We start from the raw sequence: 67,231 nt of genomic DNA on the forward strand, positions 1-67,231 counted from the left end.
GGGAGCCCTGGGGAGCTGCAAGCTGAGCTCTTAACAATGGCACCATTAGCGGCAGGGCTGATTGCTCATGGACAAGCAGCCTGGGCTTCTGGTCAGCTGGGTGAGGCTTCGTGCAGAGGAATTAATTGGGCTTGGAGAGGCATCTCCCCCAAGCCAGTAAGTAGCGCTGGGAATGTTTTCCCTTAATGGGAAAGTGACAAGTGTGGCTCTTTGGGTGGTGTCACAGGCTTTGTGCTGGCGGCAGGAGGTGGTGCTCAGCCTCTTCTGCTCCGGGTGCCGCTGCGGCTTAGCTCCGATAGCTGCTCTTGGTGGTGCTTTTTGATACAAACCTCATGCTTGAGCTGCTTCCCTCAGCAGAGCTGAATCCCCCGGCCAGGCAGCTCCCACTGCTGGAGCTGGCACCGCTGCCCCCCACGCTGAGCCTGTTGCCGAAGCCTGACCCCAGCCCCAGCGTGCTCCCACCTCCGCAGCCGCTCCTGGATGAGACCACAGCTGTGATGGGAAACCATGGGCAGAGGGTTAGTTTGCTTGGAATAACACAAAGGAATTTCAACCTTTAGTTTCACACATCGGTGTTTTTTCTTGGATGGTCTGTCATTGCCTGTATTTCATACATCTCATTCTCTGGCTTTCCTCCCTGTCCTGTAGCAGAGCTGGCCTTAGACCTCCGAGTCTCGGAGGGACAATCTCAACGTACAAAATCTTTCAAGTTCAGAGCTGGTTGGAGAAAAGCTGTATCGGAGTTTTGGCCTCCCCCAGTCCCACAGAGTGCTGCAAACCCCCTCAGCACACCCTGTTTTTGTGCTGGTAGCTACCAGCCACACAGCTCGTTTTCACGGTCTGATCCACAGTTCCAGGTACACTTAAGGAATAACTCGATGAAACTCAATCTATCGCTTACGAGCCGGCATACTTACAAATATTCACTGCACCAACGCCTTCTCCAGCCAGCCTGGAAGAAAGAGAGAAGAGAGGAGGGCTGGTTATGTAGGATAATTTCAAGCATCAGTTTGGCACTGGGGATGCTGGATGACGGAGTGGTCTGGGGTGTTAAGGTCTGGTGGAGTGTCTGACAGGACCTGAAATAACACCTGTAACTGCGCGGGATGGGGGTGGGTTTCACCAGAAGGTTGTGCGAACCCCCCCCCCCCCCCTTGTTGCAAGGCAGATGTGGAAGCGTCTCTGGGTTTGGACATTATTTGGTTTGCAGGGATTTTGCCCCCACCTGCTCTCCTCGCCCTCCAGCAGCTTCCTGTAGGTCGCGATCTCGATGTCCAGGGCCAGCTTGACGTTCATCAGCTCCTGGTACTCGTGCAGCTGCCGGGCCAGGTCAGCCTTGGCTTTCTGCAGAGCATCCTCCAGCTCGGCCAGTTTGTGCTTTGCATCTTTGAGGGCCAGCTCCCCACGCTGCTCGGCATCGGCGATGGCCATCTGCAAACTGGTGCACTGCAAGAAATGGAAATAGGTCTGGTGGCTGCGCAGCGAGCTTGGCCCCTGATTTCCAGGCATCCTTGCAAGGGTACAGCAAGGTAGTGAAGGAGCCCCCATGTCCGGAGGGGTCCCGTGAGCTGTACCTGTTTCTTTACACTATCGATTTCTGAGTGGAGCCGCTGGATCACGCGGTTCATCTCTGAGATCTCCATCTTGGTGTTGTGGAGGTCGTCCCCATGCCGGCCAGCCATGAGCTGCAGCTCCTCGTACTGGGACAGGCAGGGAGGTGAGATGCAAGGGCACAGTTAGATCTGGGCAGGAGCCTGAACTCATTGGTACAGATGGGACCCTGCTCTGATCCTGTTTTGGTCAGTTCTTCTGCCTCTTTCTGTACTCAATCCAAGCTCTTCCTTATGACTTTTAGCATATTTCCTTCACCCCACTCCTGTCTCATTGTCTAATGGTCAAGAAACTAAATGAAATCCTGCGCAAATCAACTTTACACCGTACTCCCCTGCTCTCTCTGCTTACACTCTCCAGTATAAAATAACCTTTGGAAAATGCTAAACAAATTTTTTTCTAGCTCACCTGGTTAAGTTCCAGATCCTCACCTTGCTCTGGTACCAGGACTCTGCCTCTGCCCGGCTCCGGTTGGCGATGTCCTCGTACTGTGCTTTGACCTCGGCGATGATGCTGTTGAGGTCCAGGTTTCGGTTGTTGTCCATGGACAGCACCACGGAGGTGTCGGAGATCTGGGACTGCATCTGAGACAGCTCCTGTAAGTCAAACAAATTCATTCCCAGTCCCAAATGTTTCCCTGTTGTGCTGGTCTCAGAGGTGATGTGGTGGAGGGGGAAGAATGGGGAGGATCTGCATCTCCGAACAGTGTGCTCAAGCTGGCTTCATCCTGTTGGTACCAGGGAAATGGGGAAACAGCAGAACTGGAGAAGTTATGAGATTCTTACTGCTTCGTAGAGGGCTCGCAGGAAGTTCACCTCATCTGCCAGCGCATCCACCTTGGTCCCTAGGTCCACCTTGTTCACGTAGGCAGCATCTGCATCCTGGAACCGTGACAACAGAGGTAGTGAACCAAACCTTGCCTATCTGCATCCTTGTACAAAATTTAATATGAACCATTGGAGACAAACCAGATCTGCAGCCTTTCTTGACCTCTATGCCTTTAAACAGAGCCAAAAGTTCCTCCTTCCACCTTTTTTTGGAGGAGTCCATCGATCTGAGCAATTTTTGAAATGTCAGAAGCCACTGAATTCCCCTTTTTTTTTGCCAGTGCACAGACAGGTATTTTGGACAACGCTTGAAATAGTGAAAGTTTCTTACTGTGTCTCCTGCAGGTGGGACCGGGGGGGCTGTGGAGGGTGGGGTGGGATACAGAAAGGCTGCAGGAGTGGCAGAGCATCTAGTGGAGTCACCACAGGGTATGGGTGACCCAGATCTGATCTGGTACCTGGGGGGACCAGGACTCACCTGAATTTTGGATGAGGGGCCTGAAACAAGAACAAGCTATGGCTAAGGCCTGACACACTGGCACAATTGGGTGTTTCTGCTTCAAGGAGGGATGACTACGCGTTTGCGAAGTGCTTTGCCAGCTTGGCACTGCCGGATAAAAAGGGTTATTTGCATTCAAATGCATTTTGCCTTTAAAAAGTGTGTCTCTTCTTTGTTGTTGGTGCCTCACCTTCTTGAGCAAAACAAAGTCATTCTCTGCAGTTGTGCGCTTGTTGATCTCCTCTTCATACCTGTTGGGAAGAGGAGCATCTCTTTACAGCTTCCATACTCAACCCACCCCGTCCACCATGGGTGTATGGAAACCCCTTCTCTGTGCATTCATTGTAGGACGTTGTGGCGAGGCTGCAGAGCCTGTTCCTGATCATTTACCACCGATCTTTGGAGGGAACAACAAAAATAGCCACCTAACCACGCTACGTCCTTGCTTTGTCAGTGCATGTTATTTGTAGCATCATTAGATAGAGATAGATATATCACAGATTATGATGGAAAGAGCACCCTTGGGCTAGGTGGTGGGAGGAGGCCATCTAGAAAAGCTGCAGGCCTTCATTAAAAGCACGTTTCATCCTCCCAGAGTTTTTCGCTGTGAACGGGAGCCTGGTGCTCTCTCTGTTTTCTCAAGCCGGGAGGGCTGGGTGGAGCCGTGGCTGAGCTCATCGCCGCCGCGCCTGCGTTAGTCAGCAGAGCCGGCATCTCTGACGCCAGCCCCCGTGGTGGCTTCGGGAGGGCTGGGGATGGCCGGGGAGGAGGGAGGGGGGTGGCCTGGCCAAGGAATGCCAAGGTCTGGACCAGCAGCAGCACGCGGTCCCGCTCTTGGGAAAGGATAAAAACCAGCAATAGCCATGGGCTGGTGCCCAGCTCCAACGAAATGATTAAACAGGGGAGATGAAAGACAGGAGTTCAAAGGAAGGAGTCCGTGCAGCGAATAAAACATTAGCCTTTCATGACCCTTTCATGGGGGAAGATGTCTTCACTTCAGGAGTATCCAACCCTTAAAAGCAAAGTCCTAGCTTGTATGTGGATTTGTGAGTCTCTAAGCTCTTAGCCATGCAGAAGAGGAAAACTAATTTGGCATATGTCTAATTTCTAATTGCTGTACAGATTAGTGTTTGACTCAGAAGAGCAAAGCATTGGGAAGAATACTTTGGGATCCACAAAGTTTAAAATAAATGAAGGTAAGAAGAACAAATTCCTAGGAAGTGGGGGCAGCAGCAGTGACATCCTCCTGGTGAGTGCAGGCGTTTTGGCCACGCTGCGAGGTGATGCTCCCTGCCCAGCGATGCGTGTGCTGTAACAGGTTTTGCCCAGAGATCCCCTGATCTGGAAGCAGAAGGGATATTTGCTGCTTTGTCAGATGCAGGCAGAGTATTAAAGTCTGAACCTCTTCTGTGATGTGACCTTTGGTTCTCAAAGCATTTCTTGTCTTGGGTGCACCCAAGGGTCTTTTCTCAGCTGAGCGATCCCTGGCGCCGCTTTGCTGCTCCAGGTTGGGCTAATGTTAGAAGTTGCTTTTCAAAATTTAAAAATCTTTTTGTCATGGATTGTGTGACAAGGACAGAAGCAGGACACTCTCTGACCTGATTAATAGCAGCATTATGCTTACACCTGGGGCTCATCTCATCTCACCCAGCTACCTGGAGCCTGGCTGCTTTGGCCAGGCTCCGTTCTTTGAGGTTTCTTCTGGAGCTGATGGAGAAAGAGATTTACCTCCAGAATATCATTTGTCCCAACCTAAAATGAATTGGGGAAATCTGGATGGCTGATTTGTAGCATATCCTGAGGTCTTTAATGGCCAAAATGGCAAAGGACAGGTTTTTGGGTTTGGGGTTTGGTTTTTTTTGTTGGTTTGTTTTTTGTTTTTTGTTTTTTTTTTCCTGTGTTAAACATTTCTGAAGGCACAGAGAACTATAAAAAAACATCTCACAGTAGACCGTGGGTGGTGATTTCTCTTCCCCAAGGCTGTCATTTCTGCTCTGATGCTACTTCTGGGCTAGAGGCACTGTTGGTGAGGGTGGCAGAAAGTGTCAGACACGCTCTCCTGGGAACAAGAGACGGAGGGATTTTTGGCAGAGTGCGCGTGCCCTGTTTGCAATCGCAGCCTGCACCTCGCTCTCATCTCCTGTTTTTCTGGTTCCAGATTGACAATTTAAGCTCCTTACTTATTCACATCCATTAAGCCGTGTATCCCTCGTGGGCATGGTAGCAGACACTAACGCTTGGTAGATGTTTTTCCAAAGTGCAAAGAGTGGATGGGAGAGGAAACGCCTCCTCCCGACAGCCCGAAGGGTTAATAAGCTGAGCTGAAACCCTCACCCAGGATTTCAGTGACTTTCTGTGGGGTGGAAGGTAACACCTGACTTTCAGAAGTGCTAAAACTATCCAATACATCGATATTAAGGGGTATTATATTAATTTTAAAAGGGCGGGGGGGAACACTTAAATACAAACTTAAAATTAATCTTTCTTCTTTCAATTTTTCTCTGCTGGAAAGGAACACCCATCAGTAAGAAATGAGCGTGTTCAGAGTGCTCAATAGTCTTGTTAAGATTCAGGTTTCATCCTGGTCTGTATTAAAATGACTACGCAGGAGCTGAAACCATCTGGAAAGCTTAAGCACTGGACAGATGAAGCTTTTGAGAAGCCCAAACTCCTGTAGATGACTGACCATCTGAGCCTTTTAAAAAGTTCACCTGTCCCTGCAAAAAAAATTGTGTATAGCTGGCCATGGGTAGAGTGCTGCTGTGGACAATTTACATAGCAGCTAAAGCGAGGGGAACCACGTCGCTGCGGTCCTTCCTGAGGTCCCACAGTTTTGGGGTTGCCTTGGGTTTTTTAACTCATCCAGCAAGGAGACAGAGTGAAGAAAGACCGGACAGGTTTCTTTGTGTGTGTTGCTTACCTGATCTTGAAGTCTTCAACAGTATCCTGCATCGCCTTCAGCTCTGAGCTGAGCCGCAGCCGATCCCCTCCTAGCGCCTCGAGCTGTCTCCTCATGTTGCTGATGTATGCGTCAAACATAGGTTCAAGGCTATTTTTCACGGTTTTTTGGTCTTTCAGGAGGCTCCATTTGGTCTCCAGTACTTTATTTTGTTGCTCCAGGAACCGCACCTGAAACCCATCAGAACAATTTAAGTCATTTGGGATTGTCAGCTCAAAGCCTGCCTCCCTTTTCTTGAGATGGAGAATTTAATGGGAGTTTTGTTGGTTGGTTGTTGGGGTTTTTTTCTTTCTTTCATTTAATTTAAAATGGGCTTGAGATGGGCATGTCATCTAAAGATCATTGGTAGGAAGATTTGGAAATCAGGAGCAATTTTCAACTGCAAAGAAACGTGGAAAAATAATTTGCACAGTGTCAGATGTCTGATAAAGCAAGCTGTACAGACGGTCTGGATACGGCAGTAACAAGCTCAACAAAATCCTTAACTCTGTGCATTAAGGATTTAGAAGTAAATTACAATGTTGAGAACAATCCTGATCCTACTCCACAGACAATGACAAACATGGCAGGCTTGATGAAGTGGAACGTGTCTTACCTTGTCGATGAAGGAGGCAAATTTGTTGTTGAGGGTTTTGATCTGGTCCTTCTCCTCCTGCCGCACTCTCTGCATGTTGGGGTCGATCTCCAAGTTAAGAGGTACCAAGAGGTGTTGGTTGACTGTGACCTCTTGAATACCTCCAGGGCCACATCCTCGTCCAAACCCAAACCCAGCTCCACCAACTCTGTATGCCAGCGCGCCGTGACCTGACCCATAGCTGTATCCTGGTCTAGCAGAACGATACCCTCCACCCATGGAAATCCTCTTGTTTGCCCCTAGGTTGTGAAGGCTCCTGCTGCCAAAACCACTGGTGATCCGTCCCATGCCCCCACTGCTGCTGCGGGACACGGACATGGAGCTGAAGCTGCTTCGGTTAACAGGCATGGTGGCAGCAGCAGTACTGAGACTCTTAGTGACTCCTCCTGACCCAATGCTGATGAAATTCTGGGCAAACATTTGGCGCTGGCGAGAGCCTAGGACGGCAAGGTGAGATGGCAGGTGAGCAGAAATCTTTGGGAGTTTGCATCTGGAGTCCCATCTGCCTTTTATTCTTTTGGAGAGCTGGGCTTGTCCGCAGAGGACCGCGCTCAGGTTGACTGAGCTAATGGGTTTGGTATGTTGGCACGTGGCCACCTTTCCCAACCCGTTAATCCCCAGGCTCACTAATGCAACGGGCTGGCAACCTTCGGGCTCATAAAAGTAAACCAAATTTTCTAACCTGTATTTTTCAGAGTGGGGATTACTGGTGGTGGGGTGGGGGGAGGAAAGTTTACATCCAGAAGTTCCCTTTAGGCTTGCTGTTAACTTGGTTAATGGTGTCAAGACCCGTTTAGTTTAGGGCTGATGGGACTGAAGTTGCCACAAGAGGGAATCTGGAGATGTTGAAGCTGCCAGTTTGACGCAGTTTGCTAAAGAAAAAACTGACTTTGCTCCCCAGTTGCCAGCTGTCTCAGGGTAGGAGACATGTACAGAACAGCATGAGCTGAAGGACTTGCTTTCTTGGGAAAACTAGATTTATATCCCTACATGACTCATCACATAAAACCTTGAAAGATTACAGGGGTTGGGTGCAATCAAGGTGGCATGAAAACGTTTGAGATGCTGTAATGTAGAAATTAAGATAGAAGGACATTTTCCATAGTGCCTACTAGGAAAAGTAGATATTTTCCCATCTTGTGGAAGATACTGATGCTAAAAAAAATTTGCTCACACAAATGGGAATGGAACACCCAATTGCTATATTCCTGTTGGGTATAAGAGGTGTTGCAGAGTGCAAAGGAAAGGTCTCAGCTCTGATGTGTATGACTTTTGTTTACCTTCAGCTCTGCTCTGCTCTGTCAACCACTTTTCCCCAAGGTCCTATAAGTAACTGGAATTTAAAGGAGAATGTGACAGAACTAATTCCATATGCCTTTATTAGTGAAACACTGGGAAACGAGGAATTCAGAGAGTCAAAGAACAAACAGGAGTATGGCACGTTTTATATAAATAAGGGCAAACAGCTTTGACTTCCAAATCTTTTGCAGGTAACAGGGTAAGGATTGCACACGATGTGAGAGGGAGCTCAGCACACTCTAGCTAACAGGGCTGATGTCTGACTTCAGTAGCATCTCTTGGTTGAAGAGGTGGTGGAGACGTACTTCGTGCTGGAAGTGCTTCCACCAACCATGCCTGACCCAGCTGTGCCTTGCCCGCTTCCAGAGCTGAAGCTCATTCCTCCAGCGCAGACCCCACCTCCGACACTGCTGCTGCCTCCAAAGCTGAGACAGTTTCCACCTCCATATCCCGTTCCTACAGCAGTTCTGGTCACAGCTGCAAGAGGAAAACACCCTCTTTAGAGGCATCCACAAGCAGTGGGCTCCAAGTGGTGGGGAGATAAACATCTTTAAAAGTTACTTACAGATATTGACTGCACCAGCACCTTCTCCAGAGAGCCTGTTAGGGAGAAAAATGAGCCAGTAAGAATTCAAGGGAAACCCATGAACTGGTTGAAGCTGGTTGAAAAGGCAGGAAAATCTCATTGGAATATTTTTGGTGGAAGCTGGGAAGTTTGCATGGAGGGCTACCATCTTCCCAAATAGCTCATCTTCACGGGCAAGTGCTTGCCTTTGGAAAGGTTTCAGGTCTTCTGGATGTGGTAATTCTAAACCTGACAAGGGTCCGCAACTCCATTGCACCTCTGGAAACTGGGATATAAAGTTGTTCCCACCTGCTCTCCTCGCCCTCCAGCAGCTTCCTGTAGGTCGCGATCTCAATGTCCAGGGCCAGCTTGACGTTCATCAGCTCCTGGTACTCGCGCAGCTGCCGGGCCAGGTCAGCCTTGGCCTGTTGCAGGGCTGTCTCCAGCTCGGCCAGTTTGGCCCTGGCATCCTTGAGGGCCAGCTCCCCACGCTGCTCGGCATCCGCAATGGCCGTCTGCAAACTGGCGCACTGTGGGGGAAAAATAGTCGTTGCATTCCTTGTCTAGAGCGTAGGCTGGTTCTTTGTACGCTGAGGTCGTGATGCCTGGTCTGGATGCAGAAGGCTTTGGGTTAACGTCTATAGGTGTGATCTTCCCCATCATTGAATTTTGATCCATGTTCTGAGCCAGGTCACAACCTGGGTTTAATCTCAGCCCACACCTCCTAACATCTCCTTGGGTTTACTACTATTACATTAAGTTACTCTTAGTGATGTTACTGCCCTGAGATAAACACTATCATATTCACTCCTGATGCAGCACAGCTCACTGAGATGCATTTATTTTTATTCCCTGCAGCTGGCTGGACAACCAAGAGGTCAGACTGCAGCAGGAGTGAAGTCTCAGGTGCTTACGCTGCCCTTTACCTGTTTCTTCACGCTGTCAATTTCAGACCGCAGCCGCTGGACGTGGCGGTTGAGCTCGGAGATCTCCTGCTTAGTGTTCCGGAGGTCGTCCCCGTGCCTGCCTGCTGTAGCCTGCAGCTCTTCGTACTGTCACAGAGAGGAACAACCACCCAAGGTAAAATATACTGGCTTTAGAGTCAGGCAGGAGGTGGGATGTGGGTGTTTGCACTCAGAAGTATGTGCACGTTTTCAATCCCAAATTAGCACTTCCGAACTTCATGGGATTGTTAAATCTGTTGACATCTTGTGTTGTGAAAACCACAGTGGAACCCACCTTCCCATGGGGATTTGGGGGACAGAGTGGGGTTTCCCCATTGCAGAAGCCTTCCCAGGTACTTACCCTGGACTGGTACCAGGACTCGGCCTCAGCCCGGCTCCGGTTGGCGATGTCCTCGTACTGCGCTTTGACCTCAGCGATGATGCTGTCCATGTCCAGGCTGCGGTTGTTGTCCATGGTCAGGATGACAGAGGTGTCGGAGATCTGGGTCTGCATCTGAGACAGCTCCTGCAAAAGCAGCGGGTGCTTCAGTGAGTCGCAGGTGAGACACAAGCATTGCTCGGGGGGAGGAACCCCCCCAAGGTGTTCCTGGGGGTGTACAAGGTGATTTTTCCAAGACTGTTTCAGACGGAGATAAGACAGTGGGTGAAATGGAAAAAGCATTGAATTATTTAGCGCAACAGAGCAGGAACAATCAGTCCTGAGCCTCTGAAGTGGGAAAGGAAGGTGAGGACATTGGAAACTGGGAGAAGGATTTAGAAGCTGGTGCTTACAGCTTCATAGAGGGCTCTGAGGAAATCTATCTCCTCCATAAGGGAGTCCAGCCTGGCTTGCAGCTCTGTCTTGTTCATGTAGGCAGCGTCCACCTCCTAGAAGAGGAAACACATCACAGAAACAAAGTGGTTTTCAGAGAAGCAGAGCAAGAGCTGGAGAAGGTGTTTCTTGCTATGCTCGCGCAGGGCTGGGAGGCACAGCACACGTGCACCCACCTTCTTCAGGATCACAAACTCGTTCTCAGCAGCTGTGTGCTTGTTGATCTCCTCTTCGTATCTGTGGGATAGAAATGGAGGATTGGTCTAAGCCTGTACACAAGTTAATTCCTATTTCCAGGACCAGCCTCTTATTTTTTTATATGTAGCGTTCTGTACCTCGGTCTCCTAGCCCTATGACTTTCTGCCTGTGACTTCCAGCCGTGGGGAAGTGAGACGGTATGTCTCATTAAACAGAGCGTGTCTCACATTAAACCTGGGTCTTACTCATGTTACCAGCCAAAATGCCGCCTTTCCTTGTTTGCTTGCAGAGATGCAACAAAGAGCCGGCGTCTGTCGCAGCCCACTTCGCTCCCCCGGCAGACCAGAAATGGACTTACTTGTTCTTGAAGTCCTCTGCAAGGCTTTGCACCTTGTCCAGCTCCCCTCCCAGGTTCTCCTTGTCTGTCAGCAAGCTGTTCAGCTGCCTCCTGAGGTTGTTGATGTAAGTCTCAAACAGGGGTTCAATGTTGTTTCCGACTGTTTTGTTGCCCTGTTCTTGCAGAAGGGCCCACTTGGTCTCCAGGACCTTGTTTTGCTGTTCAAGGAATCGGACCTGGGTAGAGAAAGGAGATGTTTCAGAAACAGGGGGTTTAGGATGTTTTTCCTTAGAGGGGCAAGGTACAGTCCTGCAAGGATTCACTTGCTGAAAGGCAGCAGCTCTCAGCCCTTGGGGAGCAGCTGACAATTTATACAAGCAAGCAAGAATTGCACATCTGGTGTTAACATCCCTGCTCTCTTTGCAAACTCTGCTTCCTCACACCCTATGTCACGGTTTTCCCCCTGTTGGCTGGTCTCATCTCAGCGTTAATGCGAGGAATGAATGGTCTCAAAGCTGGAACCCCTCAGGTTTTATTCCCAGGCTGCTGATGTTAGAAGTGATAGTACAGGAGCAGCCAAATTGCTGCTAAAGGTATAACGTGACCTTGTTTGTGCTTCCCCCACTGAAGAATCAACACAACCGAGAAGTCCGCTGTCTCACCTTGTCAATGAAGGAGGCAAATTTATTGTTGAGGGTTTGAATCTGATCCTTCTCATCCTTACGGATACTCTGCATGTTGGGGTCAATCTCCAAGTGGAGAGGTTTCAGGAGGCTTTGGTTGACTGAGACTTCATGGATGCCTCTAGCTGGGACAGCAGGGAATCCAGGGCCACCCATGCCACCACCAAACCCAAAGACACCACCCACTGCACCACCAAAGCCACAGGAGATCCCAGTGCCGGCACCAAAGCCTGCAGGTCCGTAGAAGCTACCACCTCTTCCAGCTACAGAGATCCTCTTGCATCCACCGAGACCGTAGAGGCTCCTGCTTCCAAAACCTCCAGCAAATCTTCCGTACCCAGCAGCAGTGCTGCAGCTCCCACCTTGGGAAGCAGAACGTAAGCAGAAGCTAGTACTGCTGGCATTTGGGATGAAGGCAGAAGCAGCGCTGAAGCCAGTTTTGCTCTGGTTCCTTGCAGCACACTGGCGAGACATAGCAGCTGGTGTGAGCAGGGGCAGAGCAGTAGGAGTAAAGCAGCAAGGAGGCAGATGAGGCAGGAAGGTGAAGCTGTGCTCCCCCAGGCTGGGACTGGCCCTTTTATACCCTTACTAGGTGGGGATGGGTCTGGCGAGGTGCTCATCCCACTGATTAACTGGGCTTGGCACACCCAGCAATGCAGGCAGTGAGTTCACCGTGAGCACCAGCATCTATGAAGCACTCACAAAGTGCAGGAGTTGCATTTTTTGGTGACAGTCATGATCTGGCTGTCGAAATATCTGAGAAAACACTAAATACTGCCTGCTCAACTCTTGTTTGCAGCCACCCCTTTCCCACTCCCTCCTTTCCCCTCTGCAGTAGATGGTTCCTTAAGTTGGGCAAGTGCTCGCTCATCTCCGTCTCATGGATGAATCAACCCTTCTGTTGCGTAAAGGCACGTTATTTCATGGTGTGGTGGTCCAAGGTCTGAGAAATCTGTTATTGCGGGTCTGTGGTTTGCAGTAAACCTGGGTGGGACATCAGCACCTCAGGCCCCGACTTGTCAAAACTTCTGGACTCTTATTCTCGTGCCTAAACAAGAGTGATTTAAACCAGAACTGATACAGATGGGGGAAAGGGGATGGAGGGGAAGCTGGGGTGGTGATGGGGTATTAGGGGACATCTTGGACCATCGGCTACCAGAAACCTGCTGGGGAAGGGGAAGGATGTAGAAGGTGGTTTCATGAATGGTGTTCCCAGACCTTTTCTTCCTGCAGAAAGTGTCTACGTTTCACCCTGATTCAGACTGACAACAAATGATGAAATGCCAGAATATGACCTGGGAGGCAGTTACTGTTGTCTGTGATGATACAAAACCTGAGTTGGCGATTTCTCAGGGCTTCACCTTCACAGATTTTTGGTCTGTTTCCTGACTCATCGGGTGACCTCGTCTCTGCACAGTGCGAAGCCTGTTCCCAGGCTGCCCTCCCCACACCTCTTGTCTTCCCCCTCAGATAACTCCTACTCACAAGGAAATTCACCACTTGGGATCCAGGCTTACGACACTGCTCACAGACAACTCCCTTTACTCTTCCTTCCCACAGCAGCCCAGAAAAGCCCAATAGTGCATTTTTCTGGTGAAAGACACATTGTGTCATGACTCGCCCCGTGCACGCTGCACGGCAGCACTGTATGCCCGGGCACTCACCCCAGAGCAAGCAAGAGGTTTGGAAGTCGTTCCCAGTGTCCTGCCTGGATGCCCAGGGATGGACATTTCTCTCGGACCCTGCAGCCCTTTGGGTTTTCTCTCGTGGGGGCCCGTGCCCAACCTGCTCATCGGAGGAGGGGGCAGCCCCCCGCAGAACATTGCTGGGGGGTCACGGCTTTCCCCAGCCCTTGAAAAAACGCACACAGGCAGCAGGGTACGGCGCAGGTCTTCAGAGGTGCATCTTTCAAGCCTGTGCTTGCTATTTCACACATGGATACTGGGCAGGCAAGTGAGTTTGATCAGAAGGTCCCAGGAGGGTGACTGGCAGGTGCCTGTCATCTCTTTTTGCCTTTCAGCCATGCTGGGGTATGGGGCTTTTTTCCTTCCTCCTTTCCTCTCTATTCTTCTAATGTTTCCGTTACACGCTCTGGAACAAAACTAAAATAACTGTTCTGGGAGTGTTTCAGCTATTGTGCGTTACAGCAAGCAGCATTTTTTTAAGAGAAAGGAGCTTCTGTGACTAAGCTACTGACTGTCCTAAAGAACTCTGTAAAAATGTTATGGGTAGCAATTAGCAATCAAGTCCCTCCATGCACTGCAAATTCAAGCCCCTGAGTGTAAGCACCATTCATTTTATATGACTAAGTTTTTAATCAGGGATGTGCTCAAATTAACGAGGGCTGTCCCCTCCCACTGAAATATAAGCCCCAGGTCATCGCTGTATCTATGTAACTTGTCCAGACGCAGAAGTTTACGTACACAGTGACCAGAGCCCTGCTCTGGAGCAAGAGCAGCTGTACGTTGGCCAAGCATCCAGACATGCAAACCTTTGCCCAGGTGTTTTTTTGTGTCTTGCTTGAAAAGAGGTGCCCTGGGAGAACAAACGTTCTGGCCCCAGCCTTTTCCGTGCGAGGTGAAGAGCTCTGTAATCTCTGTGCTATGACGCGGGCGTTGATGCAATGAGTGGCATCCCTCTGACGTGCCCGTTGGCTACACACATTCTGTCCTCTTGGGTTAGCGGGTGTGTTTGGGCAGCAGTGAGGAAGACCATCATTTAACGTTGTCCAGGCTGCTGCTCAGAGTGAGGGTGTCGCTCCTTCCCAGGAAGGTGCTGTGGGTACTCAGCAGGGAGAGGTGGCGGAGCAGGAGGAAAGAGCTGCAGCAGACCCATAACCAAGCCTGCAAGTTTTGGGGAAGATGTCCTGAGGGATACAGAGAGGGACACGCAGAGTTCAGGGCATCCTAGAAAATTATGGGAAACTGCTGGTCTCGAAGGAAAACCCGAATACAGCCTCTCATTCAGGCCAGTTCCCTCCTACTTGCCCACCTCTTCGAGTACTTTCCTAAGAGCACTTCTCTATCCATTACTCGAACTTGCTGAACTACGTGGGATGAGGGTTGGGACTTTTTTTTTTTCTGATCACATCTATTTGTTCAGCTGATCTTCCAGCAATGAGATCTGTCACTCTGTAGCTTTCAGCCAGGTGATGCTCTGCTTTTACTTGTCAATTAATTTCTCCTGATTAATCAGAGCCACATCTGAGATTGCTACACCTCTCAGGGTTTTCTCCACTCTTTCAAAACAAGATCTTGTCTCCAATGTATTCTAGGAATGCGAATAAACATTGACTCTTGAAAACTTTCACTTTCCAACAAGTTATCCCATTCTTGGATATTTTTTTTTATAGCTGTCAGATGAGTGACATCTAATTCAACGTAGCATGTCGAATGTGTATGGACCAGATCCCCCATGTGCTTATACCCAAAGGAGAGGGAACATCAGCATTGAGATCCAAGCTGAGCACCTGAATCGGGGTGGCCAGTGCTCTGGAGAGGAAGGGAGTGTTTTCAACCTGCTCGGGCAGATGTTTGCGCTGCTGGCACCTATGCTCAGGTGAGACGGCTCACAGTAAAAGGGGTTTTGAGATGGACTGATATACTTGAACAAGTTGGGTGGTTGCTCTGACTCCCCTAGAAATTAGTTCCCTATTGTTAGAAGTTTATGCAGGTACATCACACGCTTGGCAGTGCCCTCTGTGTACCCCCTGGGAGCCAGGCTGCTGGATGTTGTGTTGGCTGGAAGCTGCACAGTAAATATATCGCAGACCTTTTCCCCTGAGCCTGACTCTTGCCTTGGCGTGCCCTGTGTTTAGCTTCCAGGTGTTTTACCTGCACGATGGGCAGAGCATCGAAATTCAAGGGCAAACCTCCCCTGGGTGCTCCGCTGTGCCTGTGTGTTTTGGCTGCTGATGGAGCGATTCAGGAAATGTGGACAAGGAGCAAAAGTCTGAGCCTTCAACTGGGCAGGGCCCCAGGAAAAGTGCTTGTTATCTGCATTTGCATTTGCTGTTCCCTGCCTTTAATTAAAAGGACCACAAAATAGAATAAATTACATATGCATTTTTATTAGACAAACACCAGAAAGTGAAGAGAGACAAACAGTCATGGGACATATTTTATATACAAAATCCGGCCAAAAATTGCTGAGCTGTAACAAGCGAGTTGCAAATTTAAAACAGTTGGACCCACGTTCAACAGCAGAGCCCTGCACGACGCATGCTAGACAACACGGCGGAGAGAGGGTTCCTAAAGTGGGGCTCCTGTGCAACAAGACACGGGGTGCAGGTGGCCCTCACCCTCCTGACCCCGACTATGCTTTAGTAAAGAACCAGCGCAAAGGTGTTTTCTGGCGAGGGAAGGCATCTGAAAGGAAACTTTTAGCTTCTGTAACTTCTTCTGGTGGAGGAGGTTGAGACAAACTTCACGCTGGAGCTGCTGCCGCCTCCGAGGGTGGTGCTGCTAACCCCGGGACCGCTTCCACAGCTGAAGCTGTTCCCCATGCTGCAGATTCCCCCTCCCATGCTGAGGTTGCTTCCTCCTCCATATCCCGTTCCCACAGTTGTTCTGGTCACAGCTGCAAGGGGGAGAAGGAAAAAGCTCTCAGTTTCTCTGGGTATTGGCGGCTCGGTGCAGAGACACAGCAATGCTTAAATGGGGCAGTGGTGTATGTTTTAGAGACTTACAGATATTCACTGGGATGCCGTCTCCAGCCAGCCTGTTAAGGGACAGAACACAACGAGGTAAGATAAGTGTGTTGGTAGTGGGTGGGGAAAAATAGGGTATGTTTCCTAGAGACCTTCGGGGAGAAAAAGCTTAGCGTAATTCAGGGATGCTGAATAATCTTATTTCCATTAACTAGGATAATCTGCCCCACTCCTCAACCCCTAACATGCTGTTTGTCATTTCAGAAATGCTGAGCATCTCCAGCACTCGCATCGCTTTGCCCTTGCACCATCAGGACTCGTGTTGCATTTCCCACCCACCTGCACTCCTCGCCCTCCAGCAGCTTCCTGTAGGTCGCGATCTCAATGTCCAGGGCCAGCTTGACGTTCATCAGCTCCTGGTACTCGCGCAGCTGCCGGGCCAGGTCAGCCTTGGCCTGTTGCAGAGCATCCTCCAGCTCGGCCAGTTTGGCCTTGGCATCCTTGAGGGCCAGCTCCCCGCGCTCCTCAGCATCTGCGATGGCCGCTTTCAGGTTTGCACACTGCAGGAGAGAAACCCCTGGTCAAATTCCCCGTACAAGACCTAAACTTGTTCTTTATCTGCCCTGAAACCACAAGGTCGCCTTCCAGCACCATCAGCTTATTTTTAGCGAGAATTCTCTTTTTGAGAGAAAAAGGATCAAACTGAGAAAAACTTGTCTAAATTGGCTCTGACGTTTTCCTTCCTCTCCCTTGGAAATCGGGGGGTAAATTGGTTAAAACTGGGGTTTGCTGCCCTTTACCTGTTTCTTCACGCTGTCAATTTCAGACCGCAGCCGCTGGACGTGGCGGTTGAGCTCGGAGATCTCCTGCTTAGTGTTCCGGAGGTCGTCCCCGTGCCTGCCTGCTGTAGCCTGCAGCTCTTCGTACTGTCACAGAGAGGAACAACTGGTCAAGGTAAAATCCGTCACTTTGGGAGTCACCCAAGTGCCTGAAAGCACGGGTCCCTCCTCAAGCCCAGGCTAGCAGCTGGAGTGCTGCTGTGCAAGATACAATTTTGCAGCAGGTTTCCTTGGAAGAGTCAGTCTTTATCTGTTCAAGACAAGACATGAAGATAACAGCATGGAAACCCCCGGGTTCTTCACCTTGGTTTGGTACCAGGACTCTGCTTCTGCCCGGCTTCTGTTGGCAATGTCCTCGTACTGCGCTTTGACCTCTGAGATGATGCTGTCCAGGTCCAGGTTTCGGTTGTTGTCCATGGTCAGGACAACAGAGGTGTCGGAGATCTGGGTCTGCATCTGAGACAGCTCCTGCAAAGCGCACAGGGGGTTAGGTGAGCTAACTCACTTGAGAGATGCCTTTTCATCCTCTCAGGTGAGCATGCAGACCTGGGAGAGGCTGCAGATTGTTATCTGAACAGTTAAGACGGTTGGTACAACTCTAAAGAAGTAAAGGAGTTAGCATCTCCTGCGGGAAGAAATTACAGGCTTTCAGAGGCAAGGAGGGAGGGAAGCTCTTAAGTGAGGGCTGAAAAGTCTTGGGGGGTGGTTGCACTCACTGCTTCGTAGAGGGCTCTCAGGAAATTAATTTCTTCAGTCAGCGCATCTACCTTGGCTTGTAGTTCCACCTTGTTCATGTAGGCAGCATCTACATCCTGGAGGACAAGAGGTTTAGGTAATGTGCGTTAAACTCCTATTAGCAAGTCAGGAGCAATATATCTCTGCAGTAGCAGTCCAGGGAAGAAACTGCAAAAAAACCTCCAACCTTTTTGGAATGTGAATGGATGGATTTGTGAATGAACAGGTGATTAGGGCTCTACCAATAGTCATCAGATGCTCTTACCTTCTTGAGTGTCACGAATTCATTCTCTGCAACGGTACGCCTGTTGATTTCATCTTCATACCTAATGAAGGGAGGCAGAAGGAGCATTTGTTTAGGCAAGTAACAGACGGAGGTGATTTTAGTTTGCTGGAATGAACTTCCTTAAGAACATTTTGCATACAATGTTCTTTTCTTCCACAGAACACCTGAATAAGAGACCATGAGCATGTTCCTAGGCTAAACTAGTTAAAACAAGTACATCAAAAAAATTTTAAAGTATCTGTTCTTTTTTTCCTATTTCTGGCCATTAGTCATACTCCTTCTGCCTGACTTAAGCAAATTAAGCATGCTGTCCTGAAACTCTCAGACCTACTGTGTAATTTTTTTATTTTTTTTTCCCTCGGTAGGTAATTTAGGTAATAAGTCTTTGATCGTATGCTAAATTATTCCCTAAATGTTTGTGTATTTGGATCTGTTACTCCATTACCGTTTATCTTGAGAAAATGTCACAGCCTTTGCTGTCAGGAATTCCTGTGTCCTGGATTCTCCTGGATCCCCCAGCTGGCTTAAGGATGTTGAATGAAGAAAGGCTGCACCTACCTAGGTAAGTAGAGCACTGGCTCAACAGACTTACTTCTTCTTGAAATCCTCCACCAGGTACTGCGTGTTGACGAGCTCTCCCTCCAGCCTTCCCTTGTCGTTCAGCAAACTGTTCAGTTGCATCCTCAGGTTGTTGATGTAAGTCTCAAAAAGCGGCTCCAAGTTGTTCCTAACTGTTTTCATGCCCTGCTCCTGAAGCAGGCTCCACTTGGTTTCCAGCACTTTATTTTGCTGCTCAAGGAATCGGACCTGCAAGCAGAAACATCCTGAAGATGTTTTGAAAGAGCAGAGGTTATGGAGAGCTTCCCTTGCAAACGTGGGATCTCGGCACTAGCTGAGGTGGTGAAAGGACCCTTTCCAGCTGCTTTTCATAGCAGAATTCTCATCTGGTAGAAGCAGAAATTTGCCATTTGACTGCAGGGACCCTGCTCGGTATTGCGAAGCAGCTCTAGAACAACTACTCATTTTCTCACACCATGCTTCCCCTTGGGTGCTTTGCTAAATCGCGACAAGGTGCAGGCATTTTGCATGAGGAGCGCATGCAAAATCAGATAAAGAGCAAACCAGAGTTTGCACTCTTATTAAGCAAACAACAGTGAAGTGCCATTTCTCCTTCCTTCAGCATAGCTCCCCCACCCCACAAAAGCTCCAAAATAATGTAGCATTTTCCTTGAAACCAAAGGGGAGCTGCTCAACCACAGCAGAAACCAAGCAGATGCTTTTGTGCATCTAATATAGTTAACAAGGAAATGAAGTGGAGAGACTTCAGTGTCAGATCAGATTTTGCTATTTTGAACTAACAGTCCAAACACACCGGTACTGTTGCAATAATAGCTTTAAACGCCCTTGAAGAAAATCGAGCAATGAGAAGCTTATGTGTCCCTAGTGCCAATTCATGTGATTCCTTTGTTGGTCTTTTCAGACGGGTTGCTCATATCCCACTTTAACCATCTAAAAAACTGTTAGCCAGGCTGCTACAATGCTCAGTGGGGAGAGCCCAACATCTCCAGAAGGGTGGGATTGTCTTCTAGAGCTTTCTTTATCTGCTGCCTATGAGATGTCAAGCAGCAAATGAGGAGGACCTTGAATACTGGGTGATTAATTCATAGCAACCACAATGCAGCAGGTACCGTTCCCTGGAGTTTCCAGAGACTGAGCATCTCCCAGTTTCGCTCCTCACTTCTATTCCTTCTTGATCAGCTTATGTGCTCATAAAGCAGCTAAGGAAAGGGTCCCCATCAAAAAAATGAGGACAAGATATTTAGGGAAGCTCGTGTCTCACCTTGTCAATGAAGGAGGCAAATTTGTTGTTGAGGGTTTTGATTTGTTCCTTCTCCTCCTTTCGGATCCTTTGGATGCTGGGGTCAATCTCCAGGTTGAGAGGTTTCAGAAGGCTCTGGTTGACGGAGACTTCGTGGATGCCCCCAGCTGGGAATCCGGGGCCACCCATGCCACCACCAAATGCACCATATCCATAGCCAAGGTTAGCTGGCACGCCAAAGCCACCACCATACACGCTACCAGCGCCACCACCAAAACCTGCAGATCCATAGAAGCTACCACCCCTTCCAGCCACAGAGATCCTCTTGCATCCACCAACATTGTAGAGGCTTTTGCTTCCAAAGCCACCGCCAACCCTAGCAAACCCACTGCCGGCATTGGCGCTTCCAACCCGGGTGACAGAGCATGAGCTGAAGCTGGTGCGGCAGGTGTTTGGGACGATGGCCGAAGCAGCGCTGAAGCCACTTCTTCCCCTCTGAATCCTCACAGTGGACTGGCGAGACATTGCTGGCTTTTGGATTGGGATGGATGCTACAGCAAGAATAAAGGAGAAAAGGTGCTGGCCTGGAGCAAGGAGTAGGAGGGAAAGGAGAAAGGTGAACCTGTGCTCTCCACGGGCTCAGGAGAGCCTTTTATGCATGTATGAGACTGGGATGGGTTTGATGAGGTGGATCATCTTTCTGATTAATTAGGCTTGGCATGTCCAACAGCATTCTGGAGAGTGAACTCACTCCGCACACACGCCCTTCTGAAATAATATAGCCAGGTTCTGAGCAACAGTGGTATTGTTTGGGAATAACTGTCGCCTTCTGCCGTCTTTGTAGACAGCCAGACTCTTCGCCATATCAAAGCGTTTGAAAGTTGCTATGAGTCACGTTGGGCACAAGGAGGAAAACACCGTTCAAAATGCCTGTCACTCAACACCTCCCATTTGAAAACTTCATCCCTTGGGATTGCTTTTGCCCCTTTTCTGTTCACAAGCAGGGCTCTGAAAAGTCACCGTCCCCTGTGTTTGACAAAAGGGGTCTGCGTCGCACAGAGCAGCGTTTCACAGCAAGCTCGGCAGTAAATCACTCTGCTCGGGGTTTTTGTGATGTGTCCTGCACGGTCCCCTCTATGCCACCCCAATGTATCTGCAGAAACAGTTTTGCTTCCATCTCTATGAAGGCTCAGCTCCCTGAGCTGATCTTTTCTGAAAATCTGCTTCTGCGGACTTACTCTTCTGTTGCTGAAAAAAAAATGTGTGAATGAAAATTGAGTGTTTTGACAAGGTCTTTTGTTCAGCTGTGGATTTTGACAGTTGCTATTGAGCTCTATCACAAATAGTTGTGCTGGGACCTCGGCTTTAAAGATTTGGACTTTGGTATTTTAGCAGGATGGAAACAAACAAACAAACAAAAAAATCTATTATTTAAAAAAAAAAAAAAGGAGGAAAGATTGTGGGAATGGGAACTGCTTTGAATCCACTGGCTCGATGGAAATGGGGTGCTCTGGGGCTGTTCCCACCTCATGCTTTACAAACACGATGAGACTTCCCGAAGATTGAATCAAGCTCTTTCAGCACTGCACACCTGAAAGTGTGGTCCAGTCTGCTTGAATCCACTAGGAAAGTTCTCTGCAGGATTCCCTCCGCCCAGATCCACATCAATCTGGACACAGTAAGACATCCTGGATCTTTCCTTTCTCAGCCACAGGTACCAACGCAGCCCTTTGCGCTTTTTATGGCAGGCAGTTTGAGTAACAAGTTGAATAGAAAAATGTGGAAAATATTTCATTCTGAAGGACAGCAAGTGTTTCTGGCCCTCGCTGTGTTTCGGGTTGTTCAGGAAAAGGTGATTCATACGTAATTTATTTATACAAGAGGGTGAACCTGCCAGTGCATCCCCCCTGAACAGCTTCCTCTCGTGATGTCTGTGAGTCTGAGCGGCTGCTGGCTGCAGGACAGGGATAACGTAACCCTGAGGAATCACCATGGTGGAGGGTGTTGTGCTTCACTCTGCCCCTGTCTTGCAAGGTAGCTGGGTAAAGGAGACTTCCAGAAACACTTTGCGTCCCCGTTGTTCCCCCAGCTGCTTTCTTTCAGATGGATTGCATTTGCAATTGGATTTTTAAATGTAGGGGGGAAATAAATAGTATTTGTTAGTTTATTTTGGTATCTATTACAAGACTGTGCTTTTATGGTAAGGAAGGGCTTAATCCTGCAGTTTTTGCCCAGTGGGGCTGTCTCGCCAGGTCTGACTGTCTGCACGTTTGCATCCACGGGAACTGGAAGTAGATGGATTGTAACCAGCAGGTCTGCACCCAAAAGGCAGTGGATTATTTATCAGCCTTATGGTTTTGCCTACCAGTTGACAGATGTCATGACCTGAATGCATGAGATTGATCCCCCCCTGCATAGCGTGTTTGTTTCGTATAGATACAAGTCCTGGATAGGAAGATACTCAAAGGCAGAGGAAAGTTGCCAGCCTTCTTAAATGCCCATGCTGTCTTTGGGAATTGCTCTCTCAGGTGCTATCGGTCGCACTTGACCATCTGAAAACCTTTCTGTATTCTTGTGTAGACAGTGGAGAGCACCACCAAACAGCAGACTCTCCCATCCTCAGGCAGGGGGGCTGAGAGGACCCTGGAGATGGCTTCCCACCTTCAGCAACACACTGTGGGTAGACCAGATGGCTGACTCAGTGTGAGCGGAGCTCGCCAGGCTGAAACCCACCCTGGTTACTAACAGCGTGATGCGTCAGTACTTTCCTTTTTCCCCTCAGGCTCCTTTTACATATGAAACTTGTCTTTTTTTGGCTAAAGAATATGCTAACTGCGTTGGAGTCCATTGTTAATAATAGTAATAATACAGCTCCTCCAACCAAGTAAAAAGAAATTAATTTCTTTCCATTTCACATTTGCACTAGGGTGGAGGTGATGTGGTTGTCACTCATCTGGAAGGAATTTGAGAGGTAATTACAAAAGGCAGAACTCTGAGCACAAGGAGCTGTAGCTACAGGTTTGGGGTATGGGGTGATGGCAGGGGGGCCCCCACCCTGCTCTGTTGATGAAACACAGGGTTTCCAGGTAGCTCCTGGGGGAGTGTCTCCCATGCACCCTGCAGCTCTAGGCATGTAATGAATTCTCTGCTCTGATGCAGATAGCTTGCTCTGATACAGACTTTTTCTCCTTCACCAGAGGATAAAGCTTGTGCTCGCTCAAGCTGCTCTGTAGTTTCCCCCCCAGTTAAAGGGAGCCATGTTTGGGCAGGTCCCACCGGTGAGAGCCCCCCTGACATGGCAGAGGCCGTCTGCAAGGTTGAGTGGGTTCCAAAGCATTTTTGTCCCCTTCTCCTCCTCATTTCTTCCTACCAGGCTAGGCAAAGGGGGCAGGCAGGAGCAGGTGCAAGTCCCAGAACAAGAGGCAGGAGATCTCTGCACCATGTTGTAAAGTCTTGGCTGAGTTTGGTTCTAGCACCATGCTGGCATGAAGGTAATAACTATCCTTTGAGATTAGGAAACTGAGTTCTGACTCTATCGGGGCAATAAAGGCAACTCCAGCCTCTTTCATGAGAAATTGGAACCATTTTCTATGTACTTAGCCAGGGAACAGGGAGTACCTCCAACAGCTTTTCATCACTGCTGCTCCTCTCCAGCATCCCCCTTGGAAACCTTTATTGGGTGATGGATGCCCTTTCTCGGACAAGGCTGAAAATTTCAGAATTGCCTCTGCGTGTTTTGTTTGCGAAAATACATATATCCATAAAATTAGAGTGTGTCTTACTAACTTGGGTTGGTTCACCTGTGCTACCTAATCTCAGTTTAATTATCAGTAAAGTCAAGGCTGTAATTTAGGTTAATTGCTTAAATTAAAGCCTTTGGGTTAAACTTGGGCTGCTAACCTAAATTCAAACCCTACTCATTTTGACCGTAATTTACTATTTCGTCCCAAGTTAATGAAGTCCTGCTGGTCACCCTGAACTTTTTCCATGGGGCACCAGCAACTCACAGCATCCCTGTGCTGTGGGGACGGGCAGCTCTGAGGGACCTCCCGAGCAGGAGGCGAGTGTCCGTGAATCTCATTTCCCGAAGGGATGAATTAGGATGAGCTCCTCAGAAGCTTTCCCATAGGTGTTGCCCTGTGATGGGTGTTGCAGTCCTTTGAGCCTGTTCCCAGCAGTATCTGGAGGCCAGTCAGCTGTAACTACTAGATGACTTTGAAGTGTAGGTGTGACCTGCTTTCTCCAGATAATTGTTTTCTGGGCTAGCACAGAGACACCGATGCAGCCCAGAGTTTTGGAATAACTTTGCCTTCATTATTGTTGTTGTTGTCAGATGTTTTATACACGGTGGGGAGGTCTGACTTCCCCCTGTGGCTTGTTGCATCTTGAAGAGCCTCTGACCTTAGGCGGGAATTAGCTGATACCTCCTTCATCCTGCTCTGTGTGTAACACTGGTGCTTAGATAGTGGTACCTGAAGAAATCTGAATATCCCAAATTGTGTTGTAATGCTTTCTGAGCCTCTCTTTAATCCCTGAACAAGGCTGCCGTGACCTCTACCAGGCTCCACGTAGAAAGCAAGATCTTTCAATACCGAAGGTCATTGCAGCAGTGTTGTGGCATCTTGTCCTTTCTCACGGCCCCAGGGTACATCTTTTCTCCCGATAAAGAAAACTGAGCCCTGGCAGCAGCGTTGCTGGAAAGTCCCATTATTTTGGATCAGCTCTTTGCCTGCACGTGGCATGTCCCTCAGCTCCATCCTGCACCAAGTGCAGCTGCCGGTTCAAGTTTCCTTGTGGAGAGCCGCAGCACTTGTGTGGAGTTTAATTTCTCCCTACTAAAACAAACTGGATCCGCACAATGCTGTTCTTAGAGCTGGTAAGAGAAATAAGGATTATTCACGTGTCCTGGGAAGTGTACCCAGTCACAGTGCACCAGTTCGATGGGGCCTCATGTTTATTTACCACGCGGTGGTATATTGTGCTGCCTGTGAGCCCGGAGGTCCGCACTGCTGTCCCGCGGCGCTTGGCACGGCGTGCAGCCAGCCTCCAATCTCCAAGCGCTCTGGGCAGCGGGATATTGCTGCCCTGTTTAAATAGCAACACTCAGACCGAACATGCCTTCCAGATGGTAGCTGGGAATATTCTTCCGCCACTGGTTTTGCTGTGTCCTGTGTTACCTTCCCTGCAGCCATTTCATGCCTTGTTTCATTTGCAGGCTGTGTAAGCCATTTGCAAATTAAAACAAAATAATTTTCTTTGATGAAAATTCTGCTTTTGAGTCAAAAAGCTGCAAAGTTTTGGTTGGGAAATGCTAAGGGGAGATGTTTAGGCAATCCAGAGACAGGATTGTTCCCATAGAAAAAGTTGAAATTAAATGTTGGGTTTAAAAAAAGTACTTTGCCTAATGTTTAAGTTGCCAGCTACAATTACTTTGTCAAGTTTGATTTAAATATGTGAGTTTTCCAGGTCTCTGCAAATCAGAAGGTAACTAGAAAATGATTTTTGCACCTGCTGTCTGCTCTCTCAGAGAAGAGGTGCCAGGTGGGATCTTAAAAGAAAGAAACCCAGAGCTGCTCGGTGCTTTTTCGGGCTCAGTAACATCCTCAGGCTGTGGGAGAAGGACCCAGCAGCAGCCTGACGGAGGCTGCAGAGACGCCCGCGTGCTGCATAAGTACGTAGCTGGTAAGGTAAGGGCGAGGGTGAGGTCTTGGCAGCACGGCTCACCAGTGAGTTTCATGGAGGGTTCAGTGGTGGTGGTGGTCCATGTGCTGAAGGCAAAGCAACATATTGTACATGCTTCTGTTAAAAAAAACAAAGCAAACTTATACTCGACATTTTCAATAATTAAAAAACCCACAACAAAACAAAAAAACCCCCACAAAACAACAACAAAAAAAACCCCACAAAAAATAGTTTTGTGACAACAGCCCAGTTGGGATGCCCTGCCTGCTACAAATGCCTCTGCTTTGCAAGCTTTGCTCTCATTTCCTTAAAACAGCCTAAGAAACATGGTTAGCTGCTTGAAAACTGATGCAAATTGTTAAATGAATGAAGCTCAACCCATTCAACCTTCACAAACCTTCCTCCAATGCAAGCAGGCTGTCCCGGCTTCCCAAAACCATCGTTTCCTTGCCCCTTGCCCTGCGCTGGAGGGGAGGCTCGTGGGCACGAGCCCCACAGTAGCCCCGCTGGAGGACCATGGGGACTGGGAACCCAGGCAGGGTGGCACATGCCTTTCTCCTGCTCTGGGTCCCCACCTGCTGGAGACACCAGGCTGGGTGTCCAGTGCTTGCACACCCCTGCACAGCACCACGGGTGCGCGGGGTCCCATCGGCTCGGCAGGGGTTTCCCTGCGGTGAGCACGCCGTGCGTGAGGTGCTTTTGCCTTGCAGACATGGCTGATGCCCCTCTCTCCCCTCACTCCCTGGGGGCCCCACCGAGGTGCCCCCCCAGTTGGAGTTTGCAGGGGATGAGGGGTTGGTTCATGGACACCAACCAGTTTCCTTTTTGGGACCAGCATTCCCAGTGAGCTGCGGGTCCTTCCGCATCTTCTCCCCTCCTGACCTGGGCCCTTTCCCCACCTTTGGTCCATGCTCCAGCTCCTGTCTTTGGGACTGGGTTCCCACCTCGCACCATGCTCCCCAGTTGCTGCTGCTGGGATTTGCGCCTGTCCCTACGGCCTCGCAGGGAGCAAGAGCCAGGGGGTGCCCACGGAGCCACGGGAGGGAGCCTGGCTGAAACCCTCCGTCCAGGCAAGTCTTTGACACCTCCCAGGGGTTGGGGGCTGGATGGGGACAGGGAGGCTGGGTGTTGCGAGCACCTTGGGAGACCCCAGATTCATTCAAAATTAAGTTGAGGTCCTACCACAGCCCTTCCAGCGGATCAGCCGGGATATTTGGTGAGATACTTGCACATGCCTCATGCTAGGCGTGTTGCCCTGCGCCCACCCCTTTGCTCGTGCTGCCCTTTCTGCTTATGGCGATGTTCGACTGCTACATCCCTCTCCTGGTTTGATGCTGCTCTTGCTGCATCACTGACGTGGTGCTGATGCCAGAGCTGGGCTCCTCTGCAGGACTTGCTGCTGTTGGTATGAACTAATGGCCCCACTGAGCTGTGCCCCCCATTTGTTCACTCATGACTCCCAGCTAAGCCTTTGGGAATCACCTTGCTTTCCCACCCCCCTGCGCTTTCTCGCTCCTTTCCATGAGAAAGGGCAGCTTTGCAGTAAACCACCACAGTGGCGTTCATCCAGCTTCTGGCTCAGACCTGAGGCAGCTTTTCCTCCTCGTGCCTCGGTTCTCCATCCCTCCCTCCCTCCTTTCCACACACACACAAAAAAAACCAACCCAGCCTTCTGCAGAACCTGAGTCCCAAAACTTGCTTTATTTCCTCAAGGCAACGATGCTTTCTCGTGAGCTGCCTACAGAGTCCCGGCTGCCAACGGAGAAGAAAAGCCAAAAAGCAGCAAGATTTTAAAAATGACAAATGCTTTTTATTGAACCATACAGCATGGCAGGCCTGGAAGTGAGAGGCTGTAGCTGTGAGGACAAGGAACTGGAAATCAGTGCGGCAATCCATATACACAGAAAGCAATAACCTTTCCCACAGGTGCCTGAGAAAACAGAAGGGGCTGAGAAAAAAACTATAGTTGCGGACAAAACATTTGGCGGTTGTAACGTGTGTGGTGGGCAGAGGCTTTTAGAGCGTCTTGGAGCTATTTTCATTGCTGAGGACCCGGGAGTGTGGCTCACAAGGCTGTCACCCTTGGTTCAGGATGAATGAAACGAATGCGCGTGGCCGAGCGTGGCGGTCCCCATTCAGCAAAGTGCTTCCACTTCGCTTCCAATGCGTGGCTCCAGGGGGAACAAGGGAAGGACAAGGACTGTGCTGAAAGAGGGCCACCACCAGGGTCCACGGCAGCTCTCCAAAGCCCTGTCAGTGACCTGTTACAACCTATGCTTTAGCCAGAGGCACTCCAGATTCTCGCGGTGGGGTCCTGGTCTCCCCCCGCTGCCCCAAAGGTGGAGGGTGAAGGACGGAGGAAGGAGAGGGTCTAGCGCAGCTATTTACACCATTGATTCTTAGGGCAGCACTTGCTTTCAGAAGGCAGAAAACACGCCGTTGTCCCCACAGGGGGGCCCCATGCTCGCCATCCTTATCTGGTGGTCTTTTTGCTAGTGGTGGTCTTGGAAATGATCCTCACGCTGCCTCCCGTGCTGGAGCTGACACCTCGGCTGCTCCCAGAGCTGAAGGTGCTGCCTCCACCGTAGCTGAGCCCCCCGCCGAACCCTCCACTCCCGCCTCCGAAGCCGCCACCGCTGCTGCTCATGCTGTATCCGCCGCCTCCCATGCCGAGACCTCCACCCATGCCCAGGGAGCTGCCACCGCCGTAGCCCATCCCACTGGAGCTGCTGACCACAGCTGGAGGGGACACAGCGCAGACCCGCTTTAGGGTCCTGCTGGGTCCTTGGGGTGGGGGGACCTGCACCATCACCCCTGTGGCACGGGGTGAGCAAGCAGGGGTGGAAGGTGGGGATACTTACAGACGCTCACGGCTCCAACTCCCTCTCCAGCAAGCCTGTCAGGAAAGGGGAAGGTAAGCAATAACACCGAGGTGCAGAGGAGATACAGTGGTAGCCACTGGGATCATCTAATTTCATGGCCTTCAGTACGGACTCTCCTCTGGTGGGCTATGTCGGTATCACCAATGAAAGGTGACATCGCTCATTTTTATTAGTGCATCAAGTGCCAAGAGCTGGAGAAACAAATCTTTTCCTACAACGTTCGTTATTTAAAACATCCCTCTCTCTCAGCCCTTGTTTTACATCACTTGGTGCTCCAGCCCCTTGGGGTGAGCTGTCCCTTTAAGCCCAAGGAGATGCGTCCTGCTCCAAAAAGCAGCACACAACAGGTCCACGTGCTTGCCCTCACCTGCTCTCCTCGCCCTCCAGCAGCTTCCTGTAGGTCGCGATCTCGATGTCCAGAGCCAGCTTGACGTTCATCAGCTCCTGGTACTCGCGCAGCTGCCGGGCCAGGTCAGCCTTGGCTTTCTGCAGAGCATCCTCCAGCTCGGCCAGTTTGGCCTTGGCATCCTTGAGGGCCATCTCCCCACGCTCCTCCGCCTCGGCGATGGCAGCTTGGAGGTTGGCACACTGCAATCGAGGGAACAGGAGTTATTTAACTTGGGCTACCCCAAACTGCTCTCCTGAGTGTTGCGACGGTGTGCCAGGTACTGGGTGGTGGCTGCCAGGATGGCACCGAGAATTCATGATGGGAAGGTGTTGTAGTGGGGGTGACTGGGGAGCTGCAGCCATAATTCTGTCCCCAAAGAAGAGGAGAGACATTGAGATCCATTTGCTTTGCTACACACCTTTGCTGGTGTAGGCTAGTACCTCACCATTTGCTTCCTCAGCAAGAAAGCAGCTACCACAGCACATCCTTGCACCGTGGGACCTCCTCTAGTGGGCAAAGACAGAGGTGTCCATGCCTGCTCTAACACCGGGAGGGAAGCCTGGCCTTCAGCTCCACTCCAATGCCAGGAGCATCTTCTGCCGCGCCACCCACCACCTCCCACCTGCCCTCCACCGTGCAGCAGCTGCTTTGCAGGAGCATCCTCCTCCTACCTGTTTCTTCACGCTCTCAATCTCGTTCCGCAGCCTCTGGACCATCCGGTTGATCTCTGAAATTTCTATCTTGGTGTTACGCAGGTCGTCACCATGTCGCCCAGCAGAGACCTGGAGCTCCTCGTACTGATGTGCAGAAAGGAGGAGAGCACTGGTTAGGTACCCTGAGGCTCAGAGAAGGATGAGGGGACTTCAGGGCACAAAGTACGGGTTTGGATGCAGGTTAAAGGGCAGGGGACAACATTCCTCTGAGCAACCTGCCCATGGGATAACAGCATTTGGCCCTAGTTATCAACATATGCTAAGGTGGCAGCTATTGCATTGTGTGGAGCATCTATGGGTTGTCACCTAATACTAAGAACCTGGAAGGAAAAGAGGAGTGCTCTGCGTTTAAGGCCAGATCTACCAGTGACCCTTTGTGAGCCCAAGGTCAAGGCATTTAAGCATCTTGTCCCCTTGATTTCACCTTGTATTTCACAAGGAACATAAGGCTGGTAAGCGTAGTGAGTGGTCCACAAGCATGCAGTGGGGATCTGTATGCAAGAGCCTATTGCAACGCACACAGGAAGATAAATTCCTCTCTGGTGTGATGCTGTGATCCTTCCTCATCAGTCCTGCCTCCCATCAGCTACTGTGACACCCCATGAATCAAAGAAATCCTGGTTACCCACCTTGTTCTGGTACCAAGCCTCAGCCTCTGCCCGGCTCCGGTTGGCAATGTCCTCGTACTGCGCTTTGACCTCGGCGATGATGCTGTTGAGGTCCAAGTTACGGTTATTGTCCATGGACAGGACTACGGAGGTGTCGGATACCTGCTGCTGCATCTGGGACAATTCCTGCAGAAGATGCAAAAAAAAGAAGTTAATGGTCTTGTATCTGGGGTGGAAACCACGTGGGCAAGAGGTGGCTTGGGAGCTCTTTCCGCCAAGCCATTTTCTTGCATTTCCCCTGCTCTGCCTCTACCCTTTCCTATCTTATGCCTGTGTTATAATTTCCAAAAGGCAGTGACCGCCTTCTGTTTCACTGCTGCACAGCACCGAGCGTGGCGGGCAGAGCTGCAGGGCATGGGGGGCTGCATGGCAGGGTGCTGTGGGGGGAGGGCTCAGCTTACCGCCTCGTAGAGAGCTCTCAGGAAGTTAATTTCATCTGCCAGCGCATCTGCTTTGGCCTGCAGCTCGACCTTGTTCATGTAAGCACCATCCACATCCTAAAGAAAAGGAAAACAAAGACTTCTGACGAAACCACAAGCCAAAGGGACTTCAGGACACCAATGGGACCATCTCTCTGCTTCCAGGACTGTTAGTCTTCAGGCTTGTTTTTATATTGCTATGATCAAGGTATTTAATTTTTTTTTTAACGTGATTTTGGATGTTTGCTGTGAGCCAGAACCAGGTTCTTGGGCAGAAGGCAAAGCTCTGACTCACAGGCATGTGAGCAGAGACAGGGTTGAACTGAGCCCGGGTGGGCTGGGTGGTTTGCAACTGCAGCCAAGGGAGCTACCTTCAGAAAGTAGGGCAGCTCCATCAGCATGGAGAACCTTCTGCCCATTCATGGCCTTGGGATAGCCCAGCCTGTACGTACCCCCAGGCGTGCCAATGTCCTAACCTGACCCAGCCGTGAGGCTGAAGGACCCCAGCTCCCATCAGCTTTGCTTGAACTCTGTGCTTGCCCAGTTGATTTCATTGTCCATCCCATAACGCCCAGTTCACTCACCTTCTTGAGGACCACAAACTCGTTCTCTGCACCAGTGCGCCGGTTGATCTCATCTTCATATCTGTTAGGATACAAGAGCGAGAGGGTTTTGGTGGAAACGAAGAGCAAAGCCGGCATGGGAGGCAGAGATAGGACCACCCCAGTCCCAAACCAGTAGTTGTGGCTCACGGGTATATTCCTTACTCCCGCCTGCTTACAGTCCAGAGCAGATGCAGAGCAAATGCTTACTGACTCCAAACCTGCAAGACTTCATCGTGTGAGTAGTCCTAGCTAAAATTAACAGATTTTAATCACTGCCCTTGAAGTTAAGCTCATACATAAATGTGTGCAGATCCAGAGCTCGTTTCGGTAGGAAGCAGGAGCAGGTAGCCTCGGTGACCTCTGCTCAAAGCAAAGTTATGCAAAAGGCTTTCAACAAAGCTGCATGACAATGCCTACAAATATACAATAATGCTACAATTTGATATTTGATATTATAATAATGCTAATGGCTTTGAATAACCCACTGGGGCATTTAATTAAAAAAAAAAAGTCCACGACTCTTTAGTCACGGTTGTGCAAGAGCAGATTGTTATGCCTCAGACTGTATTTCTGTGGAACTTTTTATGGCTGTGAGCAACATCCTTTCATCAGATAATCAGGGCAGGGCTTAGCTAGAGAGTAGACAAAACATGTAGGCTCTTGAGGCAAAGACCTGGCTTTTAGAGGCAGGTTTGTGCCAGTCTCTAACCAATATTGGCAGAGAGATCCCTGCAGATGGATCTCTGAGCAGACACAGGCAGAAGTGGAAATCTGCCGGTGGACTGGGAACCAGCTCTAGACTTGAAATAAAATGCGTTCACTTTCCCAGGCAGTAGCTGTGAAATCCAGATGGTATCATCTGTTATTTTTGGCCTGATCGGTATTTCTAAAAGCCTATAGTACGTACCCAAACCTGAAACGCGCCCGAGTGCAACACACCTGAAGCTACGTCAGTCCACCCTGTCAGCAATGAGTGCAGTCTCCTCGTCCCCCACTCAAAAAAAAAAAAAAAAAAAAAGTCTCACGTGCCTAACTAATATAAACATTTTTCAGGCCTCCAGTGTGTTTTTCTCAAATTTGCACTTGGGCAGACCTGGCCAAATAAGGGGGATACTGTTCTCGCCCGGCTATAGCCAACTGAAGATGCGTGGCCTCGCCTGAAAAAAACACCGAAATGTCCCTCGTAGTCGGCAGGCGCCGACCGGCACCTCCTGAAGGTGAGTCATCCCACCTCCGCTGGATGCCTCATCGCAGGAGGGGATTAATTGCCTCCCCAGGGAAATCATTTTCTTTGCCAATGGTCAGAGAAAAGAGCTGAGCATCTTTCACGTGCTGGGAGCCGAGCGGGGCCGGTGGCCTGGGGACCTCCAGCAGGGCTGGGGTTTCCTTTGCAAAAAAAGAAATGGGGGGGGAGTTGGGGCTTGCAGTTTATGGCCAGGTGTCATTCCTTTTTTGCACCTCCATTGTACTCATCAGTTACGTGTTTTTCTGTCTCCAGGTGTATTATTTTGGGACACTCAAGGCATCAGACTGCGACCTCCATCACCCTGGAACAGCTTCCCCTGGATGCATGAATTCTGTGCTAAACGCTGGTCCTGCACGTCAGAAATCTGACCTAACTAGAGGTAATTCTGAGACCGGGGTCTCCTTTTATACGTTCATTTTACAAACTGGAAGAGGAACCCAGTGCAAACAGAGAGTATGCACCAGCCACCATGAACCACCTGCCCGGATTTTCCCGTCTGTTAATCATTTATGTTATAGAGCATGATTCCTTACTTGTTCTTAAAGTCTTCCACCATGTCCTGCATGTTCCTCAGTTCAGAGTCCAACCGGCCCCTCTCTCCCATAAGACTGTCCAGCTGCCGCCGGAGGTTGTTGATGTAGGCTTCGAAAAGGGGCTCAAGGGACTTCCTGGTGACGGTGTGACCTTGCTCTTGCAGGAGGCTCCACTTGGTCTCCAGCACTTTGTTCTGCTGCTCCAAAAAGCGCACCTGGGGAGAAACACAAGCAGGCACGTGCTGAAGCCCATGTGAACAATGCACAGAAAAAAAAAAAAAAAAAACACTGCCAGGGAAAAAAAGAGGGGTCATTCCACACAGATAGAAAAGATCAGGAGATGCTGGGACAGTCATGGGGAAATCATTAGGATCTTCCTAATTTAGGGCACCGGATTCTCAAACATATCAAAAGTAGCCAAAACGTTTAGCAAGATTTTTCAAGAGCTATTGCTTAATGAGCAATATGAGACTGATAAAAAAACAGGCCAAACACCTGTATTTGCAACTTTAGGGGTTTCTCCCCACCCCACCCCACAACCAGATGCTCAGCCCACCTTACTGGTTTAAACTGGTGTTATCCCATTGAGTTGTGTAGAACTTTGCCATTTTACAACCAGTATAGAAGATCCATCCAGCCCCTGGGATGTTTCTTACAGGGAGGTGGGGGATTTACTTTTTCAGTAAAACAAGATGCTGAAAAACTCATCCTTGCAAAGCAGGAACATAAGACAGTTCTTAGTTTTCAGCCAAACCCGCGCTCTTCGTTGGCTGGAGTTAGTTCAGCCAAGACCTTAAATCCAAAGGATGTTTCGTCCTGCTCTTTTTTCCCAGAGGCAACTGATAATATGCATAGCTTGATGTTAAACCAAACTCTCACCTTGTCGATGAAGGAGGCAAATTTGTTGTTCAGGGTCTTGATCTGCTCCCGCTCCTGTGTTCGCACCTTCTGGATTTCTGGGTCAATATCCAGCTTGAGGGGTGCCAGGAGGCTCTGGTTGACAGTCACTTCGTGGATGCCACCGGGTGGGCAAACAGGGAACCCGGGGCCACCTCGACCACCAAATCCGGGACCTCCCAGCCCAAATCCACTGCCCAGCCCATAGCCGCCACCACCACCAGCTCCTCCTAAGCCAAAACCAGCGCCAGCTCCACTACCATAGCCAAGACCAAAGCCAGCTCCTCCACCAAAACCGTATCCGCCACCAGCTCCGCTCCGTAGACCTCCACCGACCGAGCTGTAGGAAATTCTTTTGCTTCCTCCTAGGTTATAGAGACTTCTGCTGCCGAAGCCACCACCAGCTCCAAAGCCGCCTCCACCTCCGGCTCTTCCTCCTCCAACTCTGGAGACAGAGACGGAGCTAAAACTGCTTCTGGTACCACCGCCACCTCCTACGATAGCAGAGCCTGAGCTAAAGCCCCTCATGCCCCCTCCAGTAGATGATCTGAAAGAGATCCGACTCATGGTGGCTTGTTCAATTGGAAATGCAAAGAGCAGGAGAGGTGGAAAAAATAGGCTGGTGAATAAAAGCCGCACAGCAGGAAGAGAGCAGAGGGCAATGGAGACAGAAACCCCTGTGATGGGAGAGCTTTGGAGCCTCCTCTTTTATCTGCTTGGAAAACTTGGCACAGGAATTCAGAACTTGACGTGCCTTGCAGCAACTTGCCTTGTCAAACACACCTAGGCTACGGCGGGGTGCCGAAAAATGCATTGTTTGCAGGCAAGAAAGTAACGGAGTGAGGGAGCTCCCCCCTCCACCAAAGCCTGCCGCTCTGAGTCATGAAATTAGAATTGAATGGGACGCCTCGCTGAGGTCTGCGCTCAGGGGCAGGATACAACACGATTCTCCTGAGACCCTGGGAGCCAGTTTTCCTTAGGCGAGCCGAGGGCTCGCTCGCTTGAGCAAGGTTCCTCGCACTGAAGCTTTTGCAAGGTGGAGTTTAGGGTGCAGCACACTGCCCAGCAAACGAGGCAGCACAGACAGGGGCTTCTCCGGGATGCCAGGGTCCCGTTGCTGGCTTGGAAAAGCTGGGGCTGGAGGTGGTTTTACTCATCAGCACAGCTCTTTTGATTTATTTTGGAAAAGGGATCTAAATGATCGTGGGCCTGCAGAGTTGAGTGGAGTGGAAGGTGTCTCATGGCAGTATTTTTTGGGGATCTTACCGAAAGATTATCTACCCTTCTTGCTTTCAAAGACAGCAAGTAAATCCAAAGTAGCTTCAAGTTACATTAAGGAGTACTATGAGACTGATAAAATAGTTATTAAAAAGATGCTTGACATGATTGCTTTTCTTTTGAATCTCCTTGTCAAGCTCAGGGTTCAAAAGCTCCCTGTGAAGTGGTATTTTTATCACTTTTTTTCCACCCCCCTGTATTTAAGCAGAAGTTTCCACATCAGTGCTGGCTCTCCAAGATGTTCTGTAGAGGGGAATTCATGCGTTTTTCTTCCGGCTCCCTCCCACCCACTTCTTCACTCTGCTGAGATCACTCAGTCAGAAGATTTTCCTAAAATAGCCTTTGCTTCTTGATCTTGGGCTCTTGGGCGGACCCTCTCCCAGGAGCTTCAATCCCCGTGATGAGGCCAGGTCGTGCTTTGGGACAGTGCAAAGGCAGGAGGGCTGGGGACCTCTTCTCTTGTGTCCATGAAGAGCTGGGCACAGGGTAGAAGAGATCTCCTCCCTCCAACCAAAATACTCCTGCAAATGGGGTTCTGCCCAGCCACATCCTTGTGCTGCGAGGGCTGCCCTCCTGTACGTCAGATAAAATAATAGTGAACACCACCCCGAGCAGCTAAATCAAAAGGATTCTCAAAATCAACTACGTGAGCAATAAGTACAGGAGCTTAATCCAAACTGAGCAGCTTAAGGGTATCTGCTGCATCTCATAGCTTGTTGCTGTTGACGTGTTTCCAACTGCCGTTTTCTCTGTCTGGGAACCTGAAAGAACCTGAGCAGAAGGGGTTTTTTTTGTTTTGTTTTGTATTGTTGGTTGGGGTTTTTTTCTCTTGTTGCAATCAGAAAAAGCCAGCGCTCACAGCTATCGCCTCCTGCAAGTGCTGCTGTCGCTGCTCATTGCCAGCAGCGTGAGTCACTGGCACTGGCGGCGCGTCAGCGAGCTATCGGGAAGCCTATCCTTGGACGGGCTGTTGCAAGGCACCCTCCCGCTGGAAGGGAGATGGCAGGGCGGTAGCAAGGGGGTGCTCTCACCCCGGGAGTGGAGATGTGGGAACCTCCCGGGTGCTGGTAATGCCAAGTTGTGCCGGGAAAGCCGTGCCCGTGCTCCCGTTGCGCAGGTGATGCGCAGCAGCGGGGTAACCTCAGCGATAACACTGCTGAGGTTATGCTGATACTGGAAATAAATAAATTGTGTTAGAAGCACAGCAGAGGTGTGGAGGTTTGCTTTCCGAAGCCTGTAGATGTGAGTTGGCGTATGTGCGCCGGATCCTGTGGAGGGGGGCCAGGCAGGGAGCTGCCTTTGACTTCCAAAGAACTATGCAAAGTCACACCTGGGAACCAGGGCACCGGCTGCAAATGTTTTAATTAAAGCAAAGAGAAAGCATTCATGTTTAAGGCAGTCATTACCTCCCCAGCTTTTCTAGGAAAGCCTGTTGCTGCAGACAACGGTAATTAAGTAGAATATTACAAAGGATTTGGAAGGGTAAAGCAAATGATGGTTTAGGCACCAAAATAGGGGAAATTCTTGCAGAATCACTCAGTCCCACGCAGGTTCCTTGCTTGGCTTGTGTCACTCGCATGCACTGTGCTCCTGAGGCTGCAGGGGGGCTGTTTGCCCCCCCTCAGGTTGCCTGCAGAGAGGATGTGGGTTTGGGAGGCTGCAGGGGGGTTGCCTGGAGGGTGGGGGCACTGCAGGGGTTGGGGTGCAGAGCAAAGGGAGGAGGAACAGGGCCAGCTGAGATGGTTGCAGGAGATCAGCTGCCTGCGAGCACCACTTCGGCACTGTGTTATCTGCTCGTTATTCATTTTCAGAGCAGGCTGGAAGACAGACATTCAGAACTTTTAAGGTGAGTTAAGGTTAGGCTGTCATTAGCTGTATTAATTCCTCGCACCTGTGCCGTGTAATTCAGCATTTGCACAGGTGAGTACAGAAATTGAGGTGACTCAGAGTTTATTTTTAACCTTCACTCATTTTTGGCCTGTCTGTCTGTGACATCCTCTGCGACAGCAGGGATGGAGGACCTGGGGTTTGCCCCCAGCCTTTGGTTTTTCTGGCTGCAGCTCCTTTGGTTTTCTGGGTGAAGGGAGACCCGATGCTGCCGTGTTTCGGTGCGTCTGGGTTTCAGCGAGGTTTTGCTGAAGCGGTTGTGAGCGCCTCCTGCAAACCCGCTGGGCTGGCGTGTACTTGCTTGTCTCCTTCCCATGTGCTGTGCAAGTTATGTAAAGCCGGGATGTGGAGAGGTCAGGGAAGAGCAAAGCGTCTGACTCTTTGAAATGTAATAAGGGGTGAGTGTTTGTCTGATGGGCTTCCCCCCCCGCCCCCCCCCCCGGCCTTTTTCTCTTTTTTTATTCTCCTTTTGCAATGACGGCTGACCAAAATACCTGTATGGCTTGGTGAGTCGCTGTGTTCCAGCTCACTGAAACCCATCCTCAGTCTAGATCTTCCTGATAAAATCCTCCCCCAGAGCCCTGTATGTGCTTGGTTTTGCTACATCTTTTTTTAAAAAAAAACAAAAATCAAACACTAGGTTTTTGCCCGAGGCAGCAGAGCTTTGCAACCCCCCCACCCCCCACCCCCCCTTCCATGGAAGAAACCCCCCCCTCCCATGGAAGAAACGCTTTTGGATTAACCCCGATCATACGTTAAGAAATGAACAGTGTTTAAATTTTTTTTGTCATTTAATGGATATACCCCCACCCTCCTTCTCCTTTTTTTCTTCCATTTTTAAATTTGTTTCAAGCTTTTAATTATAATTTTATCAGAACTTTGAAACTTTTCCCCCAAAGTAAAGCAAAAGCCCCCTCCAGCTCACTTTGCTGAAGGTTGGGGATATTTCACGCTACTGGTTCTGGTTCAGAATAAAAAGATGTAGGAGCAAATAAATTACAATCCAGTTTTATTGGACATGTTCCAACAGAGAGAAGAAGGAAAACACAGTGTCATATCACTATCATTGAAGTATAAAAAGCTGCAGTTTTCTTTTTTAATGGTACTTTCACAAAAATAAAAAATAAGACATGGTAGAAGGCTAGAGGGCTCAACTCCATCAGAAAAGGGAAAGTATATTTTGGGCACTGGTGTGCCCTTGGGCTCCTGCTCCTGACTGCTTCATTCCCCACGGGCTGGGCTGAAACTTGACAGCCCTTCTGGGTTTGCCAAGTGTCTTGCTTTTGGCAGGGAAAGCTACACATCATGGAGATGCTGAAATACCCCCAGGAGCAGTGTGGCCGTGGCCCTGCAGGCAGTTTTTCCAGTGTAATTTTCACTGTCTCAGACTTTCACTTCCACTGCTGTGACCAGGACAGCGGGGAAAGTCAGAGCGACCTGGACTGTTGGATGATTTTGGCATTTTTTAAGCCATTCCAACAGAACTTAGCATGAGACGGGACAGCAATCCAATTCAACTGCAAGCACCTATCTTGCTTTTGAAGAATGCTTTGCCTCAGTTATTATTTAGCATTAAAAAATCCTGTAATTTAGAAAACAAGCCCTTTTCCACATGGTTTCGGTTAGTCACTGGTGGCTCCTCTGACAAAATACACCCATGAGATTATGTGTAAGGTGCCACTCTGGACAAACTTTCATTTAAGAGAAAGGACAGGAATGGGGGAGTAGTTTGGGTTTCCTTTTATTTAAGCTCATTGCAAGTTGCACCTGCATCCCTGTGGGTGGCACTTTTCTGATGGAGGCACCTCCAATTGCTTTCCTAACCTGATGCCCTGAACCACTGGCCAGGCTCATGTGCCTGACTTCACGCAGCTGCGATGCTCAGCACATCTGGAAGAAACATGTTTTCCAAAGCTCAGCTGTGAATGGGAAGAGGGATTTTCCGTCGTGCTGACATGACTCAGAAGTGACTCTTAACCGGGCTCTGGGCTCCCGTAATAAGGGGTGTTTTCAGAGGGGCCCCACACTTGCAAACCGCTGCCTGGGATATTTCAGCAACCTCCTGGGGTATTTCTACATAGCAGAAAAATAACCCGCATCTCCAGTAAAGACGAGTGACTGAACTTGAAGGGGTGAATCTGGTTCATCCCAGCGGTGAAGGCAGAGCAGGCTGAACCGAAGCCGAGTTCCCAGCCCAACCCTGGGCTTCTGTGGGCCCGGACTGAGCTGAAAACCCAAGTTACGGCATCTTCGCTGCTATCTGATCCGTCTGAGCGTATGGCTGCCAGCTAGCCTCAATTACAAACAAGCTGCTCAGCCTTATTAAAAGCAAACAAACATAAAAACCAATTCCCCATTCAGAAAATCACTCAGGCCCATGTTTTCCTTTTAATCCTGTTGCAGGTACTTTGAGAGAGCTGTTTGACATGTGCTCCACTGCTTTTCCTGTGATCCAAAAGCTTAAGAGCTATGGTGCGAGGAGCCAGGACAGAGGTGGGTGAAGGGGATTGTGATGCGCAGGAGCGATGCAGGAGTAATGCAGGAGCGATGGTTTTGGGGAGGGTCTGGTGATGGTTTTACTCAGGCTGTGTAGCACTCTTCAGGCTTTGGCTTTTTATGCTCTTTTTGCTGGAGGAGGTTTTGGAGACGATTTTCACACCTGGGTTGGTGCCGCCTTTTGCACTTCCAGAGCTGAAATTCCCTCCACTGGTGCTCAGACCGCTGCTGCCACCTCCTCCGTAGCTAAGACTGCTTCCAATGCCAAGACCACTGCCTCCTCCAAATCCACCTCCGAGACCACCACCGCCACCCCCGAGTCCAAGTCCTCCTCCACTGCCAAAGCTGTAACCTCCACCACCACCGCCTCCTCCGAGACCAAAGCCGCTTCCACCGCCTCCTCCGAGACCAAAGCCACTTCCACTGCCTCCTCCGAGACCAAAGCCGCTTCCACCACCTCCTCCGCTTAGGTTCAGTCCACCAAATCCTCCTAACCCAGCTCCACCAGCCATGCCAGAGCTGGAGCTGATGACAGCTGCAAGAAGAAACCACCAGAGGTCGGACATCTGCTTGGCAGTCACCCAGTCCCGGTAAGCACCGTCATCAGGACCCTGACCCACAGGACAAGCCCAGCTCATGTCCCCTGTGCAATGCTGGTGGAGGGCTCTGAGCACCTCATATTGGGGCAAACCCTCCTCCCCCCGAGGTTGCTCACAGCCTCTGCTCCCAACGGGCCCGCAGCAAGACAAGCGCTGCGATACTTACAGTAGCTGATGGGGTTGAGTCCCTCTCCGCTCAGCCTGTTGGGGGGGGCAGATAAAGGGGATGTTAGAGCAGAATGAGGGAGACGGGCAAGGGGACCAACTACTGGTGGGGGCAAAGCGACAGCTGCTGTTATTCCTGCAGGGATTTTGCCCCCACCTGCTCTCCTCGCCCTCCAGCAGCTTCCTGTAGGTCGCGATCTCGATGTCCAGGGCCAGCTTGACGTTCATCAGCTCCTGGTACTCGCGCAGCTGCCGGGCCATGTCAGCCTTGGCTTTCTGCAGAGCATCCTCCAGGTCAATCATCTTTGCCTTGGCATCTTTGAGGGCCAGCTCCCCACGCTCCTCAGAGTCTCCGATGGCCGTCTGCAGGGTGGCACACTGCAAGAGGAGAGATTGGGACTCCTAAAAGCTGCTTTTCTTTTGGGGTAAGTGTTATCCAAGGAAGAAAACCATTCTGGTGGGGTGTTAATGAAAAAGGTTATGACTGAGGCTGTTCATCTATAGCTAATATTGCTGAAGTTGGAACGCCAGCCTGGAAAAAATGATTTAACATGTGTTAGAGCATGGTGCCCTTTTCAGGAGTGAATTTAACATGTTTAATGAGCTACCTCACATTCTGTGGCTGCTAAAGTCCCTAATTAGTAAAGCAGAGCTGCGGTGCCTAAGGACCAGAGAATGGGGCTCCTGCTGCCATTCCTACCTGGTTCCTTGTGTTCTCTATCTCTGAGCGGATCCTCTGGATCAGTCGGTTGAGCTCAGCGATCTCCCCCTTTGTGTTGCGCAGGTCGTCCCCGTGCTTCCCCGCTGTGGCCTGCAGCTCCTCGAACTGTGGTTCAGAAGGAAGAGTAAGCCATCTGAGGTGTCCAGGTGGACAGGAAGTGGCTCAAACAGCCCCAAACAGGGACAGCAGTGATTTTGCCCAGAAATGTATCTATGGGTCTGTTCACCTTGGTTTGGTACCACGCCTCCGCCTCAGCCCGACTCCTGTTAGCAATATCCTCGTACTGAGCTTTGACTTCAGCGATGATGCTGCTGAGGTCCAGGTCCCGGTTGTTGTCCATTGACAGAATGACAGCAGTGTCAGACACTTGTGCGCTGAGCTGAGCCAGCTCCTGCAGGGAAGCACACGGGATCCTGATCAGCTGCACTTACCTCTTCAAATGCCACGAATGATGGCAGTCACTGTCCGAGGGGGACAACAGGACGGGAATCAGGGGAGGAGGGTGTCTGTACCGCATCATAGAGGGCTCGAAGGAAACTGAGTTCATCAGTCAGGGCATCCACCTTGGCCTCCAGCTCTACCTTACTCATGTAAGCAGCATCCACATCCTGGAAAAGAGCAACCGTGGGGACATCTGCAGCACCTGGTGCTACTGACCATCTTTGTTTCTACATGGTCTGTTTTGCCAAGGCAAGCATGTGTGGGACAAGAATTCACTTCCATCCTCCAAGCCCCTCCACTCCTTTCCCCCCAAAACCATAACCCAACCAACAGCTTTTAAAGGATGAGCATGAAGCTCCATGAGCCCTCCCACCCTTTAGGACAGTCCCAGCCTGTGCCATGGCTGGGGGTAGCTCAGCATCCGTAACGCCTCCTGTCTCACCCACCTTCTTCAGCACCACAAATTCATTCTCCGCTGCCGTGCGTCTGTTGATTTCCTCTTCGTATCTGCAAGGATAAAGGGAAAGACATGCTGGATTGTTACCTCAGTAATCAGAGAAGTTGTACAGGTAGGACGGCAAGGTTATCTGGGCTGGATACGGTGTTTCCACGTTAACCTTCTGGAAACCACCCAGCTCAAATTTTGGAAAATCCCATTTCTCAAAGGGTTGAAATGACATTTTGTTTTAATGGAACAGGAGGGGTAAAGCTGGTTTAGGTTCTTTTCCTTTGCAAATGTGATCACAAGTGTGTCCTGGCTGAATCTGCATTTTCTCGTTGGAAAAACGTCAACGGACCACCTTTCTGCTGCTGTCAAGGAAGGTGGGCTCTGCAGGGAGAAGCGCCTCACAGGAGTGGTGTATTAGAGGGGCATTACAGGTTACAGCACCAGCTGGAGGTATTTTTTTCCCCTTTCCTGCAGAAAGTTTGATGAATATCTCAGGCTGGGTGTTTGACTTTCAGAAAGCTAAATTTAAGTGAGATTAATCCTACTGCCTAACACAGCCTGAACCATTTGCATCCCGTTTCACCCCAGGGTGCCTGGATGTGCTGCTAACAGGCACTCACTTGTTCTTGAAATCCTCCACGAGGTCTTGCATGTTCTTCAGTTCCCCATCCATGCGTCCCCTCTCGTTGAGCAGGTTGGCCAGCTGCCGTTTCAAGTTGTTGATGTAAGCCTCAAAGAGTGGGTCCAGGTTGTTTTTGCCTGAGTTGGTTTTTTGACCCTGGTCCTGCAGGAGGGTCCATTTGGTCTCAAGCACCTTGTTCTGCTGCTCCAGAAAGCGAACCTGAGCATTGGGAAGCAGAAAAGGCTGAGTGACGGATACCTGTCAGCACGCTCATGGCCCATAATCAGTGATGGGGACTGATGCATAGCACAAGCCAAGGAAATCCCAAGCCAAAAGCGTTAAATCCAGCTGTGACTACCCTCCAGGTTGTCTAGGGCTGTGCTAGCCCACTCAGTAGCCAAGCAAATCTGCCCTCAGTGGACAGTCTTCTTCAAACACATTTTAATTTTGCAAAGTAATGAACAATCATTAGAAAACACAGGTTCAGCTCTTTCATCACTTGCTTTCTTGAGCATCCTTTGGTTTTTCTTTCTTTGTAAGAGATATTTATCTCCCTTCATTAAAGCTAAGATCTGGTTACTACAGGTTAAAAGGCAAGTACTTAATTGCCTTTCCTTTTGCTCGTATATACTACATATTTACCCAGGTAAAAGCCAAGGAAGGACTTAAGCTGAGCCAATATAAAAAGGACTTTAGCTCGCAGGCAATAAAGCAATAAGGACCAACGCACCCTCTGTGATTCCCCACAGAGAGAGCTGGGTTAAGCAGCTAGATCTGGACTTGAAACTGGCTTACTCCATTTGAGCTAGTATATCTTATTTCTCAGGCACAAAACCCAGATCTCATCCTCTTATTACCAGTTTCTAATCTCGTCTTCTGCCTTGTAACTGTTTAGCAGAATGTTCTTTTTGATTACTTTAATGAAGACCTGCAGATAGGAAACGTGCAACAGACTGTAGATCTATGAAGCTGTATTTTTGTAGCTACAAGACTGTCTGGCTCTCTACCATGATGCCACAGCACTCAATGAAGCCTCACCTTGTCAATGAAAGAAGCAAACTTGTTGTTGAGGGTCTTGATTTGCTCCTTCTCGTCTTTTCGCACCTGGTGGATGTCTGGATCTATCTCCAGGTTCAGTGGTGCCAGGAGACTCTGGTTCACAGTCACTTCTTGGATCGTACCAACGCCATGTGGGCCACCACTAAATCCTGCTGGGTTCCTGCCACCACCCAGCCCTCCACCGAATCCTCCCATCCCCCCCACTCCACCAAAGCCAAATCCTCCACCACCTCCCTGTCCACCACCAAAACCAAGCCCACCAGTACCTCCACCAAAACCAAGCCCACCAGCACCCCCACTAAAGCCATAGCCACCACCTCCACCACCAAGACCAAGTGCAAGACTGCCACAAGCTCCACCACCACCAAGTCCACCACCACCACCACCACCACCTCCTAGGCCAGATCCACCACCAGCTCCACTCCCAAAAGCAGCTCGGAAGCTGCTTCCAACACCAATGGATATCCTCTTGCTACCACCAAGGTTGTAGAGGCTCCTGCTGCCAAAACCGCCACCACCACCACCTCCTCCTCCGATGAGCCTTCCAAAACCACCTCCACCTCCTCCAGACCGTGCCACAGACATCGAACTGAAGCCAGCCCTGCCACCACTTGGTACAATAGCTGAGGCAGCACTGTAGGACCTGCCTCCACCTCCCGCTCTCGTGCCGTAAGTTTGCCGGTTCATTGCAGCAGGAGGTAAAGCCGGGCAGTGGCGAGAAGAAGCACACAGGGCGAGTGCAGCTCTCTGGTGGAAGGGAGCACGCGATGCCCTTTTTATCCCTCTGGGGATCTGGGCTTGGTTGCATGGAAGTCCAGTGATCAATTTAGTGCCTTCATGGTTTTGACATGCCAAGCAGCCAGCTGTCTGATTGAAACTTGTTAAGCACTGATTGCACTCAAACAGCTCAGCTAGAAGAGTTATCTAACTCCCTGATTTTTGGCAGGGAGAGCCCAGCCTTAGTGCAGAGCCTCTGTATGCTTGCAGAGAGGTGTTATTTAATTTCCTAGCTGTGAAGCAAAAGAAAAGAGATAAAGAAGGGTGAAAAAAAGAGAAACAGCTACCTGGATACCCCTATGCAACTTGTAAGATGCAGTAGATCGGTATAAAGCTTAGTGGAGAGTCCTCTGAATTAACTTGAGTGAAAGGCAGTGAGAATGAAATGGCTAAATCTGACCAAAAATATTTCACAGGGCTTCTTCCCCTGAAGGCAGCATGTGGGTGTGATGTTCATGAAGCTTGACATCTCGTTCAGCGCTCTAATTTACCCAGCCTGCCTCTTCACACCAGCTAGGCAGAGACCATCTTTTTGAGCCGACCAGCACAAAGAGGTCCTGATCCATGATCTTCCTCTGAGACGCTATATTTAAATGGCACCTCAAATTTTGGTTGCTTAGTGTTTGGTATCTAGTCTATGACAGGTTTCCTAGGCTTCCTTTCTAGAGAGATTGGCATCCCCAGAGGACAACTCCATCCCACCCCTGAGGCTGCTGTTGCAGTGTCTCCAGCCACCTGATGATGTGACCGATGCATTTGCATCTCGCTCTAAAAAGCATCTCAATGAAGGAGGCAGATTTTCTGAAAAACACTTTGCCCAGCTTTGTGGAACAAATATTTTGTGGATATTATTTGCATGTTGACATTAAGATGCAATCAGGCTTGAGTTTCTAGATCTTTACAGTTGTGATTTCTTTTAAAGATTTTTGAGCCTTTCCATTCAAAATGTTGCCAAAAGCAAAGATTTAACCAGCATGAAAAATACTCCCACAAATTCTCCTTGTTTTACTTCCTGGAGTCCTTGGGAAGAGGAGCGAATGCAATAGGGTGTGGTGATGTTTTCTGGCATCTCAGACTTTGTTCAGCTGCAGTGTTTAGAGTATTTTATTCTTCACATTTAAGAGCTCCGTTCAGTTTTGGCATGTTGCTGTCCTAGTGGCATTGCCCGTGCTGTGCACATGACTGGAGCTTAAACGTATTTGCAGGACAGGACTCTACATGCCCTTCAGAACACATTCATGTGCCTTAGTGCTACAAAACCATTAAGTACAAGCTAAAATCCCACTGGCATCTCTGGAAGAAAGATTATGCAGGTGCTTCGTGCTCTGCCGAATGCAGAAGACCAAATACCTGATTATCCTTGGAGAAACGCTGCCAGGCAGGCTTAAACCGGGAGAGTTGGGTCACTCCACTGAAATTTCCCATTGCAGTGCAAGCCTCCCAGCTGGTTCAGGTCGGCTTGTTTCTCTTTGGAGAAGGCTGGCCTGAATCTGCCTGGGATGTCACTTGAAATTCATGACTATCTATTGCCTTGACTATTTGCATAAAATTCAAAGCCCAGGTGTGATGGGAAAATGAGATTGTCTTCATGCTTTCTTGACCCCAGTGAAGGTAGATTGTCCTGAAGCTGACAAACAGGTTCGGATCAGATATTAGAGCTGAATGAATATAATGGGATTAAAGGTGGGGCTGCCAACAAGGAAGAGGGAATTGTCATTTTAGGCTCCCACACTCCTTCCTTCAGCCCACTGTCTGCAAGGTATGCAAGCGATGCACAGGCTGGGTGAAAAATGCACCATTTCTGTACTGGGCTGGTTGATTGTGTGAAGGAGCCGAGGCCTGTGGGCTCCACACCGAGAGGCTTTTTTGCATTTGTCAGCTCAGATCAACCCTAATAGACTCTGCCATCTACCCAAGGAGCATGTCCAGGGTGACACCAAGCATGATATGGCCTCCAAACTGCCCCAAAAAACATGCTCCTGGCCTTTTTTCTCTCCAGAATAGCCTGATCGACACAAACATCTTCAAGCAGGCAGCAGAAAACAGGGGTTTTGCAACACTTGGGGGTTGAGAAGGGCAGGGATGATTAAAGGTTTTCTCCTAGAAATGCAAGAGCTGCTGGGCTGCTTTGGTCCCCTGGGGAGCCGGCTGGGGTTTGCTGTGCAGGGGTTGTTTTGCAGGAGGGTGATCAACATAAATTATGAGCTGCTGGGGCACTGGAAGCTTCTCGTCTGGGTGTTTCTGCTTGTTATTTACATACAAATGAGACGAAGTCCGAGTTGTACGCATTGAGACGGAAAAGATGAAGAAAACTATTTCAAAAAGCATCCTCTTTAGGTGGGTGGGTTTTGCCTTCTCAGCAAGGGCTGACCCATTTGGCTTTCACCAGCCCCCCCAGCCCAGACAGAGTTGCTAAGGCACGGCATTTATTAAAAAATAATTATTAATTATTAAAATATTAAAAAATAAACCTGCTGATCGCATCCAATAAACCGTCTTGTTTTCCATCAGAAAAGTGCTGCAGATGTGGGAAGCCTGGATCCACCACGCTCGGCACAACAGAGCAGAGGGAGATGCTCAGTCGGTGCTGGGTCCATCACCATCCCACCCACATGGACAGCCTGAGCCTGGCAGGATGGGTCAACTCATCCTCCAGCCACAGAGGGCTTGGGACAGGCAAGACCTGGGTCAGCACTGAAGTCTAGGAAGCGGAGCAGGATGTCAGGGAGTAAGTGACACCGCCTGGTCTTTGATGTGGCACCTTTCACGGAGTACATGAAGTTGCCCACCCCACCCCACCCCACCCCCCCGTGCTGCTCCAGCCTGGGTGAGGAGAGGCAGGTTCCTCCACATGGTGGTTCGGAGCACAGTTGTCTCAGAGGCTTTCGGCTCCAGGGGAGCTGTGGGAGGGGAGAAGCTGGCCGGGCTGGCTGGTTTTCCCAGCATCCAGCTGCGCATCCAGCTGTGGTGAGCACCAGTGTGGGGAGCCCTTCCCAGCCACGTTACAGGGACGTTTCGGTGGTCACTGTCCCTTGGAAACTGGGCACCCTGGCAGAGAAAAGGGAGGGGGCAACCCGAGCCCACCCAAACCCCATCCTCCTAAAATGATGGGAGAGGGGGTTCCCCTCCCTGCAAGGGGTGTTGGAGGGGATGCCGGGGCGCATCCTACTCGCGGTGTAAGTTCATGTGTTTTGAGGAAGGTGGGGCGCTCGAGGAAGAACAGCTTTCGGGAGGACACGCTTTTCACTTGCTTTCTTTTAAAATTAGCCTACTCTTGTGAGAGGGTTTCAGGGGTGGGGTGTGGGATTGTTTTCTTTTTGTTACTACCTGAGCTGGTTCTCACTGATTTCTTTAAACAAGGGCCTGACTGCTTTTTTGTTCTGCCTCCAGAGATCCCAGACAGCGTGAGAGATCCCGAGCGAGCTGCGCATCCCACGAGCAGTTACACATCCTGGGTTACGCCGCGTTTCTAGACTTCCTTGTGGCCCCACTAATCTCTGGATGGAATAAAGGTATGCAAAAGTGCATCAGGAAGGGGAGCAGGCAAAGTTTCAAAAAAACTTTTGTTAAAGCTCCACTTTTCGTGAGCAACCAACCCCACCCATCTGGAGATTCGTCTTTGAGAAAATATCTGTGCTTTTTGTAATATCAGGGAGGGAAATAAAGCCCATGAAGCAAAGCATGAATTATGCATGTAGTTTATTGAAGGTACAGCTGAAAGTTTGGAGTAAGCGAAGGTTAATCAACTCTGTTCACTTACACATTAAAGCATTAAATCCGTCTATCTAGTACACACACAGGAAAAACAACGCATGCATTTAACTACAGAAATATAAGGTGCTCGTCGGTGTGTAATTAAAATCTGCTCTACCAAACTTGGTGTAGCAACTTGGACCAATTTGCATAAGCATTACCAACCCTCTCGTCAACAGGAAAAATTGGATTTTCTGGTGTCATTAAAGAAGTTAAATAATAGCTGCAGCTCCATCTCGGACAATTAAAATGTGGCTTTTCTTTCTGAAGTTGGGATGACCAAGCCTTTCATCCTTTTGCAATAGCTGCATTAGGGAAAGAAAATCCCTGCTGAAAAGCGGTCAAGCAGAGGAGACTGACTTAAGAGCCAAAAGGATGTGTGAAGACAGGTATGGACTGTCTGAAATGAAAATGAAAATCTCACCTGGCTGAGACCCTGGGGGCAAGTTTCCCCCAAGACAGACATGCAAGAGAAAGTGGGTTTTGATCATGCAAAGAGTTTTTGGCAGAGCGACTAGCCTAGTTGTGTGGGCATGGGCAGCGCATGGTTGTGTGATCCCTACAGCTGTCAGAAGGAAGGGGAATACTGTTTTATTGCAGAAATGCTGATTATTTTAAAATGTGACGTGTTGTTGCCCCCCCCCCCCCCCCCCCCCCAGTCTCTACCGGGTTGTTCTGACCACGCGCACAGCCGTGCTGTACCTGTTCCCAGTGCCGCAGACCCCTGCCCCGGGAATGATGACGGCTCCCGGGCTGCACTGCTCCACGCCGGCGCACACGACATTGCCCAGGTTGCCCAGGTTGCCCAGGTTGCCCACACCTGTGGCGCACTGCACCCCCTCCGCACCCGGGATGACTTCTCGCCCCATGCAGCTGACCGCGCTCCTCGCCCCAAAGCCGCCCCCCACCCTGGGGAGGCAATCCACGCTCCGGGTGCTAAAGCCGGCACCACCGACGCCGAAGGAGGAGACCACCCCTAACCCCGCACCAGCCCCTCCTGTCTTGACGGTGCATTTGCCTCCGATTCCTGATAGAGATCGGCACTCCCCGACGGTGCCACCACCGCTGACCACAGCTGTGGGAGAGAAACAGGCTCAGTCACTCCCCGAGCAGCTAAAACCCAGCTTATTAGAAGCTTAAAAGACTTGTAAGGAAATTAAGGGAATGCTTCGTTAGCTTACCAACGCTCACAGGGTTGCCAGTACATATCCTGTTGAGAAAAGAAATGTATCAGAGATGTATTTAGGGAAATATTCCCCAACACACCAGCAAACAGAGGTGCTGCCCAGCCATTGCCTCCTTAGAAACCCTGCAGGCAATGTCAGCATTTCTGTCCACCCAGGTGTGATCTGCTGGTCCAAACTGCCCACTGCGGCACCCCAGATCCCACAGACACCTTCATATCCCATCCTCTTTTCGTACCACAAGCAGAGGATCTGACTGCAGCGTGCTTGGTGCGCTGCGATCCAGCTGCCCTGGGAGGATGAAGAGGAAATGGGGGCAATGCCCCCCTCTGCATCTGTGGTGAGGAAAAGGGGCAATGCCCCCCTCTGCAACCATGGGGAGAAAAAGGGGCGATGCTCCCCTCTGCACCCATGGGAAGAAAAAGGGGTGATGCTCCCCTCAGCACCCATGGGGACCTGCCTCCACCCAGCATTTCTCACTGCTTCTCCCTTCTCCTGCTGGGTTTTTGCTGGCTCTCGTGACAAGGTACAGCCAGGGATGCTCCTACCTGCTCTCTTCTCCTTCCAGCAGCGTCCTGTAAGTGGCAATCTCAATGTCCAGGGCCAGCTTGACGTTCAGCAGCTCCTGGTAGTCTCTCAGCAAGCATGCCATCTTGTCCTTGGCTTGCTGCAGTGCAGTCTGCAGATCAATCAGCTTCTGCCGGGCATCTTTGAGGGCGCAGTCACCCCGCTGCTCGGCGTCGCAGATGGCTGTCTGCAGAGCTGCGATCTGTGGACAGAAACAAGGGGGTGGCCAGGGCTGATATTAATAGGCATCCCACAGGGTTGCTCATGTACCCCCTTGTTTCTCAGCTAGGAACTGCCAGAGAGCCTAGATTTGGGCTGGACCCATGTGATGGCCAAGCTTTTTGGGGTGAAGGGGAGGGGATCTGTTGGTGGCACCCCAGGAGGAAGCATGCAGCAAGCACTGTTTCTCTCCTAGCCAAACCATCTGGCTTCTGCTTATTTGAGAAATGACAAAAAAATCTGCTGCTTTGTTCATGGACAGAAGATGAGAAGCTACAAACACAGCCTTAAGCTGGGGTAGGGGTGTTCTTTGCAGTTCAGCGGGGTGGGACCTGGGGGATTAAGCCCTTTGCTGGAGAGGCTGCGCTCCCCGCAGCCCGTGCAGCATTCAGCCCTTTGTCCTACCTGTTTCTTCACGTTATCCGACTCGCACTGCAGCTTCTGGATCATCCGGTTCAGCTCAGCTATCTCACTCTGGTTGTTTCTCAGGTCATCGCAGAACTTGCCCCTGCTGCTGTGGAGCTCCTCCAGCTATTGCATGGGAACAGGATGACGTTAACGCACCCGTCACCCCTTCCAGGGAAGGTGGTGACTCTCCAGAGCTGCACCGATGTCGGTGCTCCCAGGGAAGCACCGAGACGTGACCTCAGCCCAGGCAAGGCGACAGTCCTGGGTAGGTCCTGAGCATTTGCCTTTTGGGAAGGGGATGGTGTTCCTGATGGGTGCAGAGACCTCACTGGAGCAACAGTCACCTGCTGCACTCTGGTTTTACAGGAATGTCTCAAACCACAGTTTTAAGGTTGGGTTTGGGGTTTTTTTGTCATGACTTTCTTTAGCGAACTACAGTGCATGCACACCGTGGGGGAGGTTTAAATTGCATCATGGAGGCCAGAAACAGTCCTAAGAGTTTTGTTGGCCAAGGGATTTTATTGCCATTTGTGCTGGTCGTGTGAATACTCACTCTGGTTTGGTAGAAAGCCTCCACTTCAGCCTTGCTCTTCTGGGCAATCTCCTCATAGCAGCACTCAACGCTTTTGATGATGCCCTCCATGTCCAGGTCCCGGCTGTTGTCCATTTGCACGATGACAGAGGTGTCACACAGCTGGCAGTCCAGCTGAGCTCTCTCCTGCAAGACCCATCGCATGTCGGTGCCCTTCCCCCACCCAGTACGAGCCAGGTGTGCGGGTACCCCGGGCAAAGGGGGGACCGGGGAGAAGGTGGAGGGTGGGACAAGGTTCTCCCACGAACGCTCAACTAGAGCACTGGCTTCCCCAGGCGGGTGACTGGTTTCGAGCAAGAGCCGGCAGCTGGGACCTGTTTTGGTGGCACAATATGGGATTGCTGCATGCAGTTCCCTAAGGAAGGGTGGGGAATCCTGGTGGAGCAACTCGCTTCATTGCAAGTGGATGTTTCTGGCTGCGCCAGCAGTTTTCTGGGCTGTGAATCCCTCAGGGGTGAGTGCTTTGGGTCCCATCACCTGGGGGTGGGCTAGGACAGGTGCAAACACAAAGAGGGGGTTTTTTGTGTGCAAACACACGCAAAAAAACCCCAACTCTGTGTTTTCTTAAAAACTTGTTACATTTTAATAACTGTTTGTGTCTAAATTGTTAGTTTCACCAAAATATTTTGACTAAAGTAGTTTAGGGAATTAAGTGCTAAAAAAAAATTTTGGTTTTGAAGATTGAGATGTCTTTCTGGTTCCCAGGGGTGATTTGGATTAGAATTCCAGGGGCTTTTCCATGCCAAAGGTCCCTCCCTTTGCGACCAGCTTTATAGAAGACAGCCAGGAGCACACTTTGCCTTTACCGGTGTGCCAATAGTGTCGTTATCAAGCACAGATATATATATCAAAGCATATAGATTTCAAGATATATAGATTATTGGGGTGTTTTTTCAGGGTTTTCAGAAAAGGCACCTTTCTCTGCACTTGGTGTTGGTGTGGGAGCATGAGGGGGGAGCAGGTGACACATCATTCCCAGGGCAGCGCCCGCGGAGCTGGGAGCTCTTACCTCAGCATAGATGCACTTCAGGAACTCCAGCTGCTGCCGCAGGAGACCCACCCTCACTTCCAGCTCCTCCTTGGTCAGGTAGAGACAGTCCACATCCTGGGGAGACACCAAGATTTGGGTGAAAAGAGGGGAAGAAACAAGGACTGTGGCAAAGCCCACGCTTTCTGTTTGCTGCGGAGGAAACCTCCCTATTCCCAGCCCTCGAGACTCTCTGGGTTTGTGTTCTATGTGCTTACCACATGGTGGGGGTTCTCCAACTCCATTGGGGTGCCTCTGGTTTGGGACTCAGGACATGTCATGATGCCAGGACTCCCCCTGTCCCTCCCTGGCCCCACACCCAGGGTTGCCCATGCACCTGCCACCCTCAGCTGGGCTCCCCAGCATTGTCCCTAGTGTGACCCACCTTCTTGAGGACCACAAACTCATTCTCCGCAGCCGTGCGCTTGTTGATCTCATCTTCATATCTGCAGTAGGAAAGTAGACAGGAGGGATGCTGAGCCCAGGGTTCCTGTCCCCATCACCCAAGCAGCCAACGCAGAACGCAGGGAGTGTGAGTAAAACCAAAGCCTCTCCCTATCTGCTTTGTACCTCCTTCTTGCTTTTTGCTTTGTTGCTTTTTCTTTCCTCCCCACTGGGCTTTGTTCAGCAGTTTTAAATAGTCCTCGCCAGCAGGATCGGTGGCTGGAGCGAGATGGCAGTAAATCAGGCCAAACCACTAAAAATGCAAAGCCCTGTACCTCCGCTGAAGGATTGGGTTGCTTCGTTTAGCCCTGCTGCTTCGTGTGACGTGTTTCTGAAGCATCCAGAACTGTGCTCTGGCTCTGAGTGTGTACAGGGAGGCTGTGGCCAAAGTGCCCCAAGGGAGGTCAGGAGCTTGAGCAACCTTTGAAACTCCCAGGTGCAATGGGAAGGAAAGTCAGTGCGTAATGGCCGAGTAATTGGGACCTCAGAGAACTTTCACAAGGTGATTCTATGAGCCTGACCTCCTTTGTGGTGCCTCAGCAAGAAAAAACATCTGAGATGCTTGGCTGTAAGACCTCTGGAGAAAGGGTTACTCTTTCATCCTGTGCTGTAAACCACCGGCCACCAAGTGTCCTGGGTCGTGGCTTAGCAGAGCACATGGGGAACTATTAAGGAATATCTATACCTGAAATTAAAAAAACAATTCCCACATTCCCTCTGGGAAGAGAGAATGAACCCCAACAGAGATGTGTATAAAGCGTGGGGTGGAGACAAATAGGCAGGGGGGTTTGTGGGAATGGAGGGCACTGGGAACACGAGATCTGGGGGAGCCACAGGCATAGGTGGTGTGGGAGATTTGGCAAACCACAGTTGTGTACAGGAGCATCGGGGAGAGAAAAATTGGTTCCTTGTCCCTCTCCCTAGGGAAACACTGGTTGAAAAGCTCTCCCAGTCCATCACCAGCATCTGAGGTGCAGCAGTGGGAGCCCAGTACAGGCAACCAGCCCAGTACTGGTGTGCCCTGCTCTGCTCCCCATGTGCTGCCCCAGTTTTTGGGCCCATCCAGTGCGATTGCATCGGCTTCACGCTCGGGAACACCGCTCAGGGCAGTGCGAACCCCATCCGCAGCTTCACTCTGCGCGCTACTTACTTGCACTTGTACTCTTGAACCAGGTCTCTGAGGCACCGTTCCTCGTTTTCCAGCCTCTCCCGCTCCCCCAGCACACACTCCAGCTGCTTCCTCAGGTTGCAGATGAAATTCTCGAACACGGGCTCCAGGTTTCTCCTGGAAGCTGGCAGGACATACTGCTGCAGCAGCTCCCACTTGGTGGTCAGCACCTTGTTCTGCTGTTCCAGCAGCCGGACCTGGGGAAGCAAGAGATGCAAGAGTCACGCAACCCCCTCCTGTCCCAGGCAAATGCGCTTTGGGTTCCTCCACCTCCAAAAGGAAAAAGCAAAAATAAAATCGGAAACGCAAGCGGTTAGGTGATGATTTCTCTGCAGCCTGGGTGAGACCAGCATCTTCCCTGAGCTACACCCAGTCCCACCCAGGGTTCGTACCACCAGCTGAACCACGCCGGGGTGTTTGCTCTTTGCTGAGGCCAAGCCCGAAGCTCAATTCGGCCAAACACCACGTCCAAGCCACTGCCACCCCTGAGGGGCTGAGCACAGGAATGAGTCTCCTGGCGCTAAAAGCTCCATCCAGGATCTCATTTTAATGTATCTGATTTAAACGCTAACCGCGGGTATTTATCATGCCTTTCACTTCTAGATTAAAGAGCTCTCCAGTACTTGAGAACCTTTATGGATCATGAATAAGTCATTTTTCAAATGGGAGGAAGCGGAGTCGTTCCTCGTACGTGGGTTTGGTTTTTCCAGCTGCAGAGCAACTCCCAAGGAAAATCAAGATCGGGCAGAGCAAAGGTTTCTCTGCCTTTTGAGAAATGATTTCCTATAGCACACCTCTAAACATAACAAAACCCCTCAGGCTCAGTTCAGAAAACAGTGATAAATTACATCTGTTTAGGAAATCACCAAATCATTTCATCCATGGGATGGAGGGATGGAGAAGTTAAACTTGTTCATCTCATTTTAGCTAGACATCTATCTACAGCTCCTTGATGAAGCACACAAACTAGTTTAAAAATGCAAAAGTCCTTTGGCGTTTATAGAGGTGCGATAGCAATGGCAGATTATACATTTGTTACAAAACTTCCTATTTTGCCTTTTTAAGCTTCCACGTCTCCATCCCTTCTCTCACAGGTTTTGATTCACCATATCCCAGGAGCTGCTCCTGATTTAGCTATTTAGCAGACTGGTGACCATCGAAAGGTAAAAGACCGGTGTGATTGGCGCGGTGCAAGGCTTAAATCCAAACAGTCTCCAGGTCAGGACCACCACGGTTCATCAGAAGCGTCTACAATACCAGGGTGCCAGCAGAAATAGCTGCTGACGTGGCCTCTTTCGAGGCAGTGGATCCTTCAGAGCCTGGGGACGGGAGGCAACACGCGGGGTCTCACCTTGTCGATGAAGCAGGCAAACTGGTTGTTGAGGTTCTTGATCTGTTCCTTCTCGTGGGTCCGCACTTGGCACTCCTCGGGGTCAACCCCCACACAGAGGGGCTTGAGGAGCTCCGGGTGGATGCTGACGCCCCGAATCCCTTCCGATCTACCTCCGCCGAGGCCGATGCCAATGCCGCCCCCGTAGCCTCCGATAGCCACGCCGTCCCCGAGACCTCTGTAGCTGCCCAAGCCCCCGTAGCTTCCGCAGTTACCAAACCCCACAACCGTGCCCACGCCAAAGCGGCCTCCGCCGTAAGCCACACCGCAACGTCCAACGCTGGCACCGCCGTAGACCCCGCTGCGGCAGCTGCCACCGAAGGAAATCCTTTGCCCTCTCCCCAGGTCACAGACGCTCCGGCTGCTGAAGCCACCGATGCCACATCTCCGTCCCACCGGCTGGCAGACAGAGGCTGAGCTGCTGTTGCCCCTGCCGAGGCCGCAGACGGCGGACGCGGAGGAGAAGCCCCGTCTCCCCAGGAGGGAGCTGGAGGTGTAGCACTGTCGACTCATGGTGGCGGGGGGAGGCGGGAGGTGAAGCGGTAACGGCAAAGCAGAAGAGCGAGAGAGGAGCAGGGAGTGAAAGAAGGAGATCTCCTTTGGCTTCTCTGAGGTAGAGCCCTTCTCCTTATATACATTTCAGGAGGTGCCTGAGATGCAAAAATTTAATTTATCCACTGGGTTTGGTCTGCCTGGCAGCAAGAAATGGCTTCCAACATTTTAAACCCACAGCAAACACTTCTATCTCATACGAAATAATGTGGAAATTAAAATAAACTGCTTTGCTTGCAAGCTTCAGTTTCAGGACTTATATTTTACTTAATTAATCTGCTTCCTTATTGTGTAATTATAGTTTAGCAAAATAATTCAAGGGGTTTTTATTCATGGCTTGTTTACGGTTCGGTTTCACCACAGCATTTAATTATGTTTCAGGACCTCCTGCACAATGTCGTGGCGATGCTGCCTCTCCCAGGGTCTCTCGACAGCTCGAGGCTGGCTCTTGAGCAATGACCGGTGGCGATAGGAGGGAAGGAAGGCGTATCTGCCAAAGCACAGCACCGACGTTGTCGGGAGCGTTCTTGTAAGCATTCATTTCTTCCTCTCGCGGGTATGGCTGTGAGTCTCGCCCTGTTTGCCGGCTCGTGGGTCGGGAGCGGAGCGGGATGGGGTTGGCGGTTTCCCTGCTGATGGAGTGAGGACGCTGATGTGAGCTGGGCGAGATGGTGCCAAGGATGGATTCAGTCGGGGGAGGGGGATGCTCTGGCACGTGGGGGTTCACACACACAGCTGGGCGCCGTGTGCCCCTTGGAATACACAGCAGGGAAGAGAAGGCATTTCTGGCGATGCGCTGCTGCAGACAGCGATTTATTGCCGAATTGTGTGCCGTGGGGAAGCTGATAATGGTGTGTAGTGTCCCGGTGTGATGTGACTGCGGTACGTGGAATTCAGGTGGATGGTAGCTGGAGATGCAACAAAGTGCTACAAACAGGTTGAGAAATGTTAGCCGGAGTGAACTTTTTTCCTCGCATTCCTCTGACACGCCTATTTGACATTAAATTATTCTGGTAATATCTGTTAATGAGAAGCTACTGTACAGTGTTAATTAAGATTCTTGAAAAGATTTTTTGAATTTGCTTGGAAACAAATAAAGTTCCTTTTTTGCCTTAACAAAGGGGTCTAATCACAGAATCAGGAGGGATTGCATAGCTTGCCCTAAGAAGTCTTTGCATCTTTTCTGGGGCAAAAATAACTGGTTCTGGGAGGATTCCTAGTCAGTGCTACTTGAAATACATTGTCTTGTATTAAAAGTAATGTAAAGGAATTAGGACAACTTAGAATATTTGTGGAATCTCTCCAAGTAGAGAGATTTATTTATTTATTTTTTACAGGTCGCATAAAGGGTTGAAATTAACTACAAAATACTCTACGCAATTATAATCATGGAGTAGTTCTATTGTAGCTGCATCGGTCTGAGTATATTAGGATGCACATGTTGCAATGAGATGTACTCTCATTTGTGGGATTGAGATAGTTGGAGAAAGCTGATGAGCTTTTGGTCACTGCGTCCTTCATGCCATTTTGCCCGGGGTAATCCAAGCACCGGGACCTCTTGCTAGTAAGTGAAGGGGGAAAATATTTTGGATATTTGTTTTGTTTTGTGCTGACGTGTTGCTGCAAGCATGGCAGAGGACAGTTGGGTGCGTGGTCTGGAGCCCAGCCTGGGGCGCTGCCTGGGGATAGGGCATTCACAGATGGGCTGAAGCATCGTGCAGCATTTCGGGAGGTCCATACAATGTGACTTCCATGAACTCTTTTTGGTGGGAATAACTGTGGGCAACCTGAGAAATGGGGAGAAGCCAGGCTGTGAGGTTACCAGCACCAGAGGCTGTAGTCCTCCTTTCTGACTGCCTCAGCCCTGCATATGCTTTGGGGCAGCTGCGGTGGAGCAGGGACGAGGCATCGGGGATGTGACCAGGAGCAGTCCCCGCGCCGAGCTCTGCGACCCAGCAGGAGCACAGAGGGAGACTCCAGCTCCTTTGCATGGCAGGAAAGACACGGCCCTTCATCCTTGAGGTCAGCAACTTGCTGGTTTTTCCAGTTGTAAGAAATCCAGACCTGGTTTGGGTTAGGTCCCTGCTACCCTCCGTACCTCTGCCTGGCCCCCCACCACAGAGTGCCTTGTGCCGCACGGGTGAAACACGCACCATCTGAGGGCTGTGGACCCTCCAAGCCCCCGGTCTTGTTAGAAAGCAGGGAAAATGCCACCCATGGGCCAACCATCCACATTCCTCCACCAGCTGCAAGCCCTGAGATCCCTTCTTACACATGATGTGCTGCCAGGCTGTTTCCCCCACGGATCGAAAGCTACAAGCCTGCACTTCAGCCTTTGGCTCCTCCTCGCAGCCCTAAGAAGTGGCTTCTTCCCGGTGCCCAGCCTTGCACATCAGAGGCAGACGGTTCATCAGGGCAGCGCCTGTGGTTTCCATCTGCTGAGCTTTCACAAAGCCGGTTCACAGTCACGCGGTGGAAGCCCTGAGCTGGTTACATCAGCCTCAAAGGAGGAAGCACTCCGATGCGATTTGGTCTCCTGAAGAGAAGGGTTGCGATCACTTTTGTTTCTTCGGCCTCACACACGCACAGCACTGGCTCAAGTCAGACACAAATGCCACCATCGTGGAGAGCTTCTACATGTCTCCGTGCATTGGCCTGCCTGATTGCAGGTCAGATAGTGTTTGAGGAGCTGTAGAAAGGGACTAACCTTCCTCTTGGCAAGGAAGGGATGAAACCGCTGTTTTCAGGCTGACAGCAAATATTTACTGGGAAAACCGCTGAGGTCCTTAGCCCTGAACTGTGGTGTCCTCCATGAGACTCACGCCTTGGAGATTTACATGTACCCAGATGAATTCATTCCGCTTAAGCACCTTACTGAACTGGGACTTGTTAAGCCATCCTTGCAGATAAGGAGAGCCTAGGGTGTTTCCCAAGCTCCTGTTGTGGTTCTGGCTGTAACAACCCAGCCATCCAAGCCTGCTTTCTCCCAGGGACAAAACTGCTCTTTAAGACCATCTCCTGAGAAAACAGGGCTGGCAGGGCTTGGCCGCGCTGGTGCTCTCCCTCTCTCCCTGCAGGCTGGGCAGTTTTTGTGGCTCCTTCCAAAAAGGACCATGAAGTCGCCATTAAAATGGCTAATGAGGCCCCTGGGACATCTCCCTCTGGTTTCGTGGGTCCAGCCCTCCAAAGGTGGCTGTTCCTGGTCTCTTAACTGCAGCTTGATTCTGCTCCCACATCAAAGCAGATGGTGGATTTGTGGGGACCAGGTTAGAGATGATGGTCTGGGCTCCTTCCATTGCCACTGGGCACCTTGCTTTCCTCCCAGTAACTTTGTTCCACAGTAGCTGTTCACCCTTAGCCCAGCTTGTCCCTGGTCATTTATGCTGCTTTGGGGCAAAAAGATGGACAAGAGAATTCCTGAGGTTCTTTCCAGGCTGTTCCTGGAGCATCAGCTGTCACTGCCCAGATGCACCATCTGCATTTGCAGTGTTGCCAGATAAGATCTTGCCAAAACCTTTCCCCACCTCCTGCAGGCTTTCTGTTGGACAGTTATAAACCGTGGGTGACCAGTGTCGGTCACGTCACCAGTATTGATGAGGAGATGTTGGGGTATCACAGCAGTAAGCTAAGCAGAAGAGAGCATCGCTCCCAAAGGCAATGTCTCATGTGAGGAACCTGCACACCCTGCCCGTGTCTGCTGTGATGCACCTGCCGCACTTGGTGCCCTGGCAGCAAACCCAGGTGTTTCAGTCAGAGCAACTTGGTCATATTCCGGGCAGTTCTTTATTTGTGTGATGGGAAACCTGGGCACTGGAGGCTGAGCTCCATGTGTCTGTCCAACGGAGCTCCTGGGACCGCGGGGTGTTTGGCTGCAGTAGGCAGGGTGCCAGCAGCAGCACAGGGCAGCTGTTGGGATTTTTTTAAAAATCTCTATTTCGATGGTGTTACCAGGTGACCTAAGCTGAGAAACCCTCCTTCATAGCTCTTATTTACCGTTCTTATTTTGCAAGAGACAAATAGGTTTCATAGCAAACACCACAGGTGTCCACCCCCTTCCTTTGAAATGTTCCTCCTTTGCACAGGAATTTGTAAAGGCTCTTTTGCATCATCGGACCAACTTCGTGCCAGCGCTCAGGGACCGATGGACTATTAGGGCTCTGAGTAATGGGGTGGAATCGGTGTGGCAGGGTCACGATGAAAGCGCCCTGGCCAGGACCAGGGAACTGTCACTGAGGAGGGGGCCGAGGGCGCGAGGAAGGTTTGTGCTGGGGGAGGTGGGAAAACCCAGTAAGAAGCTGCCAGGAGAACCACACCGGGTCCTGAGGCTGGGACAGCTGCTCTGCTGTTTGACAGGACAGTTGTCTCTGCTACGGTACAGGCTTTTTTAACCAGAAAGCATGTTCCTTCCTGCACCGAGGCAGCCAGGGACTGCAGAGATGCCCTCCAGCAGCTGAGGGAACAGGGAGAGTGTGGGAGGAGGGAAATTCAGCCACTGAATTTCAACTAGTTCCCATCGATAGGTCTGTAAATCCATGTCTGCGTGTGCACGAGTACGTATAATAGCGACTGAAGAAACAAGCTGTTTGGTGCGTCTGGTTAATGAAATAATTTTGCAAATTTATAAACAGGTTTCTTCTAAAAATGAAAGTGAAGTAGAGGCGATGCACAAACCTTGTGTGCAGTTTATTGGCAGCAGAGCAGAGAATGCAGCTTTTATCAACAATAAGATCTCTGTGCTGGGTTGAATTGAAAAGCATCACTCCTCAGGGAGGGACAAGGAGAGACGTTCAGTAGAGAGCGAACCCTATGACTGGCCTTGTAAAAATGACTTGGCAGGTGAGATAACATTGAAGACTAAAACCACTTCCAGCGTGGGAGTCCTCTTAGCTGAATCCAGCTACCTAAAAACGAGTCACCGAGTTGAAGCTGGAGCCATGGGCTCCATGAATAGTCAATAAGAAAGTTTCATATCATCAAGCAAAAGATTGTTTTCTAAAGTCACCAGCGCAGGAGAACCTGGACACAAGGAGTCATGCTTTGCAGGGCCACGGGGGCATGATACAAGAGCAGAGGTGGTATCTGTACACAGCTACCAGCCTCCACAAAATAAAAGGACAAATACGACCCAGGAGAAATAACAATGCTGTGTTTATGGGCACCTATTCATTAAACTTTCCAGATGGACACTCAGATTAAGGAGATTACAGCAGGTACAGCTTCTCGAGAACATACCTATTATCGTAATGAATGGTTGGAGTCACTTTTGTGATTCATTTCGCCACCAACATGCAAAAAAACTCGGGATGTGTCACTCCAGAGGTGGCAGCTTAGTGCATAACTCTGTATTATGGGTGTCTCCACTGGGTTAACTAGAGATAAAGAGCAGTACTTGTCATAGAGGAATTTGCAACCGACTTCTATTCATCACAGCCCCAACATTCAGAAACACCCTTTCCAGAGGTACCTAGAGCCCCGGTGCGACCTACCCTGGAGAGCACCCACCTGAAACGTCGGGCACCACAGCTTTTATTTGCCCAGCTCAGCAAGCCAATAGGGTTGTAACCTCCATTTCCAGAGATTAACTCGCTGGATTGCTAGCAAGCCACACATTCAGGAAGATGAAGGCAAGCAACGGTCATGATTATACCTCCGGACTGGAACCCCTCCTCCCAAAGCTGAACGCGCCTCTGCCACAGCTATGTCCTCCAGCACACCAGATCACCATGTCTTTGGAGATGCACAGTCACGCTTTGATTTCACAGTGTTTCTAAGGTGGATTCCTTCCCTTCTTGACCTAAATGTCCTGGTTTAAGGAACTCTTTCCTCCATGGCTGGAGAAGTCCCATACTGAGTCTGAAATCCAACTGGGCCACTATCACTGTCCTTCGCACCAGACTTGGGAACCCGCGCTGCAGGAAAACCCAGTGCTCACCAACTGTAAAAGAAAGCCAAAACCAGGATAGAGGAATGGAAAAGAGAAAATCTTCCTGGGAATCAGATTTTTCATAGCTGTGCCAACAAGACTCCCTGGCCACGCTCTGTTGGAGGATAAAAGGAAATACGTTATTAGGTAAATCTGCAACTTTCAGAAGAAACTGCACTGAGTGGGATCTTAGAAATTCACGATTTCATTTAGCAGCTACTCTTAGCTCTGTACCCAGGTGATCCTGATCCATCAGGCACCTGTCTTCCTCCTCTGCTCAGTGGGGATGCTGAGGAGATTCCTTTGGGGAACTCCAGAGTAATTTCTTGAAGCAACATCTACGCATCGGTGTTTTGCCTCGTTATTCTCTTTGTTCTTGTTATTATGTGGTTGCTTTTTCTGCTTGAATATCCTATGGGGTAATCCACCTGTCGGGCGCTGCGTGTGATACCAGGGAGTGTTAAGCACCTGCCTCTCTTGTTCTGCATCCAGAAATGGCACGCATGTGGAAATCTCAATGACCAAAAGCCAGCTTGGTGTTCAAGACATCCTAATAATTGCACACCTGGCATTCCAGCTCCTCCTTGGCTTAACATAGAAAACATTTGGTGGTTTTTCTCCCAGGTGTTTTTGCAAATGCCGTCACCACGAGGCTCAGCATCACAAATACCTGTCTGCAGACAGGCTACCTGTCAAAGGACAGACAGATGGCTTTACTTTCCCTTTAATTACTGAGCACGACAACTGTGGCTTCATTGTCCTCATTTCAATTAAGGACTGACAAACACCCGAGGCGCACTGTCCCCAAAACGTCATACCCCCTTTGAGTGACTTCTTTCAAGTTACTCCAAGAGTATATGATAAAGAGAACCAGTTGCTTTATGAGATTGCTACTGGGTTTGGCATAATTGCCTGTTGCTCTGCAGAGGTTTAGCACCTCCTTCCCACCCAAACCCTTCATCACCATCACAAGCCAAGCACTGCAGGGCAAGCTCATGGTCTCCTCTCCAAAGGCAGAGGTCCCAGGTGCTGAGCATTCAGACTCTGTTTCTCAGGTGCACTGGGTCCTCTTGACCCCATGTCGTGGTTTAATGCCGGCCGGCAGCTCAGCGTCACACCGCCGCTCACTCACTCCCCCACGGTGGGATGGGGAGAGAATCTGAAGAGTAAAAGTGAGAAAGCTGGTGGGTTGAGATGAAGAGAGTTTAGTAAGTACAGCAAAAGCAGCGCACGCAAGCAAAGCAAAACAAGAAACTCATACACCGCTTCCCATCGCAGGTGAGGGCTCACCATCCCCAGGACTCCCTCCAGCATGCCTGATGGGGGCTTGGAAAACAAAATGCCATTGCTCTAAACATCCCCCCCTTCCTTCTGCTCCCCCCTGCTTTACATGCTGATCGTGGTGCCATATGGCATAGAACACCCTTTCGGTGAGTCGTGTCCCCTCCCAGCTCCTTGTGTCCCCAGCCTGCTTGCCGGTGAGGTGGGGTGAGAAGCAGAAAAGGTCTTGACCCTGTGTAAGTGCTGCTCAGCAATAACAAAAACATCCCTGAGTAATCAACGCTGTCCCCAGCACAGACTCAAAACACAGCCTCGTCCTAGTGACTATGAAGAAAATTAGCTCTACCCCAGCCAAAACCAGTGCAACCCAGAACTGAAAAGCACCTTAAAATGCAAAAAGGTTTTTATGCTTCCACTACCTTCCACCTGGCTGCTTTCTTCACATAATAACACTGTTAATTTAATTTCTGTTGTACAAAAAAGCCCACTTCAAGAAAGCTGGTGGAGGTTCTGTTTCCTATGCTATTCTAGGTCAACATCTGGGCTCCTCCGAGCGGGCAGTTGCTCTTGTGCAATGGTGCTGAGCAGCTGAGGGGCTCTTGATGGTACAAATCCTTGATGCCTGCTGTGTTCCGTGCCCTGCTCAGCACCAGGGTTCCTGACAGTGCCTGTGTCCCAGCGGTTGTCCATTTGCACAGTGACAGAGGCATTGCAAAGTGTGTGCCTAAAGGTTGCAAAAAGCTGCCGTCTGGAGCGATTCCCCCTCATTTGCATCACTTTTGGGGAAATGCAGAAGTAATTGTATAATGTGAGTCTTCATCCTGCAGCTACAATCTGACCCGGAGTGATTCACCACTGAGGAATACACCGAGCCTCCTTTAATCCTGAAAAAAGGGTAAATCCGCCTACTAAACTGGACTGTGGCCAGTAAGCGCTGGGTATAGACAGAGGATTCCCCGTTGGGGTTCACCTGAAGAATACCGGTGGGATTTTTGTTCCCATGTGCAACTAGCACATAAGCCCTATTAGTCAATAGGTTGGATAAGTAGACGGTCCAGGTCTGAAACCCTGCTCCGTCTGCTCCAAACTGTGCTAAAGACGAGGGTGTTTCCAGGAAAAAAATATAACTTGCATTTCCCTGCAGTCAGAAAGGGAGGAATTGCTACTTCTTCAAACACACATCTCAGCAATTCCAGCTCCTGCCGCTCTGAAGACACCCTGCCCCATGGGTCTGTCGTGGCACGGCGCGCACCGTCCAGCTCCTCAGGAGCTGACGCGGGACCAGCTGCATGCAGACACCCAGCAGCTCACACCCAACTAGCCAGTCGGTTTGCATGGCTGGTTTGGGTTTGGGTGCCCTTCATTTCTTCTCAGCAGACTCGCAGATCATGTCGTCTGCGGTTGGGAGTTTCCTCGAGCCACCTCGATGACACAAGCCTAGCAAAACTGGAGAAGGAAAGTTAAATCTGCTAGCCTGTGTTTGGAGAAGAGCAGACCTGCAAAGGTTTCCTCAGTGTGGAAGAAAATCTTTGAACTCCCAAAATACTTAGGGACAGCCAGGTCAGAATTTACCCACGGATTTGGTTCAGCCACCAAACAAAAAGTGTTCAACGTTCACCTTGTTCCAGTGCAGCTGATTTGACGCATCCAAAGAAAATTGGAGTTTCCATTAAAATCATCTTAAAAGAAGTTGTATTAAGCAGAGGTGGGGAAGATCCATCATGATCCTCTATCACTTTCACCCAAGGAGGTGGAGGATCCTCTACCACTCTCACCCAAGGAGGTGGAGAATCCTCCACCCACACACTGAGCCTGGACCACAAGCCCAGAATCTCTTGCTCCTGCCCTGATCAATCCTTTCTCCAGAGAGACCTCTGACTCAAACCTTCCCCCTCCCTCCCGTTACTAATATTGACCACATCACAAGAAACAACTTACTTTTGAGTATAACGTGGATTGTGGAGCCGTCTGGCTGCAAGGAATGAGTGTTCACAGGAGGAACTAATTACTGGCTAATTTCTTACATGTATTTATCCACAATCTGCTTTGTGGCAGGCTCTTTGGGTATCATTTTTTCCCACCTGCCATGCAAAGTGTCTATCCACTTCCTCGGGCTGCAGATGTGTGTGTACATATATATATATGTATATATATATATATATACACAGCCTCAGATTTTCCTTCTGTGCAGCCACAAGACACCCCACTTGGCTGCCCGCTCTGAGTGCTAGGAATAATAAGAACGCAGTAATAATTATAGTCAATGGTATGTTCATTAAAGAACAGAAAGCAAGGTATCGGGAGGGGAGCTAGACCATCTCGTTTGGTCCAGGGGTCAGAAATGGCAAATAAAACCACTGTGCTTTCTGGGAGCTGGATGCGCAGCTTATAAATTGGATCACTGAAGGAAAACAAAAGAAAAAAAAAAGCAAGTGATCCCTGATAATAATTCTCTGAGTAAAAAAAGAAATGCTATAAATCTACATCTTCTTTGTCAGGTCACAAAAATGCCATTTCTGTCCTCCAGGAAATTCTGAGCTATTTAAACTCTTTTATTAACACCTAGGATAAAAAGCTGAAATTATTCAGGTTGATTTTTTTTTTTTTATGTGGGATATTCCAAACCATATCTTTCTGATGTGGCTGGGGTTGACTGGGAAAGAATTCACCATGGAATAAAGCAAAACTCCTGCTCCTACCTTATCAGCAAAGCAGGTGTGTTTTCTCTCTTCTTTATCTATGTATTTCATAGTTGCAGATAACTCAGCTCCCGAGCCATGCCAGCACTGGGGGCTTTCACCTCTGCTGATGCTCTGACTGTTTTCACTGCTTGCAGAATGAGTGGCACCAGGCTCATCACCACCACCGTGATTCATCCTGCAAGCTCCTCTGTTGCTATCAGCTCCAGAACTCCAGCCCTCACAGGGGTCCCTGCAACCTCTGAGATCTTTAAAGCCAAAACTACGGTACGTGCTGCCACACCTCGTGCCCCCTTGCTGCCTCCCAGGGTGGTCCACCACCAAGGTCTCCATAGGCTTGCACAGGGACCAAAGAGGGTCCTTGCTCCCGCAGAGCCATTCAGATTTTTTGCTGTTGCTACGGAATCAAAGGCTGGATGAGTTTGCTTTTGCCTTTTCTGCTGCTTCTGAGCTAAAAAGGCTGCCAAGACCCATCGTCCGGTGCTAGACTGCAGAGGTCAAGCATCTTCAGCTCATTCCAGGTAGGGAGAGAAGAAAGGGGCAGAGCAGGAAGGGAAAGAGCCCGTCTAGTGGCAGACTTTGAAAATATCCCTTACATTGGGCACGACTGGATGAGATAAATGTCTTTTGAGCCTGCGTGGTCTTGTTTGGCTGGTGGTAATTGGTATCTGCTTTTGACATGAAAAAACATTATCACAGCTATCACACACACACGGAGCATAATGAGCAAGTGAAAAAGCTTAAATGATGATCTTGGCTTGGAGAACATTTTCTTGTTTAATGTGTTCCACTTGGGTTAATTACGAGTTCAAATATTTACTCTGAAGTGTGTTCTTTCAGTTGATTGTTGCGGTTGTGCCATCTCCTCTGCCTCGTTCTGCAGGGACACGCTGTGGCGATGACTTTCTCGGAGATGACTTTCTCTCTGTTTCTGTAAGAGTCCCACCTCTTCCTCCTCTTCCCGCAGTCTGGGCTTGATGTATTTAGTGCATAGAGATGTTTTAGGAGAAGGTGAGTCGCCCTTTCTAGTCTATAAATTAAGTCCAGGGTGAGTGGGTCAGTGTGATAAGGCTGTCTTTTTTTGAAGATGAGTTTACAGGAGAAGCGTTCCACCCTGGACAGGATGGTCGAAATGGAAAATGCTGGTTTATAAAGGGTGGTGACGTATTTGCAGGAGGTTGCCTGACTCAGGAGTAGAGTCATCCCTGCCTTCACACTGCTTTTTGTGCAACATGCCCAGGACAGGCTTGGGTTTTGGAGGGGGCACCCTATGAGTTGCCCATCTGTCCCCATGGATGATGGAGTCTCCTGCTGGGCCGTGCCCTTGGTCTAGATGGCTTTGCTTCTTCCCACTTCTTCACCTCCTTGACTGTGGAAATCTTTGGCCTGGAGTGCTTGTATCAGTCAGCCAAAACATCAAACCCAAAGCATTTCATAGAATAAAATTAATGGAGTGGTATTTTTAAATTATTAATAATTTTTACTAAAAGTACTGAGAAGAAATATTTTTCAGTTATCAAAAGGTTTTCTCTGGTTATTCTTAGCCGACAAAATCCAGTTCCCCAACTTAAAGCAACTGTTAATTTAAGATTATTGCTATTAGAAAGAAGAGCAAAAAATGAGTCACAACAATGGTCAAAATTAAAAAAAAAAAAAAAAAAAAAAAAAAGTGGGAAGGAAAAATAGCCATCACTTACCAGGAAATGTTCCTGAGCTTGTAATACAAGCTTTAATGAATAGTTTGAAAGCCATTTGAGATGAACCTTTTCCTTTTGCTACTGTG

At 49.9% G+C, this 67,231-nt stretch overlaps 5 protein-coding genes across 5 annotated transcripts; all 5 read right to left on the minus strand.

Moving 5' to 3' along the window:
• Nucleotides 1-286: 286 nt before the first annotated feature.
• LOC102059981 (keratin, type II cytoskeletal 6A-like) lies at nucleotides 287-11,862 on the minus strand. The gene is made up of 18 exons (XM_005443283.2): nucleotides 11,368-11,862; nucleotides 10,727-10,941; nucleotides 10,347-10,407; nucleotides 10,131-10,226; nucleotides 9,700-9,864; nucleotides 9,321-9,446; nucleotides 8,704-8,924; nucleotides 8,395-8,429; nucleotides 8,103-8,306; nucleotides 6,492-6,967; nucleotides 5,858-6,066; nucleotides 3,128-3,188; nucleotides 2,397-2,492; nucleotides 2,043-2,207; nucleotides 1,575-1,700; nucleotides 1,226-1,446; nucleotides 918-952; nucleotides 287-492 (listed from the first exon to the last, which is right to left on the minus strand). Exons 1-18 carry the CDS (start codon nucleotides 11,860-11,862, stop codon nucleotides 287-289), a joined length of 3,213 nt encoding a protein of 1,070 aa, XP_005443340.2.
• A 3,596-nt stretch (nucleotides 11,863-15,458) lies between these two features.
• On the minus strand, nucleotides 15,459-20,321 carry LOC102060151 (keratin, type II cytoskeletal 5). Its single transcript, XM_005443284.2, has 9 exons — nucleotides 19,737-20,321; nucleotides 18,489-18,703; nucleotides 17,876-17,936; nucleotides 17,592-17,687; nucleotides 17,179-17,343; nucleotides 16,837-16,962; nucleotides 16,376-16,596; nucleotides 16,076-16,107; nucleotides 15,459-15,966 (listed from the first exon to the last, which is right to left on the minus strand). The coding sequence occupies exons 1-9, from the start codon at nucleotides 20,238-20,240 to the stop codon at nucleotides 15,770-15,772; spliced, it is 1,617 nt and encodes a 538-aa protein (XP_005443341.1). The 5' UTR covers nucleotides 20,241-20,321; the 3' UTR covers nucleotides 15,459-15,769.
• A 7,406-nt stretch (nucleotides 20,322-27,727) lies between these two features.
• LOC114016954 (keratin, type II cytoskeletal 6A-like) lies at nucleotides 27,728-34,432 on the minus strand. Its single transcript, XM_027811203.2, has 9 exons — nucleotides 33,731-34,432; nucleotides 32,852-33,066; nucleotides 31,052-31,112; nucleotides 30,450-30,545; nucleotides 30,010-30,174; nucleotides 29,339-29,464; nucleotides 28,647-28,867; nucleotides 28,259-28,293; nucleotides 27,728-28,136 (listed from the first exon to the last, which is right to left on the minus strand). Exons 1-9 carry the CDS (start codon nucleotides 34,313-34,315, stop codon nucleotides 27,871-27,873), a joined length of 1,770 nt encoding a protein of 589 aa, XP_027667004.1. The 5' UTR covers nucleotides 34,316-34,432; the 3' UTR covers nucleotides 27,728-27,870.
• A 5,057-nt stretch (nucleotides 34,433-39,489) lies between these two features.
• Nucleotides 39,490-44,151, minus strand: LOC102048784 (keratin, type II cytoskeletal 5-like). The gene is made up of 9 exons (XM_055697048.1): nucleotides 43,444-44,151; nucleotides 42,404-42,624; nucleotides 41,782-41,842; nucleotides 41,407-41,502; nucleotides 41,121-41,285; nucleotides 40,874-40,999; nucleotides 40,331-40,551; nucleotides 40,175-40,209; nucleotides 39,490-39,944 (listed from the first exon to the last, which is right to left on the minus strand). The coding sequence occupies exons 1-9, from the start codon at nucleotides 44,149-44,151 to the stop codon at nucleotides 39,490-39,492; spliced, it is 2,088 nt and encodes a 695-aa protein (XP_055553023.1).
• Nucleotides 44,152-48,656: 4,505 nt separating this feature from the next.
• LOC129734273 (keratin, type II cytoskeletal 4-like) lies at nucleotides 48,657-55,506 on the minus strand. Its single transcript, XM_055697049.1, has 9 exons — nucleotides 54,955-55,506; nucleotides 53,586-53,800; nucleotides 52,377-52,437; nucleotides 51,974-52,069; nucleotides 50,926-51,090; nucleotides 50,370-50,495; nucleotides 49,727-49,947; nucleotides 49,176-49,204; nucleotides 48,657-49,069 (listed from the first exon to the last, which is right to left on the minus strand). Exons 1-9 carry the CDS (start codon nucleotides 55,504-55,506, stop codon nucleotides 48,657-48,659), a joined length of 1,878 nt encoding a protein of 625 aa, XP_055553024.1.
• Between the last annotated feature and the right edge of the window lie 11,725 nt (nucleotides 55,507-67,231).

The sequence above is a fragment of the Falco cherrug genome, chromosome 19, assembly GCF_023634085.1.
Source record: "Falco cherrug isolate bFalChe1 chromosome 19, bFalChe1.pri, whole genome shotgun sequence".
NCBI lineage: Eukaryota > Metazoa > Chordata > Aves > Falconiformes > Falconidae > Falco > Falco cherrug.

What these genes read in the sequence shown, in the direction of transcription:
- LOC102059981 (XM_005443283.2), bottom strand. Translation starts at nt 11,862, where the DNA reads ATGTCTCGCCAGTGTGCTGCAAGGAACCAGAGCAAAACTGGCTTCAGC. An exon ending in TTGCCTCCTTCATTGACAAG is followed by an intron (nt 10,942 to 11,367) that starts GTGAGACAGCGG and finishes TTCTCTACCCAG; the next exon opens with GTCCGATTCCTTGAACAGCA. An exon ending in CTGGAGGGCGAGGAGAGCAG is followed by an intron (nt 8,430 to 8,703) that starts GTGGGAACAACT and finishes TCTCCCTAACAG; the next exon opens with GCTCTCTGGAGAAGGTGCTG.
- LOC129734273 (XM_055697049.1), bottom strand. Translation starts at nt 55,506, where the DNA reads ATGAGTCGACAGTGCTACACCTCCAGCTCCCTCCTGGGGAGACGGGGC. An exon ending in AGTTTGTGGTCCTCAAGAAG is followed by an intron (nt 52,070 to 52,376) that starts GTGGGTCACACT and finishes GTGTCTCCCCAG; the next exon opens with GATGTGGACTGTCTCTACCT. An exon ending in CTGGAAGGAGAAGAGAGCAG is followed by an intron (nt 49,205 to 49,726) that starts GTAGGAGCATCC and finishes TTTTCTCAACAG; the next exon opens with GATATGTACTGGCAACCCTG.
- LOC114016954 (XM_027811203.2), bottom strand. Translation starts at nt 34,315, where the DNA reads ATGAGTCGGATCTCTTTCAGATCATCTACTGGAGGGGGCATGAGGGGC. An exon ending in TTGCCTCCTTCATCGACAAG is followed by an intron (nt 33,067 to 33,730) that starts GTGAGAGTTTGG and finishes GTTTCTCCCCAG; the next exon opens with GTGCGCTTTTTGGAGCAGCA. An exon ending in AGGCTTGGTACCAGAACAAG is followed by an intron (nt 29,465 to 30,009) that starts GTGGGTAACCAG and finishes TCTGCACATCAG; the next exon opens with TACGAGGAGCTCCAGGTCTC.
- LOC102048784 (XM_055697048.1), bottom strand. Translation starts at nt 44,151, where the DNA reads ATGAACCGGCAAACTTACGGCACGAGAGCGGGAGGTGGAGGCAGGTCC. An exon ending in GTGGAGGATTTCAAGAACAA is followed by an intron (nt 41,843 to 42,403) that starts GTGAGTGCCTGT and finishes TTATCCTTGCAG; the next exon opens with ATACGAAGAGGAAATCAACA. An exon ending in AGGCGTGGTACCAAACCAAG is followed by an intron (nt 41,000 to 41,120) that starts GTGAACAGACCC and finishes TCTGAACCACAG; the next exon opens with TTCGAGGAGCTGCAGGCCAC.
- LOC102060151 (XM_005443284.2), bottom strand. Translation starts at nt 20,240, where the DNA reads ATGTCTCGCCAGTCCACTGTGAGGATTCAGAGGGGAAGAAGTGGCTTC. An exon ending in GTGGAGGATTTCAAGAAGAA is followed by an intron (nt 17,937 to 18,488) that starts GTAAGTCTGTTG and finishes TCCCTTCATTAG; the next exon opens with GTATGAAGATGAAATCAACA. An exon ending in TTGACAGCGTGAAGAAACAG is followed by an intron (nt 16,597 to 16,836) that starts GTAAAGGGCAGC and finishes TCTCTCCTGCAG; the next exon opens with TGTGCAAACCTGAAAGCGGC.